The sequence below is a fragment of the Rattus norvegicus genome, chromosome 7, assembly GCF_021556685.1.
Source record: "Rattus norvegicus strain SHRSP/BbbUtx chromosome 7, alternate assembly SHRSP_T2T, whole genome shotgun sequence".
NCBI classification, from domain to species: Eukaryota; Metazoa; Chordata; class Mammalia; order Rodentia; family Muridae; genus Rattus; species Rattus norvegicus.
In genome coordinates, this window is record NC_141540.1 from 77,627,223 (window position 1) to 77,699,311 (window position 72,089).

Genomic DNA, 72,089 nt, shown 5'->3' on the forward strand with positions numbered 1-72,089 from the left:
AGGATCCTCTCAACCGCTGAAGCAGAGCTTGGAAGGAAGTCCTTGTCACCTGTGCAAGCTTTAGGTGTCAGCCGGTGGGAGGTAAGGGCTGGTCTCCTCTCCAATGGCCCACATTTAATGTCAGACAGTAAGTTCTTCAGAGAGAGCGGTCATGGAGATGTAGCTGTGGTTGCACTTTCTCCAGCGCACTCACAGACGGGCCTGGGCTCGCTCCCCTGTGACTGTAGAAATGACTGCACAGGCTTAGAACCCCAACACCCCAACCCATGTGGTCCAAGGACAATTGTCAGGTCTTGGGTTCCTCCTCCCATCATATGGGTCCTGGGACAGTCTTACAGGCTCTTAGAAAGCACCTTTACCTGCGGAGCCATCTTGCTGGCCCTGATGGTTTTAGACAGGTTCTCAGTATGTAGCCTAGATTGGCCTTGAACTTATGGCAATTGTTCTGCCTCTGTCTCCTGAGTCTGTGCCAACTCATCCGGCCAAGATCTGCTTTCTGTTATGTATTCCCAACTTTTCCTAAATTTCAATCATACAAAGGTTGATCATATTTGATCGCACCACTGTCTCTCCCCCAATGCCCCATCCCACCTCTGTTTCGTATCATGTTTTTACTGTTACTAGTAATTCCAAATCTAGCCAGCATGAGACATCACTGACATTTAAAACAAAGGATCTCTATTTCTTCCCTGTCACCACTTCAATGCCCTCCAGTCCTCCCTGCCCTCAGTTATACTCCTCTTTCCTGTCCCACATACCCTTTAGCTCACACCTCCCACCCCTGCTTCCTCACCTAAGATTACTCTCCTCAGTCTCCTTTCTAAGAGAATAAAAGGCTGGGGACATGGCCTCCTGGGTAAAATGGCTTGCCACAAAGAATTCAACCCCAGGCGGAGTCCATGATAGATAGAACCAACTCCCAAAAGTTGTCCTCTGACCTCTACATACCTACTCTCTCCTTTCTCTCCCTCTCCCTCTCTCTCACACACACACCAATAATATATAGCAACATCTTTTAAAAATAAGAATTAGTCCTTTAGAAAAATCAAAGTTACTGTCTACTGATATCAGGCATAAAATATTTTCCTTCCTAGTACAAGTAAGCTTGTTTTGGTTAACGTTTGCATTAAAGTCATGCTTTAGTCTTTAGGAAAAAACCCCGGAAACAAATCAACCCCTAAAGCTGCATTCTAAAGAGATTTTACTATCTTTAATGATGTTCATGTATGTGAGTAGATTCTGGAGGACACTAGTGGCTTGGTTTCCTGGGGCTGGAGGACAAGTGGCATGAGCTGTCATCTCCATCCTGGAAGCAGTCTTTTCACTCTGCATTGTTGCCAATGTTTGATCCTGTCTGGTTATAACTGATTCATGTTCACCCTTGAAGACTATCAGACTAATTTGGATGTATTTAGGCTTTTTTGCTAAACCAGTCACAGTAGCTGTGAATATGGATGGTTCCCGGCTTTCTCATGCACACCCCAGATTTCTAGGAGTCAGGTCTACAAGGGGACCACCAGGATGAAGTGCTCTCCTCCGGGAGGTAATGCTTCTTTTTTTTGGAAAGAGCGAAACATTTATTTACATTTAAGTGATAAGACGCGGTTTTGCAATGTAGCCCAGGGCTGTTCTCCATGTCACAATCTCCTGTCTCAGCTTTGAGGTGTTGGGATCAAGGCCTCTCCCTTATTGAATATATCTTACACACTCTTATCAATCTTCTGCAAAGCCCTGACTGCCACTTCTAGATGCCTTGAATTTACATTGCTGTATGATTCAAAATGCACAATTTCTGGCTAACACTTTAAAAAAGCTTTCTTTACGCATCAATATCACCAAGCTAGCCTAGAACTTTGTTTTTTGCAATTTAATGCATGTATCCACTTTTAAAAAACTGTTTCATACATGTGGGCAATATATTTGATTAGATCCACTCGTCACCCTCCTCCCCCACTGAACCTCTCCTTTTAAACTAGTTCCACCTCCCAGGTTCATGTCCTTGTATGTGCAACAGAGTTCACTTATGGTATGTGAGTGGAGGTAACTTACCAGTGACTGACTAGACCACTGAGACTCCTCACCCTAGGACCCGCTGTCAGTGGCCTGACCTCATAGCACGGAGTCCCCAGTCATGCTAAAAAGCTGCAGGGCTGTGCTGCAAGTAATCCCAGCAGCATGGCCTTAGGGCCCCAGCCATATTCCAGCAGCTCCTGTCTTCCCTGTTGCCTAGCTGGTCTACATCCTAGTTTGTCTGTTCTTGCCCTCAGTTTTTGTGCCTGGCAGAATGGAAGAAAAACTTGATAATCTATATTACTAGTTTACAAACTTTTTACTGTGCCAAAAGAACTAGCCTTCCTTTGACTCAGTATAGCATACCCTCATTTCCCGTGTATCTACATTTCCTCCACTCCTGCAGGTTTTATAGCTATTTTGACATACTAATACTCACAGGTTTTGCTGAAAATACCTATTCCTGGGCTCTTACCTAAACACTAGAATTACTGAGAATGCAAGGAGGAGCTATGTAGAACAGGCTCTATCTAAAGCATTAGGAACAATATTGGCATTTAGGCTGCGAACAAAGCTTGGTTCTCCTCTCTACACCCCACGAATGCCCCAAGTGGGAGTGTTCTTAAATGTTTAACCCAAGCTTTAGATCATGGTGGGACCCATATTCTTTGTGAGACAAGTATACAAAGTTTAGTCTATTTTCCCTCAATGCTGTTACCCATACCCTTCTTGGCAGCATGAGAAAGGACCAGCCGTCAACCACACAAGCCCGAGGTCAAAACTCCTCTTGCCTCAGCACGGAATTGCCACTCAGCTTTGCACAGCACAGCTCTGGTCTGTTTAAAGGTGTAACTGCAGTATCACACACACACAACACTACTGAATTCAACAGTTTCCTGGCTTTATGTTGTATTAACAAAACAGACATGAAGCCTTGATTTGGGACAATTAGGGAAATAAGTTAAAAACAAATTTATTATTCAAATTCCAGAGGGTGGGAAATTTGAGGTTGCAATTCTTTCTTCATCTACTGGGCCCTATTCATAAAAACATCAGTAACTAAGAGCAGGTAAGAATCACAATTTCAGAGTCAAACTGGTTTAGCAATGTCTAATGCATATGAGTAAGCCAATTAGGCAAATGTGACAGGCTTCAGGCAGCACTTGTAAGCTACTCGAATGAGATGACATCCTGCTGTCCACTGCTTTAATTCTCCTCAGCCTGGGAGCTGAGGCAAAATCAAGGTAATGAGTTGTAAGGGAAGAGGGTTTGTGGCACCACACGTGTGATTTCATTTCTCTGGAAACCACCCCCGGCCCACCGCACTTCATCTGAATGCAGGATTTGTTTAATTTGTCCCAAAGGAATGGGGTTCCAGAATGTGACCGGATCATCATGGAGCGAGCCAGGACATGCTTGGAATTTCTCCCCTCACCATTGAGACTCACTGCCTCCCATCATCAATATTTATTGAGCATTTACAGTGTACTAGGCACAATAGAACATACAGAAGACATTGTCCCTGCTCTTGAGGAGCTTACATTCTAAGGAAAAACACACCTCTTGTAGAATGGCATTTCTGTTTGGTGTTTTCTGTAAAGTACTGAGGAAATACTCGGTGGGGTGTGAGCTCTGGGTGTGACTTAGCCCCATCTTTATTGGAGAGGAGGAGGAAGGATTTTAAAGGGAGACTGTGACAGACCATTCAGGGCAGGGTCTCCAGGGAGATAAACACAAGCTCAACTGAGGAGCTGGGCTGCAGGGGAGGATGAAGAGAGGCTGTGGGATGCAAGCAGAGGAAGGAAGTGGGATCTCAGACACTGAGTGGACCCAGGAAGATCATGCGGCCTTCTCCCAAATACATGGCCACCAAGTTGGAATGGCTGGTGACAAGACAGTAAAAGGGAAGCGAGCCTGTGCCCGACATGGAAATAGAGGACTGGAATCCCAGACAGGCAGGTTGTAAGAGCATCAGGAAATTCTGAAAACCAACAGTGACTTGGAAGCACAGAACTTAACGGTTAATGCTGCCCAGTGTCAGTCACATGGGCCAAGAACATTGTGGCTTCCTAAGTTAGAAAACGCCGTAGACCACAATTTTCAATGGAACACATTACCTTTTGCCAATCACCCCCCACCCCCAATAAAAGTCCACTTTCATTGTTGAGGGAGTAAGAGGAAGAATGTGGGGGATGTGGCTGAGAATGGAAGCTACATTAGCGTTTTTGTTATGATAAACTTTGCATTCAAAATTGGTAAAAGCCCGTTAGCTGCCAAGAGGGAATAAGGAGAACAATTTCCTTTAGAGAAGTCTCAAAACCGAAAGACTGATCTACATGGAAAGCTGTAGAGAAAAGTAGTTGAAAAGTCCATTCATAAAACTTTTATTCCACTTACATGAACTTTAATACATGTGTTCTTAACAATTATGCTTGGATTGTTCATGAAAATTTCATAAGACATTAAAACAAAGCTAGCCGTCATCTCAAGTTATTTCCCTGTTAACTATTTTTACAGCACATGCATGTTAGGCAAGTATCAAAAAGAGAAAAAAAATCACAAAAGCAAAAACAAAACAAAACAAAAAACTTAAAAAAAAAAGTTAAATACATGGGATTTTGTTTACCGCTGTGCTTGATCCGCATGGAGCCGGGAACACCAAGCAACTCGTTTGTACTGCATCTTTACTTTTACATTTGTTCTTAGATTGCCTAAAACATTTAAATACAAATAAAATGTGTAGCAAAAATAATGAAAGCAAACAGCAGGTAACTTTACAAATAATGGAATGTGAACCGTTTCTGCCCTTATCAGAGTAAATTGGGTCACAACTTTGTCTACAGACAACTTCTGGAGCTGTGGTCAAGGGTGTGCACGCAGACACACGGTCTTAGCGTGCATCCACAGGGTGTTCGTGTCCCAGCCTCACAAGTGCTCCAAGCCTTACAGTACCCACACAGACTACACTCATGACTGGACCCATTATCCTGTTTATTCCCCGCCAGCACACACCAATATGTAGGCAGTTTTCTTTGCTTAGACATGGAAGCAGTTTGAACACTGGCCCTTCTGAAGCCACAATGGACCAAAAGTACTAACTATGCCAAACATGTGTAACTCATGTAAAAATTCCACATCCCATATTGGCCACCTCAAGATGAAAACGAGTAACTCCCTAAAGTTAACTGGCTCTACTCCCCTAATATTAAAACATAAAACCACATGGGAAATATAGAAATTCAAATAGAAGTAACATAAACCTGTCATAAATCGTAAACAAAAAAACTATCTGTGGGACAGCATGGATGACAAATGGTCTACTGTGTAAATTTTAGAATGAGGCAGACAAAGGTTGGAAGGCCGGTTAATTTTCCCCTCCTTCTCCCGCTTCTGCTTCGTCTCCTTGGGTATCCGATGTCCACAACTGGTAAAGAAAGGGAAAAGATTTTTTTCAGCATACTTCAGATGGAGAAACAAAACCAGCATCCAACCTTCTGTACACATGTTAAGGGTGGGTCTGGCCTGTGACTACATGCTTTAGTCAGAAAGCTTGGGGCATCACTGAAGGACAGCCTGACCCGGGGAATGGCAGATACACAGCACATCTGTCTGTCTTTCAACAGAACAGATTTAAGTAACTAATGGGCAGGAAGTGGAAATCTCAGTCTTTTAGACAAGGTGGCTTAGTCACTAAGCCATAAATGGCTTGCCCAGCCTCAGCCCCAAACCCACCGTAGAGCCTAATGCAGAGCCAGCCAGTCCTCTCACTTCTGACTCTCAAATATGTAAAACCAAAGCTCTAATGCCAATGGTTTTTAGAGTGTTTTCCAGAAAGATCTCACTCTTGGAGCTGGGTGAGCTGGCCTCTCCTGACAATGTCCCAGACCCAAAACAAACCTAACAAATGTTATGGACAGAAGCAAATATTCTACCAAAAAGAAGAAAGGTGTCGTAGGATGGCAGGATTATGGTTTTCATTATTAACTTCTCATTACTGTTATAGTGTTTCAATAAGCTAATACAGTTCTAAATAGTCCCAACTGTTTCCAGGTAAAATATTTTAAGCCAAACTTAAAAAGGAGAAAAAAGGAATCTACCCTCTAACCTAATATATTCTCCCCAAATCACCTTCCACACTTGGCCTAGAACAGACTCAAAGTCACACATAGCTGGCCAGGTATCTTCTTCCAGACTGTGTGCTTACGAATAGGACAACAGTCTCCTGTCTGTTCCCTCCTTGTCCTTTAATGGTTTTACATTTTGTGTATAAACCTTACACACTACAATCAGGATAGTCTCTTGTGAGGCACTGGCTGTGTCAGCTGGGTGTCACGCTGTCAACAGCAGTCTAACAAGGCTCAGGGCAGAGCTGCTCCTTGACCTTCTCACTCTGCTTAGGACACTCTTTCCTGCACTCACCCCATAATTCCAATGGATGAGAGGAGCATTCAATCAGGAGCCCCTAAAAGTAGTGACACACCTAGGCCTAAGGTCTACTTTAAATACCACCTCATCACTTCAACGCAAGCCTAGACAACATGTAAGACTTAGTGCTAGTTTTCTTCTTGCTTTGCCTAGAATTTGTATTTCTCCTGCCTAAGCTTCCCACCAACTAAAATAACAGCTGTGTGTCACCATGCTCAGCAAGTAAAATAAATTTTTAGCTTACTGAGGACCATAATCAAGGTCTTACACACCGCAGGTAAGCACTTTTCCAACAGCTACACTCACCCCCCCCCATATATTCTTACAATTAGAAATTAGCTAACGAATCAAGTGCTTCATATTTGACGTCTTTTCTTTCCTTTGGGCAGGATGCAGCTCAGTGGTATTCACCTAGTGTATAGAAGGCCCAAATCCCACCTCCAGCATGCACAGCAAGTCAATTCCATATTAACCCTTGCTTATTTTTAAGTCTCTTAAGTTTGTAGACAACCCCAGTTAGAGTTAGTAAAATAATTTTAGCTACAGACTTTAACAGGAAGTAAAACACATAAAGAATGGACAAGTCTCTTAGACAAATTGAACACACACAGAAAAGTAGCCCATAGACCAGAGACACTCATTTCTACCTTTTCCCCGAAACACAGCAAATGCTGGGTAACTTTTTCACCCAAGCCTCAAAACTTCAAATTACTACTCATCTGAAGAAGGAAAAACCCAAGAAGCCAACCATAAGCATGGCTTTATTGGGATCCTATTTAAATAATAAATAACCATTTAAATGAATTTTCAAGAACTGTTGTTTTAGTTTGGTTAAGACAATGGTATATATGGGGTTCATGTTCAAACCTTCAGCACAGCAGAGCATCAACCCCACCTTTCCCTGGGCTAGAGACCAGGCAAGCAAGGGGTGCACTTGTTCCCACCAAACATGCACAACACTAAAGGACAAGAAAACCAACTTCAAAGACAAGTTAGACACCAATAGTAGCAAGTTTACTTTTTTTGTTGTTGGGTTTTTGTTTTTTGGAGATAGAATCTTGTCATGTAGCCTAGGCAAGCTTGTCACTAAGTAGTCCAGGCTAGCCTGTAACTAACTCATGATTCTTCCTCCACCACAAGAAACCTGGATACTTCTGCTGAGTAAGCACATGACTGACTCTGGGGTGAAAAAAATGAAACTACTCAAGACTTGAAACAGAAAGGAGTAACTTAGGATAAGTTAAGCCCAAAAGGTATCTATCTCTCATAAGTACTGGCAATGTTCTCAATAAGGTAGTTTTCTTCTTGGTAAGCTTGTAAACAGTAGATAGGACGCTATATTCAGTTATCTGGCCACACCCTTCAGACTGTCTTAGGTACTCACTGTCAAGTTGTCTCTCAGTAACTGCATTATTAGCGTGCTGTCTTTGTACGACTCTTCACTTAATGTATCAAGTTCAGCAATGGCTTCATCAAAAGCCTACAAATGCAAAACAAAGTACACCTTAGAATTCAAATAATGAACACTGCCCAATTCCCAAGTAACAGGTAAAATACATACTGTTTTTGCAAGAGAGCAGGCTTTCTCTGGGGAGTTCAGGATCTCATAGTAGAACACAGAGAAGTTGAGGGCCAGACCCAGTCTGATGGGGTGTGTCGGCTGCATCTCCTTTTTGCTGATTTCAAATGCTTCTTGGTATGCTTGCTGTGACTGGTCCACAATTCCTAGATAATGCAACACAGTGAAATGGACTTTCAAATTCTATGCTGCAGCTTAAGCCAAACTTTTCATTTAAGATTGCATGTGTCCTCTGAAATATACGCTCTGACAGTCTTATCCAAATTATACTCTTTAAAACAAACAATGCTGTCCTGGATCACACTAGTCACTCGCTGTTGTCAAGAGAAAAGCAACTCAGAGTGGAGCTGAGTTGAAATGATAACTCTGAGGCAAAGAACACTGGCTACTTTTCCCAGTCTGGTTTGATTCCCAGCACCCTAGGGACAGCTTACAACAGTCTGTAACTGCAATTCCGGGGGATCCAATCGCGCTGCTCTGACCTACAACAGTATCGGACACATGTGCCCAAACACATGCAGGCAAACACTCATACACACATCCATCTGATCACCATCTTGTGATTTCCTCATTCTACTCTGAGGTTAACCTCTGTTAACATCGAGGAGACATTCTTATACAAACAGCTTTTCAGAAAGCTTCAAGTTCAAAATACTAACAGGCAAAAACACAAGACAAAAAGAAAGAGTGCTCAGTTCTCTAAGTAACATAACAGAAAAGAAGATGTATATAAGCTCAACCAAGCAAAACCAGCTCACCTTTCTTGTCATCACCAGCAGCAACCTCAGCCAAGTAGCGGTAGTAGTCACCCTTCATTTTCAAATAGAAGACTTTGCTTTCTGGCTGCGAAGCATTGGGGATCAAGAACTTTTCCAAAAGAGACTTCAGAAGAAAAGAAACAGAAATATTAAGACAATACTTACAAATCAAAGTAAAGTATTTTTCTTAAGCAAACACTATAGACTCAGTTGTAAAAGATTTCAAAACAAAACCTTAGTTTTTCTAACAGCACAGCATTCTAGAGTGCTGGTGCAGGAGGACTGTGGTGGATGAGGACCAAGCTCGACTGCAAACCAATGCTGTCTCAAAAGTGTAGTAAATCAATAAGCAACTCAAGGCAGGGAAAGGCCAGATGAAAAAAAAACACTTGTTAATTTCAGCATAGCAATTGGTCTTATCTACAGATCATCACAAATGGTAAAATTTCATCCTGTAGCTTTGCTTAAAACTATTAACAACTTAAAGCTTACTGGAATTGTCACACACCAAATAAAACCAACCTTTTATAGCTAATTTCAAGTAGATGATGTAACTGCATTGGAGAGAAAAAGGTAGAACTGAGTGAATTTAAAAACAAACCAGTCTCTTACCATACCCACTCCCTTGGATACCTCTGCTTTGAAATCAAGGTGATGTTCCTGCTCATCTGGGCTGAACCCCAGATGAGCCAATTCTTCCAAGAGTACTTAGATTCTGGTTTTTATTCTCTGAAAAGATTTGAGTATCTATTATCTAATGATGGGGGACATAAGTGAATACACTTGAATCCTGCTGCCTACTCTATGAATGTAGACAGGTCATAAAGATACAGTTAACTGAGTGACCACCCCTCATAAAGTACATGATTGGCAGCTGGCGTGGGCACCTTTGTAATCTCATCACTTAAAGGCAACACAGAAGCATTCTGAGTTCAAGCATAGATTGTACTACTCATGGAGAGACCCTGCCTCTAAAAACAACCCCCCCCCAACAATAACACACTACCCAAAGGGCTAGAAACGTGTCTCAGTGACCTTGCACTGGCCCAGCAAAGCCACAGAATCAACTTGAGTGTGTGGAGGGTGCAATGTAAAAACCTAAAGTTATGACAGAAACTCCTTTAGGCAGTATTGATAAATGTTAGTGGGAATTAGCAACCTACTTTTTATCAGTAATTTCTGTATTCCTAGAAACCACGCTGAGCAGGGCTGTGGCCACACATCTTTAATCTAGCACTGGAGAAGCAGAGGAGCCAGTTCGTGAGCTCCAGGTGAGTGTAGCTAGAGCCAAGTGTCAGGACAATCAGAGCTACAGAGACCTCTGAAAAACCAAACCAAACCAACCCCCCCACCTTACTGAAGATTGCAGGAACAGACCCAACAGCAATCCCTCAGCCTCAACACTGAAGTGACTCACTTCATTAATTTTCAGAGTGCCAACCAAGTAACCACAATGTCTAAACCTCTCTTAAAAGGACCCCATGAACAAAACCATCTAGTTGGATGCACACCCACATTTTCTGGGGATAATCACAGGCTTCCAGAACCATGAGTTTTTCATTTAAACCAACAGCAGCCAAAAACATCTGAAAAAGTCACTTTCAACTTATAACAGGTCCACCACATGTATGGGGCCTGGGAATCTACTCATGTCAGTGACAGCAGCATCTCCCCATCTTCCTTACAGAAAAAGCCGTCAACACAGGGGTTACAGTAACTTCCTAGTTCCAAGGACTATACAATCTTTTTTATTTAAAAACTGTGAGCACATAGCAGTAAAGGATTCAATGAATCCTGCCTTGTCTTGCTTCCTGATAAGGAAGTTTAGCTGTTATTTTTGGACAGTAAGTGCTGATGTTCAAAACAGCAGTGAGGATAGCAAGAGCTCAGCTTGGCAGTCAGGAAGCTCTTCCAGAGGACCCAAGCTCAATTCCCAGAACCCACATGGCAGCTCCTTAACTTTTGCAACTTGTGTTTTAGGGGAATCTGGCCACCCTTGTCACCCTTGTCCACCAGGCATGTACATGGTGTAACCACATGCATAAAAAACAAAACAGCCCACACAGAAAACAAGAAGACAGTAGACAATAATGCTGATTGCTTTGACTGGAAAGAGTTATGGCTGCACAGGATGACGAGTGAAGAATGACTCCCAAGTGCGGGCACATCACTGTTAATGCCTGTAACTTTGTAGAAACGCACTATACACTGCTCACCTTAAAATACAGCAACTGTTTATACTGTCCACCCTCTTCAAAAAGAACAGGAAATAATTTGTACTAAAATACTTTTCAATACTAACATATTCTTCCTAAACCTATTTTTTTAAATAAGCGCATGAGTTCCACTTACATCGTGTCTACTTCTAAAGGTTTTAGTTTGAGGAGAACAAGGACTTATCCTTTCTTTGGTCGCCAGGGACTAGTGAACACTGAACATAAATACAGAATAGACTGCAAGGTAGAGAAAATGGCAGGGCTGAGTTTGTTTTTTCTCTTGGAGTAGGTACAATTATTAAAACAATTTTACACCTTTTCACTTTCACACAGTCAATTTTGTTTCTCGAGCTACAACCTCAATACTGTCCAGGTGTAAACCGGAATTCATGGGCTTAAGTGATCATGCCCCAGTCCTACAGTAGTTATGGTAGTAGGACCTCATGGTTTTTAATCTTATAAGCTACACAACAATAACAAACCCCCAAATCCATTATGCTGCCTGCTTCTAAGATGCTCAAATAAAGTTCTGACTGAATTACAATGAATGCATACTTTCAACAGCCTACTTTAAATAAAAAGAGAATTTTACAACAACCTTCAGTAGAACAATTTTTATGACCTTAGTGCCTTAAAGACCCACTTCTCAAATATAAAAATAAACGAAGCTCACTATTTAACTTTTAGACAATTAAGATACAATATAAACTAAGGCTGACACTATCAGATAATTAGTAGTTTCCTAAGACAAAAAAAAAAAAAATCTGTGTTTCTGATGCTGAGTGCTCGCCAGGACGACACACACGCGGTGCCGGGCAAGCACCCGTGATAGGAGCAGCAGCCACAGAGCAGTGTCTGCCCACCTGCCTGAGCCAAGGGAACTCACTCTAGAGCAACAAAGGCCAGTGAGAACTGGCCATTGAGGCAGTACAAGGATCACTCTTCACTCACCCGGTTTCACTGCAACATTAACTTCAGTTTGCTTTCCATTTTAATCCCAGAAGTGTCCCCAATATGCTAAGTGGTCCCCAATATGCTAAGTGTTCCCCAATCTATCATCAACCTTCAGATTTCCTAGATATTTGAGAGTACATTTCCTCCTCTGACTTTAAGAAAGCCTGAAGTATCTAACTAAGAATTACAAAAGTAAACCAAATCAAAGGACAGTGTACCAGGAAACGGGGGAAAGACCAAAACCATGAAAAGCAGATGGAAAAGCTGCCCAACTAAAGGACAGTGATTCAAGGGTGTAAGGGAACAGAATTCTGGAACCATCTGATAAGAACAGTGGTCCAATGTCGTATTTAAGAAAAACCTGTAAGTAAACAATTTGGTTGGATTCCCGGTTAAAACCATAAAAACAGGCTGGAGAGATGGCACAGTACCTAAGAATGCTGGCCGCTCTTCCAGACTGCCAAGGCTCCCCATAGGGCAGTTCTCATCCATCTGTAACTCCAGTCCCCAGGGGATCTAGTACCTTCCTTTGGCCTCCAAGGGCACCAGGCACCCACTCAGTGAACGGACACACACTTGGACAAAACACGAATATACTTAAAAAATTTAAGAGCAGGTAAGATGGTTAAAGGCCTTGTGCCAAGACTGGTGACATGATTTTAATGCTTAAGACCCCCCACCCCAAGAAGGAAAACTGACTCCAGTAAAGAAGTGTCCTGTGGTTTAGGTGCAAATGTATTTCAAATTCCAGAGGCAGCACAGAAGCAGTGATGCATGAGTAAACATGGGGAGACAGCTCTCGCTTTCTACACTTAGAACAAGCACTGCATCAATTGCAGGAGGGTAACAGATTGGTGCTTGTGCCTATAGCCCTAGCACTTGGGAGGAAGACTGCGCCAAGTGTGAGACTGGCCTGAGCTTTGGCATGAATTGTACCCTATTTCAAAAAACAGAGATCTGGGCATAAGTGCCAACACTTGGGAGGTAGAGACAGGACTACAACTTCAAATCCAGTGTGCACTATCCAAGACTAGTCATACACACAGCTACATGCACCCTCACAATGATCCTAAAACTAATGAACTAAACTCTGAAAATGCAGCTCAACTGTAATGTGACTCCAAAACCCACTCCTCTACTTTAGTGTATCGCCACATCACTCAATGACACCAAAACACCCCCAGAGAGGAGGACATGGTGCACATTCCTAGTCTTGGGCAATTCTTTCCCACGTAAAGTTTCCCCAGTACTTTATTCTGTAGACCTACAGAATTTACCATCATTTCTAGTTCTCTTAAAATATATAACAGAAAGCTAAGCCATGAATTTAACAGGCTTGCTGCTTCTGAGTTTAGTCTCTTACTCCCCCTTGTGGCTGAAGGGGCACTTGTTCCCAAATTGTAACCAGGGTTGCTCCAAACTAACCAATTAGTGAAGTGCTCACAAAACATGCTAATGATGCTTCCTATGGCAACACTGAGTGTTGTGTGTGAGGTCACATGGACACAGCTACCTTTAAAGGGCGGATGTGAGGATATGGAGAGTGATGAGGGTGATCACCTCCAATGCAGTCCCAGCAATAAGCACATGGCAGACCTTTATTTAATGTCTTAAAACCAACAAGAGAGCTGATACATTAATAATCCCTTGGGCTGCACCCTAAAATACCATAAATGGCAGTCTATGCCAAAAATTTAATAAGCAAACCATCTTTACAAAATTTAATGCTTGATGGAATGCATTTTTTGCTTTGACCAGTTGGGAGAGGGGAGACAGCACAGCATTGCCATCATCTGTTCAGGAAGGCATTACCCCTGTAACTCGGGGAAAACAGAATGGGGAGGAACTACTGTTTAACAACCCTGGGGGAGCTTTGCACTTAGGTAGGATTTCTATTTAAGGCCAGCCTGGGCTACAGAATGAGAGCCTGCCTCAAAATAACTAACCAACCATCAGGCAAATGCCACACCCAAACTGTAACTGCTAATCAATATAGATAACAATCAGGCACCAATTCACCAGTTGTTGACAAATCCCTGACACCCCTGAGCATGTTTTTTCCCTCTCCCCAGGACCCTTTTGCAAGCAGCATAACCTTGGGCCTCACAAACAAGGTCCCATTACCAAGCTTCCATTATGGACCTGTGTGTGCAGACAGGGAAGAGGTCAACTTTAGCTGTCTTCCACCTTCCTTCTTTTACCTCCCTCCCTCCCTCCTTCTTTCTGGAACAGGGTCTGTCATTAGACCTGGACCCCAGTACAGCGAGGCAGAAATCTGTGGGTCTGCCTCCCCAGGAGAGGACTATAGTTCAGTAAGAGCTGGGCATCTGAACTCGGGGCTTCCTGCTCACACAGTACATGTTTTATCAACTGAGTCAACTCTCCAGCACCCTTTAAATGTGAGTCTCAGTTTCTTTTACAGTTTCATTTTCAGAGCCAAGGTTTTATCTTATATATGACCTCAAATTTGTTATTTCCTGCTTGAGGTACTGGATTACAGGAGCATGGCACCTAAGATTTGGCCTTCAACAGTCTCTTTGGCCTAGGCTCTAGCCTTGAAACTAGCTACATGACACAGGGAGTTCAACTTGTGGCCCTTCAACCATCACCCAGAAGCGGCATGCTGGGATTACAGTCGAACACCACTATGCCCTTTACACTGCCTAAGGATGGAACCCAGGTGCATCCCCTTCATCAAATGAGCCACACACACCCCAGCCCAACCCTTTAACAGTGTTTGTAACCTGCGCACATTATAGATCTTGTAAATTCCCTGTGAGCCCCCTCTATTTGTGTACAGTCATTTCCCTCTCCAGTTGAGACTTACAAGGAGAGGCTTTTTATATCTACTCTTCTATGACACAGGGTTTACAAAAAATGGGCAGCCAGCCAGTCAATAAATATTAACTACAGGGCCGTGAAGTCTGCAAACCTGCCCTTAACCATAAAAATCCGTACAGAAACTAACATAGAAGCTAGGCATGCAAGGCTTCTCATTATCTTTGTGATATGACTGAAGAAACAGTCTGAAGACAATGCTCTCAGACAAGAGCTAAGGGTAACTGAAAGGAAAGCCATTACCGAAAAGAACATGGTTCTGGTTAAGTACATGAAATTAAATGTAAAGTTGCTTACACTGTCAAAACAATTGGCCTCTGGGATCTAAGCTCGTCACTTTAAACTGAGCAACAATTTTTAATTAGCTTTAAATTTATTTTGTATAAAGATATTCTGCCTGCATGTATGTATGCTTGGTGCCAGCAGAGACCAGGAAAAGGTGTCAGATCTCCTAGGACTGGAATTACAGACAATTCTGAGTTACCACGGCAATAGGAATGAAACTGGAGTCCTTCTGAAGATCAGCCAATGATCTAAGTGGCTCTTAATTGCTGAGCAACCTCCCGGCTTAAAAAGCAGTTTTATTTAAAAACATCCTGAGGAGCTCATCAACACCTGTCCCTCCCTCACCCCCAGGTTCTGACCATTTCCCCAAAGTCTACCTCCAGCTACTTGCAGGCCTTAGTGGAAGGGAATCATTGAAAGTAAGGACTCAGAAGTCCTTAGGTCAGAGATGAGAGCTGTGAACCTTCCATCAGGGACAATACCAGCTTAAGCCAAAGGCTTTGTGGGATCTGGGCAAAGACAAGCAAATAGGCAGAATGAAAAGTTTTATGAAGATAACTGTAAGAAACATTTAGGGCTGGAGAGATGGCTCAGTGGTTAAGAGCACTGACTGCTCTTCAGAGGTCCTGAGTTCAAATCCCAGCAACCACATGGTGGCTCACAACCATCTTTAATGAGCTCTGGAATTCCCTCTTTTGGTGTGTCTGAAGACAGTAACAGGGTACTTATACATAATAAATCTTAAAAGAAAAAAATGTTATTTAACAGTATAGAGAAAAGACCAAGCCAGACACAGCACTAAAAGAATCTTTTCACGGCTCAGTGGTTAAGAGCACTGGCTTGTTTTTACAGAGAACCCGGCTTCTAGTCCCCCAGTGTCCTCATGGTAGCTCATGCAACTGGAGTCCCAGGGATCCAATATCCTCATCTGGCTTCTTTTGGCCCCAGACAAATGTGGTGCAGGCAGGCTGGCAGGCTATTACACATACAAAATACTGTCTTTTAAAAAAAAAAAAAAAAGGGGGGGATATTATAATTTGTTTTTGTCCATTAAGACAGAGCTAGGTGTAGTGTATCACATGCCTAGATATCTACAAATTCTGAGGTCAGTCAGGGATACAGCCAGACCTTGTCTGAAACAACAAAATCCTCTGAGGGTCTACTAGATGGTCAGAGGGACAAATGTCCTGGGGACAAGCCTCATCATGGGGCTTTCAAAGGTTCGGGAAGCTTCCCCACTTGTCCCGACACACACACACACACACACACACACACACCCCAAATTTACCCTTAATAAGGTATAACTAGGTACCACCTGGAAACGCACTGTACACAACAATGTAAATGAATAAAATAGTAGAAATAGTAAACAGGCAGCACCCAAGGTAATAGAAGTTTGCACAAGAGGATCAGAAGCAGCTATTTCAAGAAAACAGTTTCTGGCCTTAGCAGAGGCAGCTATTCTAAGACCCTACAAACATGAGCTCCCTCCATTTAAAATTGCCACAGTACTGGAGGCTATGGGGACTAAGAGGAAGACACAGTAGGGAGTCCCAAGCATCCCGGACAAGCCTAAGCAGCTTACTAGAAGTTCAATGGTTATCAATTAATACTGATCCAACTTAGTTGACATTAGAACATCCTTAATTTTGACTCTGAAAACCCCACCCTTTAGCATAAATATGCCAAAGATCACCTTTTCCCTAGAGCCAAGAGAAAGTGTATGGTCCTCAGTACTGTCAGGACTGTAAAGACACGGCTGTTTTCTGGACACAGCTCCCGTTAGCCACAAAGAAAAAGCCTAAGTGTTTCACAACTTAAAGATGCCCCAGAAGCCAAATCCAATTCTGCAAAAATTTACACATAACTTATTTTTATTTTATGTACACTGGTGTTCTGTCTGTATTTATGTCTGTGTAAGAGTGTCAGATTAATGGAACTGGAACTACAGGCAATTTTGAGCTGCCATGAGGGTCCTGGAAATTGAACCAAGGTCCTTAGGAAGAGCAGACAGTGTTCTTAACCACTGAGTCACCTCTCCAGCCCCCAAATTATTATTAATGAGTTTTTCTCCATCAGCTCATTAATGTCAAATTTGACACAAGCTGGTCATCTGAGATGAGGGAACCTCAATAAAGAAAACGTCTCCATAAGATCAGGCAGCAGGCAAGCATGTAAGGCATTTTCTTACTTAGTGATTGTTGGGGGAGGGCCCAGTCCCAAGGGGGTGGTGCCATGCCTGGGCTGATATAAAAGCATGCTGAGCAAGACAGGAGTTAGATAGGAGGACTCTCATCCATGGCCTTTATCAATCCCACCTCCAGGTTCCTGCTCGGACTTCCTTCAGTGTAGACAGGAGTGTAAGTCAAATACCTTTCCTTCCCTAGGTGTTCTGGTCATGCCGTTCCATTACACAACAGGAACCCTAACTAGGGCAGAAATGGGTATCAGGATAGTAGGGTACTGTGACAGTGGCCACCAAGTTGTTTTGGGGAGAATTGTGGAAGGACTTTGGAAGAGAAAAGTCATTGAGTGTTCAAAGCTTGGTGAGCTGTTCTGTGGGAGCTTGGAAGAAAAGTGTTGAGAAAAATGCAGACCGTGGAGGCCCAGCTTGGGGAGTTGGAGAGAGTAAACACTGTATATCTGCTATTTTGAATTAAGATTCTGTGGTTTGGGTAAGCTGGGATGAAGACTCTCAGCTGTGACCAAGAAGAGACTAGGCACCTTTAAGAGAAAGCTCTTTGCTTTACTGGGACAATAGATACTAGTTAGCTGGAGCTGAGAAATTAGCAGTGATTAAGAGACCAATATCACTGAAGAAAATTTTCTGAGAAGCTGAACCTGCGAGTCAGCACACAGAAGCTGTGTTCCCAGGGGCAGCCGAGGTTGTGCCATGCGTAAGTCGGCAGACAAATTTGGTAGTATAAGAGCCACCTAGATGGTTCTGGTTTTGAAGGCTTATGAAAGGGCCATGGAGAGCAGCTGAGGCTTGGCACTAGGAGAGGCCACTGGTGAAGGTGCAGCCTCAGTGGCAGTTGAAGGCCCAGGACTTCATGCAGACAAGTTGAGGCTTGGCACCATGAACAGAGCCTTTAAGAGGTTCCTGGTGAAAGTGCAGCTGTCACAGCAAGAGACTCCAATATCTTGGAGATGCATGCATGCCAGTCCTGTGGGACGACCACCAGAACAGCACGAATATTGGAGTGGATCCAGACTGATCCTAGAAGACAAGCTGTGTGTGTGGCATAGGGCGGAGCTGCAAAAGTGACCCAAGACCCTTGGAGGAGCCCAAAAGATAGTGAGTAGATCCTAGGTAGTAGGCATTGATTTTTTTATACTGTAGAATTTTGGAATCGGTCTCATTGTGACTGTGCCCTGGTCCTTCCCTCTTGAATTAAGAAAGTATTCAATTTATTTTTGATTTTACAGGAGCTCACAGTTGAGACTTTGAACTTTTAGGGAATTTGGAATTTTACAAGGACTTTGGATTTTACGAGATTGAACTTTTAAAGCGTTTGAATTTTTAAAGGCTGTAGAACTTAAAATTTGAAGTGTTTATAACAAAAACATTGATATACATATGTGATCATGGGGAAGAAAAAAAAGGTTATGGCTTAACAGTGATGTTTGTATGTCAAGTTGACAAAGGTCAATTGTTCTGGCTAGTTTTATGTCAAACTGTCACAAGTTAGTTATCAGAAAAGAGGGAGCCTCGATTGAGATCCAGCTGTAGTAATTTTCTTTCTTTTTTTTTTAAAAAAAAAGATTTATTCATTTATTATATATAAGTACACTGTAGCTGTCCAGACACACCAGAAGAGGGGATCGGATCTCCTTACAGATGGTTGTGAGCCACCATGTGGTTGCTGGGAATTGAACTCAGGACCTCTGGAAGAGCAGTCGGTGCTCTTAACCGCTGAGCCATCTCTCCAGCCCTGTAGTCATTTTCTTAACTAATGATTCGATTCACAGGGGAGGGCCCAGCCCATTGTGGGTGGTGATCTGTAAGCAGTTGTTCTCAACCTTGTTGTGACCCCTTCACAGGGTTACCAAAGACCATCAGAAAACTGATACAATTCGTAACAGTAGCAAAATTACAATTACCAAATAGCAACACAAATAATTTTATGATTGGGGGTTACCACATACATGAAGAACTGTTTTAAAGGGTCTCAGCATTAGGGTGGTTGAGAACACTGCTCTGTAAGGCTGAAGGGGCCTGGAGCCAGCCAGTTCCCCTCCAGGGTCTCTGTATCAGCTCCTGCTCCAGTGTAGCCTTTCATAAGTTGCTTTGGTCAGGGTGTTTCATCACAGCAACAGAAAACACCTCTGGGCATTCTGGGTTCAACTGCAAAGGGAAGATTCACCCTGAAGGTCAGCAGCATCCTCCCAGGGGTGGGGATGACAGTGAACGGACATCAACACTCATCTCTGCTGCCTGACTACAGACACAATGGGACCAACTGATTTGATCTACTGCCACCACAAATGACTGCACTTAAATGCTGGACCCAAATAAACCTTCCCTTCCAGAGTTATGCTGAGAAAAATAACTAATATACAGCCTTTTTACCTTTCTCTCTTTGGGGAAAGGAGGGTTCTGGGGTGTGGTGTGCTGTGTTTTGAGACAAGATTTCACCATGTAGCCTTGGTTAGACTTAAACACAGCCTGCCTCTGTTCTCCAGTGCTCGGGATGAAGGGTGTGGGCCACCAGATCCCCAAGTTCTAAAACAACCACTATTGTTTTCCCTACTCCAAACAAAGTTTGTCATTTCTTTTTAAAAGTTTCCCATGATTTTTAAAATCCTTAATCCTATCATAACATTCACCATCTGGTCAATGCCCATTTCTCCTCCTAGTCCCAGCACTTGGGGAAACTACTGAAAAGGGGGTCTTGGGGTGTGTGTGTGTGTGTGAGGTTTTTTTAAACATACAAATGTTGACTAACATTCTAACAATGGCTGAGAGAACAGCTCTTACAGAAAGAAGCTTCATTTAATATGTCAAGTTAAACTTCACTTAATTGAGAAGAATGTTTAAAATGATTTCATCATAAACATTAATGCCCAAAACTTGAATAAAATGTCTGAGGCAAGCTAGGTTTTCTTTCTTTTTTTTTTCAGAGCTGGGGACCGAACCCAGGGCACCACTGAGCTAAATCCCCAACCCTGCAAGCTAGGTTTTCTAACCACTCCAATGTACTAAATGCAATACTTATTTCTAAATGCAATCACAGGCTTTACTGTTTTCTTATAGCCTTACTGTTGCCAAATGTACGACATCATACATGGCCTATCTATCACACATTTAAGTCCCATCTCACTGAGGAAACACATCCCAAAGATGGACCATGTAAGAACATTCCTCACCTCATCTGCACAGGGAAAGCCGACATCTGAACCCTACATTAAAAATAGGCAATAGGACACATACTTCAAAGATAATCTATTAAGCCAACTATGAACGCCACATGTACAACGGCAGACCAATGAGCTTACAGGGGGGTGGCGGGGTTGGGAGGGAGAGGGAGACCAACCCTATGTAAGATAATACAACCCCAATATGGTTTATTTCCTGATTGAATTGGAATTCAAAGCATATAAACGTCTTTGTGGAAGAGGTTCAGAGGTAACCCTCATCTCCTCAGTCCCTAAGGCTTCTGCAGTTCTTTTTCATTCTGATTCTCACCTGAATTCACCCTGTCTCACTCACAGTCCTGTCTGCACATGCCCGCACTCTGTTTTACAAGGTCACCTAGGGATTCCTCACAGGTGATGATGTGCAGTGTTGGTTGTCTCCACTCTGGACACTGAACAAGTACCACCTCCTCTCCCCTCAGCATTTCCCTCCACCTATCATTTTTGCCTTCTCAAATAGGTAAAATTTCTCACTGAATACCATCTTTTAAGATGAGAAACCTAACCAATCAAACACATTCCCCATACTCTTCCTGGAAGGCACTCTATCTACTTGATCACCTTAGTCCTTTCAGTGTTAAAACACTGAAAGCCACATGTGACAAAGCCACACGCACATATCTAGAAAGCAGTGGAATGGGTGACAATCACCAGGAACATTCTTCTGTCAAGTCTTTATTCTCAATATAGGAGACACTCAGTCATTATCAACTGTATAGCAATTATTAAAGTCCAAGACACACACAGAAACACAGAAGCTGCCTGGTTTTTATCTTTTTCCTGCACTAGTTAATACATAATAATTCTGAGGGCTAGAGATAAAAATCTATGCCCAACAACTGCACCTAACCGACTCTCCTCCTGACAACTCAACGGACAATATACACATTATTCCTATTAAATTGAACTCAAGTTTTCTTACACTGTAAAATTGTAGTTAAAAAAAAAAACCACCCTCCAGCTTTCCATATCACAATATATTTAAAGTCTGAAATAGGTTTTTAGTATATTAATCTATTTTACTATGACTTGCATAAACTACCCCCTTGGGGTTGTATCTTTTGGGTTTATGAGGAATTATTACTAGATATCTCTAACGACTGGGGCCTCTCACTTAGGAAGAAGTTTGATCTACATGAGACTCAACACTGCGACTTCTAACAAATGTCAGAAGATTGGAACATGTCCTTTTATGTAGGGAAATCCGTTATGACGAGCACACTCGAGAGCGCCCATGTGACAGCGCAGTCTCTCCCTTTAGACTACTTTTATTAAATGACACATTAAACACTATAGCTAGATTAGGGTGCTCAAGAGCCACAAGTATTTTTCTCGGCTAATGCCATGTAGGTGATTAATGTAACAATTAGGTTGCACTCATCATTGATGATACCAACCAACAGCAGAGAAAGAAACCACGCTCACGATTTCATAAAGCACAAAGGCGCATTTCCCACTAAGGGAAGTATTGGCTACATTTTACTCTTCTATTTCACTAGAAAGGGAAGAAAGAAGTTTATGAAAACCATTTCTAAGTCACCATCACCTCTTTAGAAAAGCCCTGTAGGAAGTCCACTTTATTTACTTACTGAGCCTTCTCAAGCTGAAAAGCAAAAACAAAGAAAGCCTTGGAGTTCCGGCAATACTGCTGACCTAATTCCATTGCCCTCTTTCTCAAGGAGCCACTGAACGGCATCTGAGCACTGATATTAACATTATTAGCATGTAATAAACCAAAGCTATACTTCTGAAAAGACTGAGCTAGGGGCAAAAGCTTGCTTACAATTCTCTAAGCCATTTACATATGCAGTGAGGAAATCAACTTTCAAGGGGGAAACTTCATTTAGACCTTGTGAAGAGCTGCAAGTATCCTGATGGAGGCACTCACGCAGGCAGCAAGGGACAAGAACCCTGAGAAGAGGCTATTTACAGATAACTGCAGTTTCTTCACAGGAAACCAGGAGACAGTAGAAGCCACCTGGTCCTTAGGAAAAGTCACAAATATCTGAGAACTTCTCTATATCCTGCCTGTGGAAAATATGCAAACACCTACCTGGAGCTGCCTGCAGCAAGATCATAGAGGTAAATGTTAGCATGTCTCTTTTATCCCTAAGATGTTTTTGTCTCAGGAGAAAGTACAATCTGTTAAGTATACCCTTTGAAACCAAAATATAAACCAGTACTTACACAAAACCTATTAGGCTGAATAAAACCTAGTGATAAACAGATCAGCAAGGAAAGCAGGTGTGTACCTGACAGTCTGAGATGGCTACCTGTCCAGTCTTAAAGTTCTCAATTACCTAATTTCAAAAGTGCTTCAATATAGCACTTTTTAACCTTGGAAAAACAGCAGTCATAAACCTCTTATTATATAAAGAAACAAAAAAAATGTACCCAAAGCAAAAGCCACTTAAGACTTTTTACCTTAAAATGGGTTCAATCTTTAAAAAGCTTTAAAGAACAAAAAGTACAATTTAGAAATCAAAACTTTTTTATCGAAAAAGGCAGTCTTAAAAGTATTCTAATTTGCAAGGTATATATAGTGACCCCCAAGCATTTGGGAGATTGAGACAGCAGAGCCAACATAAGTTTTAAGCCTAGTCTGGGGGTAAGACAGATTCTGCCTCAGAAAAGTAATTGATTAGTCTTCTATTAGATTACCCTCAAATTTTTCTTAATAAAAAAACCAAACAACCCCTTCCCAAAATACCCCACATTATCTTAAAAAATAGGAAATGCACACAATGTACTGTTTCATCTCTTAAGCTCCTAGAAGCACAGTGGGTGCCAAATACTTAGGTACTAAGACTGGACAGTCAAGTAGAGTATTTCATTGTTTACCAGTCACAGTTTGACTCACAACAGATAAACCCACACAATCAACTGCAAACCAGTTTTCTCCAGTGGACTCATTCTACTATAATGGCTAATCCAGAGACAGGAGCTGGCTCTAGACTGAGCTTATAGCACATTCCTTACATAAAACAAGCGGTATAAAATCCCTGTGTTAATATGTACACGTCTATGAGTATCAGTCCTAGCACTATAGGAACACAAACCGTCAGTGAACGGTTTTTCCACTTTAACTTGACCTGCATGGCAAACATTATTACATTTATCTTACAGACCTCATCTGCAGTTGTTCTATTTATAGCATCTTTTAAACAACAAGTTCTAATTTATAATAGACAATTTTTAAGACACAAAGGCCCCCCTGCATTTCTGAAGCCAAAGCAAGTGACTCTTACCAGTACGTCGTTGCAGATGTCCCTCAGCTCCGTCTCGATCTTCTCTCTGTATTCTCGAGCCATCTGCTGCTTTTTCTCAGCACCTTCCGTCTTCTGCTCAATACTCGAGACGACCCTCCAAGATGACCTACGGGCTCCTACAACGTTTTTATAAGCAACAGAGAGAAGGTTCCTCTCCTCGTTAGACAGCTCGGCTCCTTGCTCAGTGACAGACTTCATGCAGGCTGCCATGTCATCGTATCGCTCTGCCTGCTCGGCCAGCTTGGCCTTCTGCACCAGCTCATTTTTATCCATAACTGGATATTCTGCAAGGTGAACAAGAGAAACACTCAGAAAACTCCTGTGAAAAACACACACTCGTTATACCTGTCGTAAATAAGGCACACCAGCATCTCAAACCTAGCTTGAGGAATTAAAACACCCCCACGCCCCCAAACCAACCAGAAAACTAGCATAGTCTGAATATTAACAGTGGGTTAGTCAAACTGCATGTTCCAGATGTTCAGAAGATCCCAATTTCAAGTAAGATCAAAGCATATATGGACATATAAGCTACTTAAAAACCCACCTCTATTTTCTTTGGCCAAAGTATCACTTGATCCTAATACCACTAAATGACCCACTTGAGCAGCGTTCCCTCGAGTGTGTGAATGGGGGTGAAGGGGGTTGTGGGTAGGGACCCTCGAAATGTGTGCATGGAGGTGAAGGGGTTGTGGGAAGGGACCCTCGAGTGTGTGCATGGGGATGAAGGGGTTAGGGATAGGGACCCTCAGGTGTGTACATGGGATGAAGGGGTTGTGGGTAGGGACCCTCAGGTGTGTACATGGGCATGAGGGGATTGTGGGTAGGGACCCTCAGGTGTGTGCATGGGCATCAAGGATTAGGGTAGGGACTGGGATCTACAATGCTTATGAAGTGCATACCTACAGAATCGTGAGTCATGTCAGTGTAATGTAACTCATATACTCTAACCTTTATATGTATATATTCTTACCAAGAGTGACTGAGTTTTATTTAGCACCTCCCCAACCCTGATCTACTACACTTGTAACATTTGCCAGCTGATCATGGAATAAAAATTATCTCAAGATAATTGGCTAATTGCTGCTTAAGACATCTTGAACACACTACCACTAGGACTCACTAAAGCCAAGACCAAATCTGTCTCTATATGGCATTGTATGACCTCTTGCTTCAGCACACACCCATACTTCCTACTATGAGTGTGCACTGAGTCTACAACACACGGAAGGACCCGAGTGCTTCCAATGTCTACCGCATTATTTCTAGCTCGAGTCACAGAAGTACTCAAGCTCTTCTTTTTCATAGTTTCTCAGTTTTCTTTTGCTCAATTTCAACGATCTCTAGATTCCAATTTACTTATTTCTTCAACCATGTCAAGAGCAAGATTCTAAATCATATAGTGATCCCACAAAATATAAAGAAAAAGTCACAACCTGAAGGCACATCGAAAGGCATAAGAGTCACAGCCGCCCACCATGGAAATTATCAAATCCTTTCCTTTCCCTTTCCAGAAAGGACGACCTCTTTTTGGTTGGCCAAACGAGCAGTGTCCAGAACAGAAACACGGAGCTAGCTTAAATTCGAGACACAGTACCTTCAGTGCATCAACTATTTAAAATTTGTGAACCCATACTTCCCCCCCGGGGTCTCGAAATCTAACATCAGAAACCGTCTCTGGTAAATGTTGCTTCCAAAAAATGATGTAAGCCCAGTCAGTACAAACGTTCCTCTGCCAACCTCCCGTATAAGGGGAAGTGGATTAGGTTTCTCACAGGAAAACTAGTGCTCCCGGACCTCGCCTTCAGACTGCGGGAATACTCGCCGCACCCACTTAACCCTTAGCTGCCCGAGGCCGGCGGGTGGGGCGAACCGAAACCGCGCAGCGGTGACTTTAAAGCGCTAGTCCTGGCGTCCGCGCCATCCGCAGCCACCTCCCCTCCTTGGCTCCGCCCAGGCTGGTGCCTCCGCGCTAGTCCCCGACTCTCTTTGTCATGGCGGAACTGTGTCAAGGAGCCCAACCTACTCCGACTGTGAATCCCCCCCCCAACCCGGGCAGAGGGTGGAGCAGTCCGCGCACCCGCCCCAGTCGGATGGTGGGGGGGGGGAGGGAGAGCGACTCACCCTCCCGGGGGCCCGATGCCATCCGCGCCCGCAGAAGCGGAACCGCGGCCGACCCGCGCCGGACACACCCCGCTCCCGCCCAGGGTCCCCTCCGCCTGTGTCCGACCGGAGTCCCGAAGCCCGGACAGCTGCGGTAGGGGGAGGGGCAGGGCCCCACCCAGACAGGCGCAGCCCCCACTAGGGGGCCGGGGCTCCGGGAAGGATGCGCACCTCCCACCGGCCCGGGACGCTGGGGACCCCGAGCCCCTGTGACCCCATGCCTAGCTCTGGCCGCGCCCCTCCCCCACCGCGCGCCCCGAGAGTCCTTTCCGGCATTGCGGGACCCAGCAAGCCCAACTCAGGGTCCCCGACGAGCCCCACCCCAGCGCCCCGCATGCTACCTGGCTGCCCCCCGCGTGGGGGAGGGGTGGCGGGGGTACCGCGGGTGGGGGCGGCCTCACCTGCGCCACGACCGAGTCACAGACGCGGGCGGAAGCAGGGTGCCGGCGGGGGCGGATCGCGGTCGCCCTGGGGAGTAGGAGCCCCTGGGTATCGCGCGTGGGCGCCTGATCCGCCACCCCCACCCGGGGACCAGAACGGGGCGATGAGCAGCCGGGCAGGCCAGAAGCAAGCGGCCGGGGGCGGCGGTGGGCGCCTGCCCGGGCCCGGCGGAGCCGAGCCGCCGCCCGGGTCCTCCAGGGGAGACCCCTCTCGGCCCGCAGCGCAGCGGAGGGCTGAAGGGAGCGGAGGCCGACTCAGGGCGGCTTCTCACCTGTGTCCGGAGTGGGTGGCGGCACACGGACCCGGCTCGGCAGTCTCTGGGCGGCGGCAGCGGTGGCGGCGAGGCTGAGACTCTGTCCCTGATCTGGCTGCTCACAGGCTACAGCCGCTCCGCAGACACGGGGTTTCCTCCAATCACTAGCCCCGGCAGCAGGGGCACCACACGCACGATGACGTCAAACGCTGCTATGGCAACCGTTGATTGGTGCCCACAGTTCTCCGGCCCAGCGCAACCGCCGCTCCCCTGCGCGCGCCCGGCCGGCCCGCCCGCGCCCGAGGGCGAGCGGAGGAGAGCGCGTACCCGCGCTCCGCTCCGCTCCAGACCCTGCCTTCACCCGCGTGCTCAGTTCTCTCCCCACCGCCCCCGCGAGCTGCCCTCCCTCCCCGCCCCTGCGGCCCGCGGAAGGAAGCCTCTCCCCGCCCCCACCTCTACTGGCGGGCACATCCGGGACCTTCGCATCTCCCCACCCCACCCCCTCCCGCCTGGCCGCCCTCTCTCTGCGCTGGTAATGGCGGCGGGCAGGCTGCAGGGCAGGGTGACAGCGGCTCTACTGCCAGGGCATTGTGATCAGAACCCCGGAGCAGGGCAGCGGCCCCGCCGTCGCGGGGCGGGGCGGGCGCGGTTGCTCCCTCCCGCGGTCCGCTTTACCTGCCTGCTGCAGGAAGCGGCCTTAGACCTTTTAAGGCTTGGAAAAGCGCGAGGCTGAATGACGCCCTGCCCTTCCAGTCGCGAGTTCGGCGTCCGCACCGTGACAGCCTCGGGGACAATGGGTGGTCGCTGGGAGGAGCGGGGAAAGGGTTGGGTTTGCGAGTTGGACGTGATCGTAGAAGCCTGACTTGGGGCGAAGCGGGGAAACAGGCTAGAACACACCGAACTGCTCTTCATGGTCTACGCTTTTACCCTCCGTAGGGCTTTCATTGGGAGACGCATCGTTCCTAACTAACGCATTGTAAGAGTGTGACCCTTTTAGGTTCTGGAAGCAAGGTTTGGGAGCGTGGTCGTTCCTAGGGCCCTAGTGGAGGAGGAGCAGCAGGGCTTCTACGCCCGGAAGAAGGGGGGGGGGAGGAAAAGGGCGGAAATTGCAGGTGCCTGAACCCACAAGGTCTCCACCCAGGAGACGGAAGTTGAAAGGAGATGCAGTTTCTGTATGAAGTATCTGCTTTTGCTCCTTTTAACTGTGCTCCTCTGAGCTAAAACATTTTTTGGGGGCTACACTAAGCACAACTGAAAAAAGAACCTCAGGAATTCGGCCCAGAGCTCTCTGGAAGACTTCATAACAAGCTATTCTTTCCCTACCACTGTCTTATCCGTATGTTGGATACATTGTCTGAACCACAAGCTTGTTCTACAAATTATAACTTGCCTGAAATGACAGCTAGCTAAAGATTTGCCTGTGACCAGTCGCTCCCCTCGCCAATCACCCCCCCACAACCCGTTTCCACAGCAATAGATTCATAACATGCTAAGCAGATGAGCAAATTAATGCAGGTTTTACTTCCAAGATACTGAAGTCAACTTACTTTGGCTTCAATGTAAATTCTTTCAGGGAGTGACTCACTTAAAATGACTTGTTTCAAAAGCTTTCATGTTTCCAGTTCTGTTGTAGGCGCTAGAAATTTGACAGAAGATACTAGGTTAAATCTTTTGTAAAATGGGAGTGGCTGTTAATGTCTGCAATACGCATCTATATGGAATATATCCTTGGGGAAAGGTAAGAGATTTCCCTGCATAAAATGCAGACTTGCTTTGGGAAATAGCTAGTTTGGGCGTTTGCCTTGTGCATTAACTAGCGAGGCTTCTTTGTGTTTTAATAAACCCATAGGTGCGTTTAGCTTTTACAAACTTCAACCAACATGCGTGCCTAATAAAAGGCTTCAAGGGGGCCAGAATTAGATTTGCCTTGGAAGGCCCAAGTGAAAAGTATTTTGAAGAATAAAAAGTATTATGTAGCAAAACCAATAAACAGAGCCCATGGGCCTGAACTCTGGGGAAATTACTGGTGACTTTGATTAGCAGCCCGATTGTCTTACTGTCTTCTCTACTCAGGTCTTACCTCATGCAGATGATTGTCTCCTGTGTAACTTGATAGGCACAGTAATAAAATAGCAGCAATAAAAATGCCATCTGGGGCTGAGGAATGCATGTGTGTACTTCTGAGCACCACTCCATGTAGTTTACTGTAATTACATTTTGGGAACAATAAAGGTGGTAGATGTCTCTGGTGTTCAAAAAACTAGTGAAAAATGAAGTGAAGCTTCGTTAAAAGTAGTAGGTCTAAAGTACAGATGTATTAGCCCAACACAAGACATATACACAGTAGTACTCAGTATCCCATTCATTATATTCCTGCCCCAAAGACAATGGTCTTTTCAGGGTTATGCTACACAGTAAAGTAGGGAGTTTAAATTAGTGTCATTCCAACTGGAGACACATGTCAAGGGTGATCTTTTCTGTCATAAACAGTTCCAGCAGGCTATAATTTCAGTTCTGCACCTTTTAACTGAATGAAACATAGTGTGCCGGGCTTTGCAGTCAGAAGAGGGGCGATCTTGCTTTGCCATCCAGAAGTTCTTTAGATTACTAAGTTGGACACACTAATTCCCAGCCCCATAAAATTAAATACCCTGACTGAGAGAGTAAAAGAGTGGGCTGCGTTGTGCTGTAGAGGACAAGGAAGTAGTAGATACCAAGAGTTGTTCACTAAATCCTCTTCTCTAGTTGCCGGAGTTGGGTCCCACCGTTGAGTCTCTTGAAGCTAGCTGTGGCCCACTGACCAACTGCTAGGCAACAGGACACAAAGTGATGCCCTCTGCTTGCGTGCCTGAACCATAAATCTTCCCTACTAGGATCATTCATGGTTGAACCCCAAATCTGCCAACCAAATAGCAGACCAAGGCATCGAGGAGAGACGTTCATAAAGTGGAAGATCCCATGGTTGAGGATGGGTTCAGCTGTTGGAGTGTTTGCTTACCATGCCTGAAGCCCTGGATCTGAGCCTACCACAGAACAGTATCGGGAAGACAAATTGGGTGGAGAAGAGGATCCCATGTGCAAGGTCATGTCCAGCTACATGAAATGAGATCCCGAATTATAAAAAGAAACACCCCCTCGCCCCCTCCCCCGGCAGTGGTTAAAGAGACTCCTTGGTGGTGGTGGTGATCTGTCAGTCAGGGCAGAGCAGATGCCAGTCATTGTTCACCTAACTTGTTGCCTGGCAGTGCAGCAGGAGGAAGACAGAGACCTGCGTTACTTTATGGCACCAGTGCAGGTGAGAATACATCCATAGACCGCCCTCCGTCAGCACAGGCTATAGACATAGAGCCCAGCTACAACCCTGCAGAGACCTGCAGTCCAGCATGCCACCCGCAGACTAGCACAGGCCATAGGCACCTGCTTGTCATCACACACACACTGCATGTCACCCAGAGGCTCGTCAGCCAGGGCCCACCTGCAGCAGGAGCCACCACAATGTGAGTATGTGGTACACAGATGGGGGAGAGAGAGAGAGAAGTGAGCGGCTTGAGCATTATGAAGAGAGGTGGGACTGGAGACTCAAGGTGGAGAGGAGGAGCCTGTTGTGAGTGGCCAACCCTGCCACCTGGAGCCATGCTGAGGCCCCAGCTTGAGCTGGGGGCCATGTTTGGGTTTCTGGTCCCTCAGCAGCAGGGTTCAGTGTTAGATCACATGAATGTGCACGGACGGACCTTGCAGAGCCTGCCCACCCCTCAGTGGCTGCGTTGCTCAGAAGATCTGCCCTGCCTCTTACCCGTGGCAGCACTCAGGGGAGCACCTTCTCCAGGCAGCACAGTGGAGCTGGCACTGGTGACCGGGTGTAGGTGAGCCAGCCCTGAAGGTGTGAGTGTAGGAGAGAGGATTCTGGCAGTAGGGAAAGCTGCCCACAGGATCATGAGCAGAAAAGAGCTAGCCCTGCCCCTCACTACTGAGGAGAGCTAGTCCTGCCCCTCACTCCTGAGGGGAGCTAGCCCTGCCCCTCACTGCTGAGGGGAGCTAGCCCTACCCCTCACTGCTGAGGAGAGCTAGCCCTGTACCTGGCCTGGACAGCACAGCAGAGCTGACCCTGGTGGGGCAAGTGAGCCAGCCCCAGGGCGAAAATGTGGAAGAGCTGGCCCCACCACTCCTCTGCTGTGAGGTAGCGTGGGTGTGGAGATGATGCCCTCTACCTCTCCTCACCCCTCACCCCCTGTGGCAGTAGGGAGAGCTGACCCAGGGGTCATGGGAGCAGGTGAGCTTGTCTTGCCCCTTACCGCCTGCAGCACTTGGGAGAATGGGCCCTGCAGCTTGCCAGGACTGCACGTAGCACTCGCCCTGGTTGAGAGGGCACAGATGAGCCAACCCTGAAGGTGAGAGTTGAGCAGACAGAGTAGAGCTGGCTCTGGAGGGGTGGGTCTGGTGAGCTGGCCTGAGAGAAGTAGAGCTGGCCCTACCTTCTGCCAATGACAGCGTTGGGTGGCCTAGCTGGAGCAGTGCAGGAGCGCTTGATCACCAGCCCAGCTGCCACGCAGGCCTGGGTCAAGGGCTCTGAGTTGGCCTGCCCCAAATCTATACCACCTGTGGATGATTAGGATCCTTGAAGGATCCAGTCCTGCTGGTCCAAAGCTTCAGGGTCTCCATGACACAGGGCAACAACAGGATAACTGCAGGAGTCCCGGCAAGGATCCAGTGTTGATGGTGCCCAGAGACCTCAAACCAGACCAATGATTCATTACAATGAACACTTGAAAGGGAAGATGTGTAGACAGAGGGACACACTGTGTGACACACTACAGCTTCCACTATGAGATGTTTTCTAATGTGTGTGTGTGTGTGTGTGTGTGTGTGTGTGTGTGTGTGTGTTTTATTTGGGCAGGAGGTTGCAAGAACCAAGGGCAGGCATAAGAGGAGTCCCTAGATGAGCAGGACTGGGGTGCCTGATGGGAAATTCACAGTGTCAATAAAAACTTTAAAAAAGGTGGAAGAAAAAGGAAATCAATAACAAGCCATAGTGTGCCACACCTTTAATCCTGGAGCTCAGGAAGCAGAGGTAGGCAGTTTTTCATGAGTCTGAGGCCAGCCTGGTCTACATAGTGAGTTGTAGGTCAACCAGGGCTACATAAAGAGACTATCTCAAAAGGGGAGTATGGCAACCTACCTTGTTTCGATGGGATCAGCTATCCATTGACCTCTAGAATGACCTCAAACAGGGATAGTTCCTCAGTGCAGACTGTTCTGATGCTCACACTGTTTCTTTGCTATTTACTTGATATGGTCTCCATTCTTCTGTCCCCTCCCTTGGTCCTGCCTTTTTGAGTGTTTCATTCATTCTGTAACTATTGATTCTATCCTATATGCCAGGCTCTAGCCCTATGTTATTTGAAATTTTGGGTAAATTTTTTGTATACATCAATTTAAACAACAAAAGGAAGGGAGGCTGGAGAGAAAGCTTAATGAGCAGAACATTTGCAGGACATGCACATCCATGAGTAAATCCCCAACATTTGTGTTTAAAACAAAAAACCAAGAAAACCAAACTGATTCAGCGCTCTGCATGCTGGTGAAGGACCTACTCAGTGTTCACGGGTCAGAAATTACAATGGTGGTGGTTATAAACAATTACGTTAGGAGTTAGAGAGGTGACTCCATTGATAAAGTACCACTGAGTTCAGGTCCCCTTTCGCTGGGCCAGCACACTGGGGAGATCAAGATAGGAGGCTTCCTTGAGCTTTCTATACACCCAGGTCATTGAGATAAGGTAGAGATAAGTTTCTTAGTACCCTGGATCTCACTTCCCTGACCTGTCAAATTGTGTTGATCTCAACTTCAGTTAGACAAGTTTCTCTTTGCAGGGGGTAGGGGTTAATGCAGACTTACAACTGGTCAAAGTGTCAGGGATAAGTAAATGTGTCTACTATGGATGAATCACCGATACCAACCTCTCTCCCATCCAAGACTTGGGGACAGTTGAGGATGATGTGGAAGGACTGTAAGAACTAGTGGAGGGGGGTTGGGGATTTAGCTCAGTGGTAGAGCGCAGGCCCTGGGTTCGGTCCCCAGCTCCGAAAAAAAAAAAGAAAAAAAAAAAAAAAAGAAAAGAACTAGTGGAGGGTGAGGGGAGCTGTGAGATGCAGTCTTCTGGCCAACACAGGGCTATTGCTTGTGTCAAACTATCCGTAGCAGCTGTGCTCACCTGCACATGACTTAGGAAAGGGCAAGCTAGTCAAGATTCCAGCTTGGATGGGGAGAGGACTCCTAAAGCCTCTCCCTTGACAGAAGAGCTATTGGTAGTTGATGGGTGCAAAGAGAGGAGAGTCATTCACTCCAAGGATAACCATTGGTAAGTTTCCCATGCCCTAGTTTACCGCCGTATGGGCAGCACTTAATTAGAATCAAGAGGTTATTAATAATGTGAAGGCTAAAGTTATGTTTTAAGTTTTAATTACTGTGCTTAAGAGATGTGTAAAACAAAAATGCCTCTAATCTCTAAGACTCCTTGTCTAAGGACAGATAAACCTGCAAGCCCCACCTGCCCAAAGACAGATGCCTTCCAGGATTGCTGGGGGCTATGGTTCATGTAAGACCCAAGCCCTATGTTTTCACTTCTGTAAGCAAGGTTGGTTGCCCAAGTGCACAAGATGTGCTTGATCACATCTGGGCAGGCAAGAGGTGTGTAGGCAAGAAGTGTATCAGGATATATGCTTGCCTCTGACTAGATAAAGGGAGGAAGTATATACCCTTGAGGATTTTGTCTTTATGAACACCTGACTAATGGAATTTTCAACCATTCTCTGGGAATTCCATATATGGACCTGGCCAGTATCCATTTCCCTAGCTTGCTTCAATTTTGGCTCAAAAATTGTAGTAGTGGTCTTACTCTCAATCGGTGAGATTAACAATAGCGACAAAAATGGGTATGAAGTTGGGATGAGGAGGGGAGGCACTAGAGGGAGTCAAGTATATAAAAATTTCAAAGAATAAATAAAAAAGATTACTAACAAAGTTTTGTGGAGAATGTTGTGACAGAATTCCTAGGGAGATGCAACACATACCTCACCCAGATAGGGAGGGGGGCTTTGACAGACTCAAGAACGGATGCTACCTGCACAAACATCACGACCAGGAAGCAAGCTGGGAAGGAAAAGATTTATTCAGCTTACAGTTCCCATTGCTGTTCATCAACAAAGGAAGTTAGAATAGGAACTCAAGCAGGGCAGGAAGCAAGAGCCGATGCAGGGGCCATGGATCCCTTGACTTGCTCAGCTTGCTTTCTAATAGAACCCAGGACTACCACCCACAATGGGACCTCCCACCCTTGATCTAATGAGAAAATGACTTACAGCTAGATCTCATGTAGGCATTTCCTCAAGGGAGGCTCCTTTCTCTGTGATAACACCAGCTTGTGTCAGGTTGTCACACAAAACCAAAGTCCAATTTGGTGACTCAATGAATTCTACCTGGGATTCCTTACAAGAGTATGGTTGAGGGCTGACTTAACAGGCACAGAAATGACTCAAAGACAACTGCAGCCCCAAAGCCCACCCTAGCATGGGGACCTGGAGAGCACTGCACAGCCTGCAGGCAGCTCAAGGGTCCTTTCCATGTAACTAAGCTAATCTAAGGCTCTTCAAGGCAGACCCTCTTCTCTTCAGCTTCTTGCAGGCAGCTTAGCTTGTCTGTCTTCTTTGCAATGTGCTGTTTACTCTTAGGAAGAAAGGGACATGGTAAATCTGGTCAGTTTCAGGGAGTTCCTGGGCTATTTTGAATTGTCCACCTTCTGTCTTAGGGAGCCTCCTTGCAGGATACAATGTTTCACTCCAGTAGGAAACTGCTACACAACAGAGCCACTCAGGAAGATAACCTCTGTATATCTTGATCCATGTGTGCACACACAATGGGCACATTCATTTTATACAACTGTGGCAAAATACCTAAGAAAAGGAAGAAATCATTGATTTTGACTCACAGTTTCAAAGATTTCAGTCCATCCGCAGTTGGCCTAGCAGAGGAGGCTTGTTTGCACTTAACTGGGATACAAGGAGAAAACAGCTCAGAGTCACAATGTCCCTCAAGGATATGCACTGACTTAACTCCCTTTCATTAGGCTCTGAGTAGCAGCAGAATGAATGAATACGCATTTTCATTAATTAATTAATCAGCATACCCATTTTTAGCCTAAGTTGGCCTTGAACTCTTTTTTTTTTTTCCTTATGATGTGGGCCTTGAACTCTTAACCCTTCTACCTCCACCTTCTGAGAACTGGAATTACAAGTAGGGCCACCACACCAGTTACTTCCTCAGGTTCTTAATTTTGGGGTTACTTGATTAATAGGGTATACTTCTGGCATCCTATTGAGAACACAGATATTTTCTCAAATGCCTCATCCCTCTACTCCAGCCCCAGGTAGGAACTGAACCCAGGGCCTGGCCCTTGCTAGATAGACACTCTTCTGTTGAGCTAAATCCCCAGCCGAAGGACACATGCCCTTCCTTAGAATCTTCCGACTGATAATTATTCAGTTCCTATTTACCTATTCTGTGTCAATGAGAACTTACTCCAGACGGTGACTCCCTCTGCCTGTCTCGATCTGAAGACCAACTGGCCTACAGAGAGAGGAGGAGCTAAGCCCAGACTTCTTTACTTCATCCTGGAACCCCCAGCTGCTAACATTCATCACCTCCCGAGTGGCCTCCATGTCAAGATCTTTGTCACTTCAAACTGCCCACTTGTTTTCCACGAGGGGAATTTATGTTGCCAAGAATTAGTGGCTATCTGTGGTTCTTTAATCAGCTCTGAAAAGTGGGAAAAGAATAAACTTGAACGCATTAGCTGCTGTGGTTCACTCTTAGCCTTATCTTCAGCCCTGTGTTCTATTGTCACAATTCGTAACCAGCTGTCTTCCAGCCCAGGGTATTCTGTTGTGACTCTGCCTGAGATTTGCAAGCGCTGATTTAGTAAATAGTTTGAAATTTAAATATTCTCTCTCTCTCTCTCTCTCTCTCTCTCTCTCTCTCTCTGTGTGTGTGTGTGTGTGTGTGTGTGTGTGTGTGTGTGTGTGTGTGTGTGTGTGTGTATTTAAGGGCATGGTAGGAAATTACTTTAATCCCAGTACTCTAGAGGCTTGAGGACCTCTACCCCTCATGTCAAGGAAAAATACTAAAAAGGAAAGAGAGAGAGAGACAGAGACAGAGACAGAAGCACACAGAGAGACACACACACAGAGACATACACACAGAGACACACAGACAGAGACAGAGAGGCAGAGAGATAGAAAGAGAGAAAACTGGATGGAAAGTCACTGTGAAATAGGATGACCTCATCCTAGGTTCACAGGGTCAGGTTTTGTCTGTTCCCTTGGTGTCTGAAAAGAAGATATTGGTTTGTAATAGAGATTTGTCTCAGTGTAGGAATCAGCTTTATGGGGAGGTACTGATCCATGTGAAAAATACCATAAAAAGAAAAAGGAGGAATGGGGGAGGGCCTAGGGAGGAAATACCAGCACCACCTGACTCTTGGACCCTTGAGTAGACAATGATAGTCAGAAGCCCCTGGATTCAAAAGCACAGGTATTTATAATTCAGAAGCCATCAGTTCAACATTCAAAAGCCTGTGCTGGAGAGGAAAAGTCAGAAGACTGAGTTACTCCACGGCCTACAGTTCAGCCCTGAGTATCCAAGGATCAGTGAGGGAATGTTTGGAGTTCATTAAAGGTTTAAATGTATAATGCATATGTACACACACACATATATATACCTACACACACACACACACACACATATATACACACATACATACATATACATACACATACATATATACATACTTACACACATATACATACACATACATACATATACATACATAAACACACATGCATACACACATACGCAAACATATACATACATAAACACACATGCATACACACATACGCACATACATACATACGCACATTCATACATACACACATGTACAGCAGAAGAAAATCATTTTATTTCTCCCCTTTTTAGCAAAACAGGCATTGGAAAGGAAGTGAATGTCAGGGAATTTTTGACAGGTGTCCTGGAACCCGACAGTTTTCCCAGGCCTGAGAGCAGACTTTCCATATCTTCCTTAAAGAAATTTCTCTCAACTTGGGGATGTCTTGAGAGGTTCCCATTCTTTCTTAGCCATGAATTCCTCAAAATTTCTGACCTATTTCAATATTTCAGCACCCAAATAGGAAGTATAAACAAAACCTATTATGTAGGACACAGGATGGTTATTCTGGGCAACTCAGATGTGCGCTTCTCTCCCCTCACACAGCTCATGCCTCCCTTGTTTGCTGAACATTGGTTTTGTGTTTTTTTTTTTTTTTTTTGGTTCTTTTTTTCGGAGCTGGGGACCGAACCCAGGGCTTTGCGCTTCCTAGGCAAGTGCTCTACCACTGAGCTAAACCCCCAACCCCGGTTTTGTGTTTTTTAAGTCAGCTAATATCGGTGGGCTTCATAGTTGAACCATGAACCCATAGAGAGGGATTCATTTGTTGATGAGTGACCCGTGGAAGAGAAGACACAGTAAAGGATGGGGTCCCCGTGAAGGTCAGGTTTTACAAAGGAACTCCTCGATGTTGACAAAGAAGGCTCATCTCACTAGAGCAAGGTGAGAGTCAGGACAGGGAGGAGAAATGGCTGGGGAGAAGACAGAAACAAACCAAGGGACAATCCCAATGGCTGCTGCACAGGTGGAGTGGGGAGCAGATGGTGGGAGGGGGGTCACATCCTCCTGCTCTTTATAGACACTGCCCTAAGAAGGGAACTAGTATCAGGACCAGGGGATTTTGGGATGTCCGTATATTCAGGGGCTGAGGTTGTGAGGATGAGGAGAAAGTGATACTTCAGAGACAGGGATGAGGTCCAGTGGTGGAGTGCTTGGCCTAGAATGTGCAAAGCCCTGGATTTGACCCCCAGCACTGCTGTCCCCGCCTCCCCCCAACACACTTCCAAATCCCACAAAGCCATATTCTAGGAGGAAAATCAAATATAATAGAAAAATCCTGGTGCAGGTTGGTTGAGTGGAATAATAATGAATGAAGCAAGTGAATTAAAAAACAGTAGCATTTTGTCAGTGACTAGTATTACTATATATGGACAGCAACAAATAAATGTACACACTTGAATATGTAAGTCAGGAATGAGAAGTACTTCTTAATACGGAAATCTGTGAAACTGGGCATGGTGACTCATTTTGGGATTTGAAAGGAAGATAGCAGTTCAAGGTTATCCTCTGTTACACAGGGGGTTCAGGACCACCCTAGGCTAAAGGCCCTGTCTCAAAAATAAAAGTTTTTTTTTAAGTGAAAGTTTTATTGTCGTTTCTTTGGAAAGGACCAGAGTCTGAATTTGGTCAGGGATAAAATGAGATCATCAGTTAAAAAAGAAGTAAGACCTGAGCAATCTAATTGTATGTGAGTACTTATAGTAAATAGGACTTTTTTAAAAAAGTATTTACCCGATTCAGGGGCTAGACTGAAATGATAAATGTAACCAGCTATTAAAATTCAAATGTTATCTCCCAGTATATTTCTGAGAAATACCCAGATAAAGGACTGTATATAAAATCAAAGCCGACATGGAGTTATGTCTGAGACGGTCTCACTGTATGGTACAGAGGAACTATCCGTAGTCTTACAGCAGTCCTTCCTGCCTCTGCCTCCCAAACTCTGAAAGCCATTATTTTTCAACCTAAAAGTTAATCCTAGTGCATAGATCATTGACTTAATATGTTTTTGAAAGGTGCATTTTCAAAATTGCAGATCAATAGTAAGGTGTTAAATTATTCATCAGGCATTTTGTTCCGTCTGCCTCATGTCTTTTTCTTAATAATTTAGCACCGCCTCAGTTCCTTGCAAAAATATTTTATGATTACCGAATAAGCATGAGTAAACTAATGAGTGTGGGATTTTTTTTTTAAAGAAAAGTCATATTTCTAGTTCAAATTTATGTAGAAATAGAAACAAAGTCAAGTAGTTCAGCCTGAGGGTGAGTCAGTGTGTCCTTCCAAGGCATCCTTCCTTCTCTCTTGTGTTAACAGACTCTGATAGTCTCTGGGCTCTCTGGAATCAATCACATTTCTCAGCCTCCTGTCCTGCCAGGTGCACCACGTAAGAGATAGTCAGAAACTCAAGAGCACGGTTTAGGAGGTCGTCCCCAGCAGGCAGGGACACATCTCATTTGTCTTTCCCCTCCTAGTTGGCCAGAAGGAAGACATAGCACAGAACCTGGTCCAAGTCAGCACATGGCAGGGCTCCTCTGTATAACAGTCCTGACTGTCCCAGAACTCGCTCTGTAGACCAAGCAGGCCTTGACTTCTCAGCAATCCATCTGCCTCTGCCTCCCAATTAAAGGCAAGCTAGAATGGAAAGCCGGTGCTTTTACCACACCCAGCAAAGATTTTACACTTATGAATGCTGTATATGTGTATGTTGTGTCCCTGAGAGCACATGTGTGGAGGTCAGAGGTCAGCTTGGTGGAGTCGATTCTCTCCTTCCTCCTTTGTGTAGCTTCTAGGGATCAGACTCCGATTGTCAGGTTTTTGTGGCAAGTATTTTAGCCCTGTGGCCTTTCTCTCCAGACTTGGGATCTGTGTCTGTGGATATGTGCTGAGTTGCATGTGTGGGTGGTGCTTGTTAATGTAGGTGTGTACATGCATGCGAATCAGCATGTGGGTGTGGGAATCGAACTCATGTCCCAGGAAGAGCAGAGCAGCCAATGCTTTTAACCACCGAGCCACCTCTCCAGTCCCCTTTTGTTTTGGTTTGTTTTTTTGAGACAGAGTCTCATTCTGTAGCTCAGTCCAACCTGGAACTCACGGTGTAGACAGACCATGGATTTGTGGATTTTCCTAACCCCTCCCACGTGCAGGAGTCACTCTGTCCCTCCAAGTCCAGTTACTCTTGGTTCATTTAATAGAGACAGACTTTGACATAAATTAAAGCATGTGTTATATACTCTCTTCTGCTTCTCTTTTCTCTTTTACTTTCTTTCACCTTTTTCTTCTTTCTTTTTCTATTTTTGGTGGTTTTGTTTGTTCCTTCCTTCGCTTGTGTTTATGGGTCTTACCGTATAGAGAGCTAGCTAGCGTCTTCAAGTCTGCAATCCTTGTGTCTCGGCTCCCCAGGTGACAGGGACACAGGAACACAGGCATGTGCTAACTTGCAGGGCTTCTGTCTGACTCTTCATTTAGCACAATACTGCAGAGAGGTCCCATGTACCTTCCAACCAGTCCTCAGTGGAAAGAACAAGACACTGACATTGATGTAGCCAAGATTTAGATCCTTCCCAACAATCTTCTCTTTTTGACTAGGCCTTTTCCCATCCAGCCCTATCTTTTCTCTATAATCTTCCCAGACACCAATCTATTTTATCATTTTAAGAACTTTTTATGAATGGAATCCTTCGGGGGAACGACTTGTTCCCTTTGTGGTTCTCTGGTGATTCACTTGGGCCGCCGCATACAGTTTGTATTCTGCACAGTAGCCCGTGACATGGCACTATCACAGTTTATGTAACCATTCACAAAGTGAAGGCCATGGGTTGCTTCCAATTCGAAGCGATTACAAACAGAGCTGCTGTGAATATGCATGTGTTGTTTCTCATGCCGGGGTGATTCACCCTGACCAGAAAACAAGTTGGGGAGCAAGGGGTTTATTCAGTGTTCACTTCCATGCTGCTGTTCATCACCAAAGGAAGTCACCACAGGAGCTCAAGCAGGGCTAGAGCTGGTGCTGAGGCCATGGAGGGGTGCTGCTTACTGGTCTGCTCTGTGTGGCTTGCTCAGCCTGCTTTCTCATAGAATCCAGGATGACCAGCCCAGAAATGGCCCCACCCACAATGGGCTGGGCGTTTCTCGCATTGATCACTAATTAAGAAAATACCCTACAGCTGGATCTCATGGAGGCATTTCCCCAGCTGAGGCCCCTTCCTCTCTGATGATTCAAGCTTGCGTCAAGTTGACACAAAACCAACCGGTTTCTATAGGATTCTTTTTTTTTTTTTCTTTTCTTTTTTTCAGAGCTGGGGACCGAACCCAGGGCCTTGAGCTTGCTAGGCAAGCGCTCTACCACTGAGCTAAATCCCCAACCCCATAGGATTCTTTTAAAGATAGATTTCTGCGAGGATTTGAAAAGTAAACGTGAATGTCGTCCACAGCTAGTGGTCTTTTGGGAGACGGAACACTTTGGGACTGTGACCTCGTAAGTGGGAGTAAATGGCTGAGCGTGGGTCTTGAAGGTGCTATCCAGATATCAAGAGCCCAACCTCTGCTCCTAAACCATCCTTATCTGAGGGGCTGCCACTGCAGGCTCCTGCAGCTGTGCAAGGTGCTGCCCCAGCCTCTGTGGTGGACTGGTGGCCCTAAAACTGTAAGCCAGAACAAGTAAGATGCCCAAGAGTGTGGTTGTTGGGTGCTGTGGTGAAAGCTGTCTGAGTTTCCCAAGAGGCACCATTATAACCAGCAGTGTGGGATCCAGTTCTCTCCAGTTGGTGCTATCACTATTTATTTATTTATTTATTTATTTATTTATTTATTTAATTTTATTTTTTAATTTCAGCCATCTGATAGGTAGTGATGGCTCCTTGTGGCTTTAAGTTGGGTTTTCTACTGGTTAATGATGTGAAACATTTTCTCATGTGTTATTGGTCTATTTACCCTGTATCTGGAGAAATGTCTGTTATTAAAAATAATCCATTTAAATTGTTGACATTTGAGAATTCTTTACATATTCTTATTCGGTTTGGATAGAAAATGTCCCTCAAGGCTTCTGTGTTGAAGGTTTGATTCCCCATGGTCCTTTGTGAAGAGGTGGGCTGGAAAACCAAACTTCGCCTCACAGCGGTATACCGCCATGCACTATCTGCATAGACATGGGGTTACTTTTAGCTCTAGGCTACTATGAAGGTTCTATGAACATGTGCATACTCGCTTTTATAAAGATATATCTTTTATTTCATATCTAGGACTGGACTTTAGGATTATGTGATAACTGTAGATTTAACACTGTAAGCAACTGTCAAACTCTTCTCCAGTGTGGCAGTGTCTCTTTGCATTCTCACCAACAACATGGAGAATCTTTCGTCTTTGCCAACACCTAACCCTGTCTGTGTTATTATGTGTGTAGTCACATAGCTGTGATTTCATATTTCTCCAACAAACAGTGATGTTGGACATTTTTAGGAGTGTTTATTGCCATTTCCTTATTCATTCATTTTTTTGTTTTTGTTTGTTGTTTTTTTGAGACGAGGGTATATCCGTGTCCCTGGCTGTCCTAAACCTAGCCCTATAGACCTTGCTGGCCTCAAACTCACAAACAGCCAAGTGTCAGACTCAAGCTCTGCTTCTTTGTCTCATTAGCTGTGTTTTTAACACATCCAAGAAACATTGTTTAAAGCAAGGCACATGATAGTAACTAGACACTACGAGCTCACTGCTCCTCCTTTGGTAGGTTCATGTTAGCACGGTATTTTGCTCATTAGTATTGCTGACTCAAAGTTAGTGACTTGACTCCTTCACACTAGTACCTTATTGTTTTGGTGGCTAATTCCTCTGATCCTTCTCCAAAGAAGAGTCATTTCTCACTGCAGACGCTCCAGCTCTTCCAGGGATGGGGTTCCCTAACCCAGGCAGCATCTACTTTGTTGAATTCTTCTAACGGTTAAAAAAAAAAAAAAAAACAGAACAGGGCCCAGGTGGGCAGACCATGCTTGAAACGTCCCCTCCCAATGCCACACAGTACAGACCTGGCATAGCACTCCTGAGACAACCCCAGATACCCAGAGCCCCTGGCGGCCACTAGATGTGCAAGTGTGTGGTGGAGAGATGGAAGAGAAAGAGAAGCAGAATCTGCACAGCCAAGAGAGACAGAACTGGAGACTACAGCATAGTGAGGAACAGCCTGATGTGAGTAGCTGCTGACCCCTCCCAAGGCCATGGTGAGGTCTTGGCCCATGCTGCCCCCAAGGACCATGTCTGGGTCTGTGGCTCTGCTGCAGAGGGGGGCTGTCACCACTAAGGCCAGGCAGTTGTCTTTGGTCTGGGTTCCACTGGGGGCCAGTTGATGTCTGAGGGCTGTGCAGAGTTGGCCATACCCCTCATCTGGGTAATGGAGGAGATCCAACCCTGGTCGTAGGGGTTTCAGGTGAGCTTGACCCCCAGGGCATGAGCACATGAGAACTGGCCCTGACATCTGTCTGTTGTGCAGTGGTATAGGAGGGAGAGATACCCCATTTCCAACCTTTACCACCTGAAGCAGGCAGGAGAGCTGGCCCCAGGGTTGTCAGAGTCGGAGAGGTGGCCCTGCCCCTCACTGGCTGCAGCACTCAGGAGAATGGGTCCTGTGTCTCACCTGGGCAGCACAATAGAGTTGGCTCAGCCTGTATGGGTGCTGGTGAGACGGCCTTGAGAGGTGAGAGTGGGAGAGCTGGCCCTGCCCCTCGCCAGCTGTGGCTTTGGGTGAACCAGCCAGGCCAGTACTGGAGAGCTCACCCTGGTGGTGTGGACACAGGAGAGCTGGCACACTGACCAACTGCCCACCCCATCTGTGACTTGCTGGAGCATGTGAAGGGGCCAGTCCTGCAGATCCAAAGCTGCAGGATCTCCATGACACAGGGCAACAGCAGGATATCAGAGATGAGTCCCAGAGGATCCAGCGTTGATAGTGTAGCAGCAGCCAGAGGCCTCCAATCAGAACAAGGACTCGTAGTGAACATTTGAAAGTAAAGAAGTGTGGGTGAATGGGGTGTACTGCTGTACACACTGTGACATACTACAGCTTCCACAATGAGATTATTTATTTATTTATTTTACCTTTAGCGGGGAGGTTACAAGGGCAGAGAGTGGATACAAAGGGACGGGGAGATGAGTGGGACTCACAAAGAAATGAGGTGAAATTCACAAAGAATCAATGAAAAGTTTTTTTTTTTAAAGGCACCAATATAGAACAAAATACAGCAGCCCTGCCTGTGGTCCCTGTAACTTGGACAGAGGCAGGGGCTCCGCTATAAATTTGAGGGTAGTGAGTATTGTCTTCATAGTAAGTTTGCGGCCATTACACAGAGTCCCCAAAAATAAAACAAAGGACAGAAATAAATACATAAAAGAAAGGACAGAGGAACGTGTGTGATGTCACACCTGCAACCAATCCCAGCACTGCATACTAGGCTGAGGCTACAATCAAGGCCTTGACCTTTCATTAAAATAATAAGTGGGAAAAGAAGAAAAGAGAAAAAGAAAGGGAGGGGAAAAGCCCGAGACAGGTCTTAAATCTAGAGTCTGCATGAGTCTTCACTTTCTCCTTGGTGACTACTGTTCTGAACACTGTATGTATTCCCCTCTAGTGTGGCCTTCCCCAGAGAGAGTCAGCAAGGGACAGCATCGTCTCCAACAGGGATGGCATGGTGCAGGATCTAGAATAACATTTCCTTCCTTCCTTCCTTCCTTCCTTTTCTATCTCTTTCCCTCTCTCCTTCTCTCCCTCCCTTCCCCTTCTCTCCCTCCCTTCCTACTCTCCCTTCCCCTCCCCTCCCTCTCTTCCTTCTCTCTCTTCTTCCTTCCCTCCTTCTCTTCCCTCCCTCCCTCCCACTTCCTTCTTTCCTTTCTTCCTTCTTTTTTCTGGGCATTTGAAGCAGAGTTTGTAGCCAAGGCTAGCCTGGAACTTGCTATGCAGTCCAAGTAGGCCTTAAACTTGCAGGGATGATCTCCATCAGCCGTCTAGGTGCTGATGTTACAGGTGTGAGCTGCTGGGCCTGTCTGAGGAGACTTCCAAAGGATGTCAGTCTTCATAGGGTCTCTGAAAGACCCCTCAGGAAAGGGGGTGGGCGGATAAGTTCCCAATGTCAAGAGCTGAGAAGAGGGCATGAATGTTTGCAGGGGAGAAAAACTTAAAGGAAGGAAACAGATTGGCAAGTGTAGCCTGACGCCACCCGGCCAGGATGACTGCCAGTCAGGTGCTCTGCCCTTATGAGCCACAGCAGACTCAACAGGTTTCTGTCCGAGGTGCTCTGTTCACACAAGTGATGTTATCTGTGTCCTGTGGTAAGAGAGGATGACTGGGCTTTGCACATTGACCTGCTCAGTCACTGTGGATCTGTCCAGGAAGAGTGTGACTGTCACAGCTTGACCGTCTCACCTAGGTTCAGGTTCACATTCCGAGGCTTATGTGAGGTTGGTGGAGCCTTAAGGAATTGTTTGATTATGAGGTCTGGATTCTGGGTTCATCACCAGAGTGGGACTGCTGCAGTTTAGCTCCATGTCTTGTATGTACCTCTGTTGCCTCCTGTTGCCTGGCCCCACCTCATCAGCAAGGAGGCTCTCATAGGATGTGGCTCCTTGGCTTTGGACCTTCCAGCCCCCAGAACTACTGGTTGAGCAAACCTTTATTCGTTATACATTACTCAGCCTGCAGAGTTAAGTCATAGCAACAGAAGACTGGCGGAGACAGTGATCCTGGCTTGAAAGTTGAGGAGGATCCTAAGGAAGCCAAAAGCTGGAGGCTTTTGCCAACCACACTCCAACAACTCAAGCAAGTTAGGTCTTGAAGAAGCCTCTGAGTGAGGCATGTCTCTATCTGTCCCGAGAGGAAGAAAGAGAAGAATTGGTGAGCTAGCTTAGAGATGTCTCGACAAGTCTTGGTGACTGGGCAGATGCAAGGTCTTGAACCACTGTCAGCCAGGGCAGCCTGGCTGAGAGGAAGTGTGCTCCCACCACACCTCTGCGACCTTTACTGAAAGCCTAATCATCTTCTGCAAATTGGCATGGCCTGAGCCTCTCAGGTGAGGGGCTAACCAGCATCCTTAGCTGCACTTGAGGGGACTCGATGAGGCTGCATTACTGGTGGGTGCTAGGCTGCATTCTGCATTCTCTCGGGCTTCACTGAGCTGTCCAGAGAGCAGTGGGTTCTGGAAGCACAGAAGCTGGCAGAAGAGCTGCGCGGTTTGCTCCCCAGTGTGGTAAAGACCGTTGTGGGGATCTGGGGTATCACTTCCTTCAGAACAATGTCCTATGAATTTGAAAACAATGGCACTGTCAATTCTTTCTTATAAAAGTGGCAAAAATAAGCGTTGACCTCTAAAGACTATCCGTACAGAGGCTGGTTTAGTTTTATTTTTTCAACCTGGTTTTCCTTATGTAGCTTAAGCAGATCTGGTTTGGAATCCATGATCCTCCTGCCTCAACCTCCCAAGTATTGAGGTTTACAGGCCTGTTCACCGCACACAGCTGCTGGGCAAGATTCTAGCTCACCTCTGCACTCTCTTGGCTGTTTTCCTGAGCAGTGGACATGTCTCTAATGTTATAGAAGGCTTATGTATCTGCTGCACTTTTGTTGCATTCTAAAAAGTCTGTCAGGACACTGAGAGAAGCCTACAGAAATTCTTCCCTTAAAATAGTATTGTTTTCTGTATCACCGAGCCCCCTTCTGTGCAGCTCCAAAACGATGGGCAACAGGAAGTGGGTTCTCATTCTGCTTAGTCACAGAACAGCCCTGCTATCTGCTGTTTCACGAGTCCATCCGTCCTCTCCCCATGTGGGCCTTTTGCTCTTAGTCATGGCCCCAAACAGTTAACCCAATCGTTTAGGAGGCCAGCTGTGACGCTGTGTCTACCGTGAGTAAGATCAGGGCAGGGCAGAGTAGGACAAGGAGCAATCACCTCTGCTTTGCAGAGAATTCTTTTAAATTGAAATACAAGCGTTCACCTTATCACTTCATCATGATACACTTGTTATATAAATATACATTATATAATATATTATTATTATATTATTTTGCCATAGAATTAAATAGACATAACATGCCATAAGGTTTGTTCTGTATTCAGGGCCATCTTTAGTTCCATAGCAATTTCAAGAGCAGCTTGGACGACCTATGTTGTTTCCAGAACACATTGTTGTGCACAATTGCGGATTGTAGCCCCTGTATTCTTCTCATACTGTAGAACTCTCCTTATCCAAGAAGAGGACGGTGCCAAGCCACCCATGTGTGCCTGCATTGCCAAAACCTTTATATGCTGTGCTTTCCTACACACAGATACCTACGGGAAAGCTTAATTAGTAAAGTAGGTATGGTGCGAGATTAGCAAAAATAACTAAGAAAAAACTAATAAAATATAATTAACAATGGACTATAGCAGAAGTTACACGAACATGGCTCTGCTCTCTTGAGTTATTGTCTGTAGACCCCTTTGGTCTTCTAGTGATGATGTAAGATGATATAATGTCAACAGAAGGTGGGAGGTGTGATGAGTGATGGGCGTGGACACACACCGGACACCACAGCAGGCCACCTGATAACTGAGGTTTCTAAGGGACAAAAGGCAGAGGGAGGTGGATCTCTTGCATTTGAGGCCAGCCTGGTCTACAGAGTGAGTTCCAGGATAGCCAGCACACATAAAGAAACTTTGTTTCAAAAAACCAAGCCAAACACAACTGGGATTTAAATATGAAAGCCTTAGATTCTTCTTTCCCTTCTTTAGTCAGAGTGTTGAGCCTAGTAATCTTGAACTCACTTTGTGGCTGAGGACCGGCTGGGACTTTGGATTGTCCCTGTGAATGGAGCTATCTGTACCTCCTGAGTGCTGGAACTACAGGCACACATCAATCAAACTCAGGGCTTCCTGGATGCTAGGCAAACATTCTACCAGCTGGACTCCATCACAGGTACAAAGCAGATACATGCATAGCTGAAGAGCATGAGAAGAGATACAGTAGCGGGGAGATGCAGCTCTGCAGGGCGCTTACCTGCCATATGAGAAACTGAGTTCAATTCCCGTTGGTGATGGTGGTGCTGACGGCGGTGGTGGTGTGTCAGAGAGAGGTATACCTTAAAGTTTTATAGATGTACTTTGCATAAAGTACAATTTTTTAAAAAACAAGTTTAGTCACTGCTTGGAATTTTTTTTTCTTTTCTTTTTTCAGAGCTGGGAACCGAACCCAGGGCCTTGCGCTTGCTAGGCAAGCGCTCTACCACTGAGCTAAATCCCCAACCCCGAATTTTTAATCCCGTATGTTATAAGCATTTTTTAAATTTTGTACCAACATTGGACCCAACAAGAGCCTCTCTAGTGAATCTTCAGTGAAGAGGTCAGGCTGTGGTTCTTAAGCAAAGGTGATTTGATGCTCTTTCAGACAGGTGACACTGTCCAGAAGCAATTGTCGTATGACAATCTTGCTAGACAGCGAGGGGCTGCTCTTGGCATCCATGGAATGGAGAGGGGTGGGAGGGGTGGAGGTGGGGGGTAAGGAGGGGGACAAGTGTGAGTGTGGAAGGTGGGGTGCTCAATATGCTTCCCCAAGGATAAAAACAGCACCATGGTTGAGAACCTACCTTAGCCTTAACAGGAGCTCCAGGGTCAGAGCAGGGGCCTTGCTGTCCTCAAACTCACAGATATCCACCTGCCTCTGCCTCCCAAGTGCTGGGATTAAAGGGGTGCAGCACCATGCCCAGCTTCAGTGTTAATATTTTAAAAATGTGACTGTGTATGAATCTGTAAGAACCCACCAGCTCAAGACCAAAGTCAGGTGAGTTTCTCCATGGTTTCTATGGGGCAGGAATTCGGTAGCAGTTCAGCTGGCTGGTTCTGGTTCAAGACGTACGATGAGGTCGTTGTTGAATGTTAGCAAGGATGCTGTCAGTCATCTGAGGCCTGGAGTGGGTTGGGCTCTGGGTTCCCTCATGCAGCACGGGAGTGAAGACCACAGCTCCTTGTCCATGACACTGTCTTTCTAAGGCTGTGCGGAGGTCTGCACACATGGCTTTCCTCACAGCCGATGATCCACAAGAAAGCAAGGTAAAACCGATTTAAAAAAAAAAAAGATTTATCTTATTATCTTATGTGTATGAGTGCTCAGATTGTAGCTGCCGGTGCATGTGGAGGTCAGAAGAGGGCAATCAGAGCCCCCAGGTCTGGAGTTACAGTCCTGAGCACCCGTGGAGGTTCAGGGAATTAAATCCTAGTCCCGTGTCAGAGCAACAAGAGCTCTTTGCTCTCCAGCTCCTGAGCCTGATACTTTCATTGCTGCATCTTGGTTGTCACACCATGTCACTGCTGAAGTACTTCACTGATTACAGGGCAGGTCTAGAGAGTGTAGGATGGGTATAAGAAGCTGAAGCTGAAGAATCATGGGGGATTCTCGAAGCCCAGCTACCACACTGCCCCTGTTCAGGATTCAGTAGCGAATTCTTTAAAAATATAAGGACCAGGCCCTTTCCTAATGGGGGACCATTGAGTAATAGCTAAACAGACAAATAAACAAGGCACGTTCTAGAAGGAGTGAGGCGTCTGTCTTTGAGTGACAGAAGATAGAACTAAGCTAATTAACATGGTTAGGGACTTCCAGCTGAGATCTGAAGAAGCTGACCTTGGGAATAAGCAGTGGGACTGGTCCAGACAGACAGACAGACAGACCCTCAGGTCCCAGCTATCACTAGCAATGGGTGGAACCTTGGTTGTGTACGAGGACTAAGTATGCAGGGTGATAGAAAGAATGTATGTCCTTTTATAACCAAAGCTTAGCCCTGCCCTTTTGAGACAGGAAGTACTATAGAAAGGTGCTCTGGGTACAAAATTAATGCAAGTTCTTGGGAAACCTGTTCATCAACAACCTGAAAATGTTGAATGTGGGTCTTGTTTATACATGAGGAATTCCCCCCAATACCAAAAGACATACGTGGGTTCATCTACCCAGAGACCCTTAACAAATGTTCATAACAATCTCAAGCTGGAATCCACCCAAACGTAACAACTTGGAATAGATAAGCCATCCACACTGTGGGATACCATAGAGTGATAAAGCAACGAGAGAGAGAGAGAGAGAGAGAGAGAGAGAGAGAGAGAGAGAGAGAGAGAGAGACTCATTCAGAACAGCACCTTCTGTATGGTCCCCATGTAAGCAAAGCTCAAGGGTCAGTGAATGAGTTGATAGTGGCTGACGTCACCGGTGACTTCCAGGGTGGGGATGTGTGTTTTGACTTAGGAGGACTTATGTGTGCTTTGATAAGGAGTTTCTGATGAATTAAAAATGTTTGGTGTATAGGGCTGGAGGGATGAAGCTCACTGGTAGAGCCTTGCCTCCTAGGTTGAGGCTCTGAGGAGGATCCCTGACACTGCCTTGGGGAAAAAAATTATAGTCTCACCTAGGTTGGTACAGCTGGATCCAAAGGTGTACTTTCCCAAGCTCAATAGCAAGTTACATACACAATTGTCTTCAGAAATTATTTTATTTATCTATGTATGCATTTATTTATTATGTGCTTCTTTACACATGTGGAGGTCTGAGGACAGGTTGCACGATTTGGTGGTCTCCTATCACAAAGGTTCTGGGCACTGATCTCAGGCTGCACAGCAAGTTCCTTAACTTGCTGCTCCCTCCATCCTGCAAGACCAGCAACAAGAATGGCAGTGCCAGCCCCAGGCTCACCTATGGTAACCGCAGTTGTCCAAACATAGTCCAAGAATGGAGTCTTGTGAGGAGGATTCTTAGTGCTTGGGAGAAAACTCCAAGAAAAAAAAAAAAGCCTTGTGACCTCAGTTTCTTCAAACTGGGAATTGTTCTTGGAATGTATTTTCGCCTTCCTCAGGGGTTTAGCAGACAGGACTGAGTTTACTTCAGATTATTCATCATGACCGGCTATTGTGATTTTTTCATATGGCTCTATGAAGAAACGTGTCTTTGTAATAGACGGCTTGCCTGTCAGGTGCAGCCTTCGAGGCACCCAAGGCTTGTCCTTGTCACTGCTCACTTTATTCACATAACTCCTCTTAACCTTCAGAGTTCGGTGCTCTGAGTAAAGCTGGCTCTTCCAGGAGGCTCCCATCTCTCTCATTTATCCCCTCCCTTCTTCCAGGTCCCATTGCCTTGCCTCTAGAGTGGTAGATGATCAATGACTCAAATAAAAGCATGCCTTCCCTCCTGCTGCCCCGTCTCTCAAAAAAACCCAGCTAGAGTCCCAGGACTAATCTCAAAGGTCTCCATTTGTACCTAGGGCTCAAGCTAACCGAACAGGAAGACCTGGAGGCACACAGGACCTTGGAAGCCCATCCCCTTCCTTGGCCAACCTCACACACAGGCCCCAGGAAGCCCATTTAGGCCCTGCAAAGCCTGACAGGGTTCTGCTGGCTGGCTTCTTGTTTCTTTCTGTTCTGCTGTGCCTTTTTGTTCTTTTCCTCTGCCCCAGAGAAAAGGTGTTTGTTTCATATACTTGAAAATATATTCGTGGAGCAAAGAAGAAAGAGACACATTAAGTAGATGGCTTGTAAAATTGTCTAAGTGTTTCTGCTAAGAGCTTTCTCAGAAGTAATGGAGGCCTGAGGACAAGTGGGGGGGCAGCTAATGACTTAGTCCTGTAGGTCATTACACTTTGTGGGAGGAAATGGACTGGACTCCTAATAGTAGGAAGGAGGAATGTGGCTGTAGTCTCTCCTTCTTCTAAGTCCCTGCCAGGTATGGGCAGCTGGGAATAAGATGGGGTAGTATTTACTGGCATCTACTTTGTGTTAAATTCAGAATTGTTTTGTGTAGGAATAAACCGCTTGTGGGGAAACTGACCTGGTAACTAAGTACACACACACACACACACACACACACACACACACACACACACACAACAACTGTGGAAATTTAGGAGGCCCCTGCCCTTAACACTTGGGAAGGACAGAAGTCCAAGTTCCGATGTTTGTCCTTGTGTCCTGACCCATGTGCTGCTTGCTCTCCTAGGCTGAGGAGATGAACTGTGAGGATCACTGCCTTGCCTTCTCATTTCAACCTTTGGACAACCCCAAAGGTCTTTTGAAGAAGCAGGGCTCAGAAAAGGAAGGTCACATGTTCAAGGTCAGACAGCAGAGCCAGAGAAAAGGCCCATAACCCAGACCCACATTACACCCTTAAGGCCTTCCTGCCTATCTCTGTCTGGACTGAGGCTTCCTTTCCTGCTCTGAGGCCCTGGCAACGCTGTGCATTCCCTTCCAGCTCAGGTGAAAAGCCAGCCTTCCCACATCAACTCTAAGAGAACAAGCACTATGATAAGACTTTGTTTCGGTTGTTTTTAAATGTGCTATATTTTATTTAGTGTGTGTGTGTGTGTGTGTGTGTGTGTGTGTGTGTGTGTACACATGATTACAGACAGCACGTGTGTGGACGTCAGAAGACAGCTTCTGGTAGTTGGTTCTCTCCATTTGCCATGCGGGTCTGAGGCATCAAATTGAAAGTCAATAAATGTGCCCACACGTACTTTACATACTGATGTGTTTCCATGGCCCTGTGCTTTGTTGAGGCAAGGTTGACATCTCGCTCTGGCTGTGTAGCCCAAGCTGGCCTCCAGCTCCTTTGCCTTGGTCTCTCTAATGATGGGTCATAGGTGAGCCACTTCGCCTAGTTTGACATCTTTAGAGGTGGAGAATATGAAATTTCTCCTGCTTAGCAACAGATAAGCCTGCCTTTTCTAAGTTCCTTTTATTTTGATTGCTTCAAACTTATCACATGTCTCTGGACACACTCTGACTTGTTAGAGGATTTCTGTAATTTCACAACATTTCTAGCATAGATAGGAGGTGGGGGGGGGGTCTGCCACTGAGGGTTCGTTTGTTTGTTTCTGTCTTGACTCTGCTCTTGCTCCTGTATCTTCTCCAGACCAAGCCTGTGAAAGTTTCTTCAACTCAGCACCTTCTACACCACTTGAACAGCAGAGCACTCATTGGTTGACCTCAGACCACTTTCTTTGAGCTCACTGGTGTAGAAATAGTTTGCTTTTTAAAAGAAGAGTTCTTTGTACTACGAAATGCCCTTCAGAGGAGGAAGTGAGTGTTTGTTTTCAGGGCGGGCTTTCTACTGTCTATGGTCTTATCGGAACCTGGTGCACACTGGCAGTTTTGAATGGAGAGGCTGTGTGAGCCCGTGTGAGCAAAAATAGACTATCTTGGTCAACAATGGTGAGACTTAGCCCTTTTATGGAAGAGATGAGAAGGGGGAAATTAGGAGGGCAAAAATAATATCCATATCAGAAAAGGGGACAGGAGGAAGCAATGGGAGGGAGCAAGGAAGGAGCACAAGGCAGAAAGCCTTGTAGCATGTGGCCTGTAGCATGAGGACTGGAGTGAGGACAGGAAAGCAAGGCCTCAGGAGCTGGGGAAAGACTATGGAGTTGGAGGACCATGGGACAGAGAGGACCATGGAATGGAATTATGGGAACAGGGATGACCCAGAACAGGGAGGACACAGAACTGAAGCCAAGTAGGAAAGTCCTAGTGGGTAAAAGCTGAGAGTCCGGGAGGACATCTGCCCTCATTCATCTTCACAGGCTTTCCCATCGGAGCATGCTGTCCTGCAAGGGCACACGAGAAACAAGCCTAGGGCCTCACACATGCAAGGGGCCTCACACATGCAAGGCGAGCACACTACCACTGGGCCTATCCTAGCCACGACACCCACGATCTCTACTTTTTCTTCTGGAACAGGGCCTAGCTAAATTGTTCCGTACAACTTCCGACTCACTGTGTAGCCCTGACAGCCCTCAGCCTTTCAATCCTCCTGTCTCATCCTCCTGAGTAGACAGTACGTGCCCCCAAACTAGGCTTTATTTTTGTACTGCTGGAGCTTGAACCTACAGGGCTTCTCGAATGCCAGGCAAGGGATCTACCACTGAGCTATCAAACCACTCTTGTTTGTCTGAGACAGGGTCCTCTTGTTCCAGCTCTGGATTACAGATGTGTATCACCACAGCTGTTCAATTAAACCTTTTATGTGATAGAGGGGTGATGTGGAATTTTCTGGTTGTGTCAGGTGAAGCAGGCTCATGTGATGCTTTGCTGAAGCAAACCCATGAGAGGACACTCGATGTTTGGAGAGAGTATAAGTAGGGCCAGCAGACAGTGACAGAACACTTGCATAGTTAGCCTTGTAACACTTCTTGGTCTTTGCTGATCTTCACTTCGTTGAGAGAGGCATGGCAGACGACTTCTGGCATTCCGGCTGTCTCCCCTCCCCTTCCCATCCCCCACTGACTTGTGCCGATTCAGCAGGGACCTGGCTGTTTCTGCTGGATCATGCCCGTCACTGCTGATTCATGTTTGACATCCTGACACTAATGAACTGGATGGCTGGTCCTTTGACAATGAAGATTGGAATCACCCCAAAGATCAACCTCTAAACAGGTCCTCACCCCCTTGTCCTATGTTTCATCTTTTCTCTACTACCTTTGAACGATGGGCTTGAAAGAGGGCTAGAAAGGGGGTTGAACATCTGTAATGGGAGCCGATGCCCTCTTCTGACAGGCAGGTGTAGATAGACCACTCATATACATAAAATAAATAAAACATCTTTAAAAAAAAAAGAAAGGGGGTTGAAGTGTTTAAAACCATTATTAAAGTAGGTTTTAAAAAATCTAAGCCACAGAGGATCCAGAAAGACCCTTGAGCTCATGGTAGTACTTTCCAAACAGCTCCAAACATTAAATTTCCAAACATTAAATTTAACAGTAGAGTCAGATAGAAGCATGGCAAATTTTTAGTAGTTTCCAACTGTATTCATTTATACACACACACACACACACACACACACACACACACACACACACACACAAATATCCCTCAAAAGCACAGAGTTAAAAGCCAAGAATGATAGCTACTTTTAAAGACCACTGTATGATAACTGGGATTTGTTCAGTGTCTCCCTTAAGGGCTAAGGGTCCTTGTCTGTCTCTGAATGGTGGCACCAAGCCCTCTTCCTCTTTGACTCCTCGAAGAGACAAAGTGACAGCAAATGACTAATGCAACTGGATGGTAAGTGACAGACAGATTGAGGAAAGGTGTCTGTGAGCATGCAACGAAAAGACCTCCAAGCAGTCCACTCTGAATGCCAAGTGCCCTCCTCCCTGAGTGCTCATCGTCTCTCATGAAGACCTCATAACTTCAGTCTGAAGGTAGGGCCTTGTATATTTCAGGGCCATCACTGTCGGGGACAGTCGGAGACCAGACCTGTTACTGTCAGCTGTGACATATTCCAGTAGAAGCAGTATTTTCTTTCTTTAATTGTCACAAACACTCCAGGAGTAGACAGAGACACAGTGTCGTAAGGTAACAGTCCTGTGGGGACTTAGCTGGATTCCAATCTTCTGTCTGTACTCTCCTTTCTGGTCCAGGTAGTCCTCACACAGGGAGACTCCAGGGCACTCGGAGGGTGAGGACTGTGGATAGGGAGTGTGTGTGGATATTTGGGGTGGCTTTCTACATTTTTCTACTACTGATAACATAGTTCTCCAATTTAAAAAGGATTTTACGTTGGTAGATTTTCAAAATAATAAATATAAATAATGTTAATAAGATATCTACAAAGCATTTCACCTGTGACTTCAGCAAAAATAAAATAAAACACTATAATGCAATTATAAATACTAATTAATATGAGATTAATAATAGCATTAATTCAGACATGCTGTGCCCATCTCTAGGTCCCTTCCATGTGACCCTGACCCAGGACTTCTGTTGCTTGCTGACTTTATTTTCTAGTCATTGGCCTTGAGAAACAAAATACTTGAAGCTATGAAAGCAAAACTCTCCCACATTTCTTTGCTGCTTCAAAGGATGGGAAGTGGGTAGCCATCAGAACACGCTGCCTTTTTTGACAGTTAATAATCCAAAATGAACCCTGGTGGGAAGCATTTATTTAATTAATTTGTTTTGTTTTGTTTTGTTCTTTTGAAACAGGATTTCTCTAGGTAGTCCTGGCTGCCCTAGAACTACAGACTAGACTGGTCTCAAACTCACAGAGATCCTCCAGCCTCTGCCTCCCCAGTGCTGAGGTTAAAGGTGTTTGCTGTTACATCTGGCATACAAAGTAACGTTTTAATTACTAAGTTCAGAAGACTTTGCTGTGTGTAGACATGTACTGAGGAAGTCTCTCCTACAGTTAGAGCATGCGCTTAGCAAAGGGAGCCTTCTCCAGCAGTGGTCTCCGAAGTCTCATCTTTCAAAGTTGCTGTGGGCGAATGGACAGGTGGTTCCTGTTTTGTTTGTGGTACTGGGGACTGAGCATAGAGCCTCATGTATGAGAGGTAAGTGTTCTATTACTGAGCTATATCCTCAGCCCTTGGGGTTCATGGTTTATATGCTACCAACGTCCAGTGAGGTTTTGGTCAGCCTGTTTCATAGAGAGTAGAAGGTATTAGAGATCGCAGATAACAGTCACCAATGTGTGTGAGGAGGGGGAAGAGAAAAGACATTAGAGTTGCCAGAGATTGTCTTAAGGAGAGATGGTTACTATTACTAACAGAGAGAAGGTTTCGAACCTTCTTCCTCTACCATCCAGGTGTGTGCTCTCCATTAACACAGGTGAGCCCCAGAGTGCCAAGAGGTCCCAGAAGGAGACAAAGATTACAAAAGCCTGTCACATCACAGCAAATATCCTTAAATGAAAAGAATTCCCAGTATCAAACAATGCCTTTAAAACTCCGATATGATGGTAGAAGAGATTCCATCCTCTCCTTAGAGTGTGCTAGAAAGTAAATCTGTGATGTTAACAGGCCCGGGATAAATGATTCTTAAAGCCCACTTCTGGGGCCGTCTGAGAAAGAGTTTTCAGAACCTATGACTGGCACCATCCAATAGGCTGAGAGCCGGGGCAGGGCAGAGAATTGTTGCAGTCTTCCAATGTCTCTCTGCCTCCCCTGCCTTATGTCAGGAGGTAAACAGCTTCTGCCAACACACACTCTCCTGTGGTCGTGATATTCTTGCCCTGTGGATCTAGGGAACATTGGACAGAAACTTCCGAGACCATGAGCCATATAAACCTTTTTTTCTTAGCTTGTTTCTCTTGGGGATTTGTTATCATGGTGAAAACTGACTAATACAGAGAGGTCTTCTAAGAAACCACGAATGAGTGACCATTGTTATGAGATCGTAGTCTGTTCCTCAGACTTGAACACTTAGGCTCTAATAATTCCCCTGCCTTAGACTACAGAGTAGCTGGGATTACCAGTTTACCCAGCCTTGTTCCACTTAGTGTCCTGGTTTCAAGGTTCACAGTGACAGAGGCCTTCCCCTCTGCTACTGGTCCTGAAGGCCTTAAAGACGCTTCCCTGCAAGCCATGGAAGAAAGGAAGTCAGGTATTCGCTTGAGGATTCAAATTTGTGTATGTGCTTAGAGTCACAGCAACGTCTGATGGGATTCAAGAAAAAACATTTTCATATGGCCTTCACTTTCCAGAACAAGACATACCAGAAATTATGTGTTGAGAATTAGTCTTTGAATGATTCCTGTAATAATCTAACCTTGTTGTATTACACTGTAATTTTTTCTTGTTATACTTATGCCTTTAAAAAACTATTCCTTAAAATGGACTCCTTATTTTGGATTATTTTCAATAAAAGAAATTGGAGAGTCATGACCTCAAAATTTGGAAGAAATTCTGTCCTTTTTAAAAAAAGCTTTCCAAGACTTGGCCTAAAAGAATTAGTGCAGTTTGCCAGCTGTCTCCCACACGATGACCTTGCTGAAAGCTATTTAGGTATTTATTACTATTTGCTATGCTAGGGGACACCCAGAACACTGTGCCTTCTACTCAAGAGACCTACTACTGAGCTATATCCCTTCCCTGTAATCTTACTTTTGATGACTTAAGTTCATATCCTCTTAGGTAGGGAGCTAATCAGTATGCTGATTAAGAAGCAGGAAGCCCTCTTGGATCTGTGCACCAATTATGGCTCTCCTGGGTGTGCTAGAATTCCAAAGCTGACCTATAGTCACTCCCAGCATGTGAAGAACAGTCAGATGTCAGCCTCTGTCTGTCTGCATGGCAAGGAAAACCAAACATTTAGGCCTTTGAGATGGTAAAGATGCATGTCCCATGAGCAATGCTTAATACTTCGAGGTCCAGTGAGACAACTGAAGTTGAAGCAGTAAGATTTGGAGTCTTTCTTCCAAGGTTCAGACACATGAGAGCTATGGGAGAGTCACATGTAAAAGCTGGCGCTGAGGAGGCCCCCACCTCCCTGTCTCTGCTCCTCTCTTCTTTCTCAGTCTTCTTTTCTCTTCTTTTCTTTTCTTTTCTTTTTTTTTTTTTTTCGGAGCTGGGGACCGAACCCAGGACCTTGCACTTGCTAGGCAAGCGCTCTACCACTGAGCCAAATCCCCAACCCCTTTCTCAGTCTTCTTATGGAAGTCTTCTTATGCGTTCTTGTACTTCTGGGGGCATTTGAGGAACACTTTTCACCAGTGTTGCTAGTTTATCCCTGTCTTGCCTCCATGCCTTCCTTATAAACTAGCCAATTCTGAAACGCGCTACCAGCAGCTTGGACCTCTATTTGTATGAAAAAGGTACAAACAATTCAGATCAGAAATTAATAAGAAAATGTTCATAATAATTGACAAGATAGTAAACTTCTTCTTATTATTATTGTTATTATTATTATTTTTTTTTTTGGTTCTTTTTTTCGGAGCTGGGGACCGAACCCAGGGCCTTGCGCTTCCTAGGTAAGCGCTCTACCACTGAGCTAAATCCCCAGCCCCTATTGTTATTATTATTATTTACTGAGACAGGGTCTCATGTTTCCCAGGTTGGCTTCGAACTCACTGTGCAGCTGAGGATGACCTCAAACGTCTAACCCTCCTACCTGCATATCCCAAGTGCTAGGATTACAGGTGTGTGCCACTATGCTGAATCTATGTGGTACTGAGGATCAACCCACTGTCTCTGACATACTACACAATCCCTTTACCACAAAATATAAACTATATATATTTTTATTGTGCTGGGAACTGACCCAGGCCCCTTTTCCTACTGGGCAAAGGCTCTATGGATGAGCTACACATCCAGCACCAATAATTAATTAGTTAATTAATTAGTTTTAAAGAGAAACTATAGGGGCTGGGGATTTAGCTCAGTGGTAGAGCGCTTACCTAGGAAGCGCAAGGCCCTGGGTTCGGTCCCCAGCTCCGAAAAAAAGAACCAAAAAAAAAAAAAAAAACTATAATAAGCCCAACAGTAGTGCTTTGATGGAAATGACACAGAATCTCCTTATTTGAGCAAGGACTCTAGAGGCTGACCCCAAGGCTGTGTATATGCTAAGACTATCACTGACTGCACATCAGTACCTTCTCCAGGTTATGATTTAAAGTCAAGGTCTCACTATGTAGACCTGGTACTCACTGTGTAGACCAGGCTGGCCTAGAGCCCACAGAACCTGTATGTTGCCTCCAAGGGCTGGGATTAAAGGCTTGTATCATCATGTTGGGTCTCATCCATGTTCTTAAGTAGATTACTTTTGATTTGTAGAGTGCGAAATCAAACATTGATTCACTAACTTGCAAAAACAAACAAACAAAACGAAAAACAAAACAACTCCCCTCTCCCTTCCTTCTGCGATTTATTTCTGTGAGTAAGGGAGTGAGACCCTTTCCTCTCTAGTGGCACTTCCTGCTCTGTGCCTGCCATTCCTTCTGTCGGAGAGCTTTTAGCTTTTAATGATCTTCCGGAACCTTGGCTGAAGCTGAAGCGGGGTCAGGTGAGCGAGTGCTACGTCTCCCACTTGGATCTGATTCGTCCCACACTGCAACCACATTCTGCATGAACACTAAGTAAATATTTGCTGACGGAGGTGTCTAAGTCAACGCATTCCCGAGGCTCTCTGGAAGCGTGCTTGTTATTTATTAAGCGCCCACAATGGGTCAAAGAGTCAATGAATTTCAGAGCTGGAGAGATTTTAGAGGTGACCTGGTCCAACCCCTTCATTTTATAAACAAGGAAGTTGAGATCCAGAGAGAAAGGCCCTGCCCAAGGTCAGACACCAAGTACACTTGAGAGCTGAAAATGAAACTCTCAGTCCAGGCCCTCCGTTCTTACTGCAGCCCTATTATTTCTACCCTCTAGTTTATAATTTAATTATAACAAATATTTGTAGCTGAAGGCATTAGCATATCAGAAGGATGACTTTGGAATCTATATGTGGTTAAGAGAAAACTGATAAAAAGATAAAAGAGGGAAAAGCGAACAGTTTTAGGGACATGCTTTTAGAATTCATTTGATTTTAGTTATATTGCATTACTTCCCTAAACAGATGTAGAGATGGCAAAAGGACAAAACAGAGCAAGCAAGAAAACCATCAAAAACCAACTAATAAAAAGTTGGAAAAAAAAAAAAAGAGGAGCCGGGCTAGAGTGAGTCTCTTGTAGAGTGTGTGTGTGTGTGTGTGTGTGTGTGTGTGTGTGTGTGTGTGTGTGCGTGTGTGAAAATCCTGACGATAGCGGTAAGATGGCGCAGCGCTGGAGGACACAGTTCACAGTTCTCAGACAAAGAACCTGCTGGCTCTGGAAACGGACAACTCCTTTCACTAATGAAGCCCAAAGAGACGTTCTCTCGTTAGGGCTCCGACACCTTAAAGTACATGAGGATAAATTGGAATAAAGGACAGCCCTTCTGAGGACTTGAGGACCATCTGGGTCACATCCCTCCCAGAGACTTTTCAAGTCACACCACCCCTGAGTTCCACATCTGGAGAAGGGAGAAGGAAACCAGGCCGCCTCCATCTGGGAGAATATGTTCAAGGTCGGTAGACCCTGCTACCCCCTGTTCCAGGTTTGATTGGAAGGAGCTAGATCTGGCTGGAGGGAGTTTACTGACATCAAAGAGGAAGGCTGGAACCTGGGCCAACTCCCTAAAGGGCTGCTTGCCCTGACTGCCTGGAAGAGTTGGTTAAAGGATGCAGAAGTGAATTTCCTGGAAAACTGCTTAGAGCTCTGAATGCCTAGGTATCCTGGGGGAAGGCCAGGTTTCAATGCTTGGGGGTAAGGACATAGGAAAGAGAGATGGGAGAAAACAGGAAAGTCTTTTGCCACTAAAAATGCAAAAGAATGTTCTTTTGAGTTATTTTGACCTAAAAACCAACCAAAACAAACAAAAGTTAGGCTTTTTCTAGTTTGGTCTTCTGGTCTACCCAGGAAAATGTTACTGAGAATAATCATTTAGAACTTGAACTCAATCAAAACTAGAATGCTATTCTGCCACACTTGGGAAGAGAATCACATATCCATATACAAGATAATGCTCCCAGTCTTTAGCTTTGCTCTTTGATTGATTTTCTATTATATAAGCTGCAGAGGAAAGCAAACTCTTAAAGGAGCAGGGGATAGGCTGACTCATCCAAAGGTGCCATCCACTATTCTTACATACAGTTAAGGTCAGCGGGGGAAGCAACTAACTTGAAAATCAGTTTCCAGTCTTGCATTTGCTTCCTCTCATGGCTCCCAACCCTAGAAGGCTGCATTTCCTCTGCAAAGAGTCTGTAGGATTTGATCCGCAGTAATGGTGTGGATTTACAGGTACTCTCCCAGGACTCTACTGTCTGCACAAACTTGCCTTCTTCAAGATAAGCTGGGAAGCACTGCAGTAACGTAAGCTGCTGCTGACAATGTTTCTGGGATTCCTGTGTTGGCATCACTGTTTGAGGTTCTAACACTTGATTTTGTGTGTAACAAGGTGGAATTCTTCCTAATGTGGCTCTGATATGTGTGGAAACTCACAAAGCCACTCAGGAGTCAGTTGGGATGACTGAGATGAACATTTATTTATGAAAGATGGGTGATATCATTGGTGTTGTCACCACCACCACCACCACCACCACCACCACCACCACCACCACCACCACCATCATGATTTTTTGATGTATGTAGCTCATTCACTATGTAGGTTTTGCTGGCTTGGATCTCACTATATAGAGCAGGATGGCCTCAAATACACAGTGATCCATCTGTCTTTGTCTCCTGAGTGCTGGAATTTAAGGCATGCACCACCATGCCCAGCCAGGTAATACTATTTTTGGTTGAAGGTTTGTCAGGTCCAAAATGTAATTAATTTATTTTCCAATGCCACTGACACATTTTGACAAGGACACATATTCATGGAAAAGAAATTTTCCTTCTATTATTCTCAAGAAATGCTTCAGGGTAGAATGGAAATGGCTTCTCCAGGACTAATTCATTCTGGGTCTGCTGGTTTATAATTACCCTTCTGGGAGCCCAAGCTGTTTGTTTTATAAGCAACATGATAATTGCTTTCTTAGTTTCTGGAAAAGCACAGTCCATATTAAAATATAAGAGTCACTAAAGCAAATTGTTCTTCACCAACCAATTCAGTAAGACTTAATCTTGCGCCATGGAGGACACTTTAATCATCCAGTTACTCATTTAACTGTGCCTTCTATTCATTTCAGCCTGAACCTTCTTTCTCAAGTTTGCACATCAATTTGATAATATAAAAGAGAAGATTAGATGGCCTTGTTGATAGTCCAGAGTGTTAGTTTTTTTGAAGGCTGTGTAGTCTCCTGTAGCTTCTTGAATTCTCAGGATTGCATAATGTTTTAAGTGCAAAGCATAGCTCTCCCCAGTGTTCTTTTGTATTTCTTTCATGTGACAGCAAAAGATTGCAGCTACTTTCTCTTGAATCATTCAAAGATTTTAGTAAACAGCTAGAAAAGGAGGCAATATTCTTCTATGTGTATTTCCCCTATGGATTCTTGGTTGATTTTTTTTCCCTTAATGGTTAAGCTTGGAATAAGTAGACACACACACACACACACACACACACAGACACAGACAGACACACATAGACACACACAGACACATTCAGACACATACAGACACACACACAGACACACACAGACACACACACACAGACACAGACAGACACACATAGACACACACAGACACATTCAGACACATACAGACACACACACAGACACACACAGACACACACACAGACAAACATGCACAGACACATACAGACACACACAGAGACACATTCAGACACATACAGACACACACAGACATACAGACGAACACAGACATACGTATACACACACAGACACACAGACACACACAGACACATTCAGACACACACAGACACACACAGACATACAGAGGAACATACAAAAAGACACACACAGACATACATAGACACACACAGACACACACAGACACGTACAGACATACATGCACAGACACACACAGACACATAGACATAGACACACATGCACAGACACAGAAACACATGCACAGACACGGACACACATGCACAGACACACACAGACACACACAAACACATACTCCTTTATGTCTTTGCCATCTTATATACTGTCTTACTTTTCTTACCTCTTAAAGATCAGCTTCTTTGCTTTTACACACACACACACACACACACAAAGTGTTTTATTCCTTTGGGTTTTAATTCTGAGAATTCTATAAAAGATAAGACACAATGCTATTTATTGTGGTGGTTGAATATGCTTGGCCCATGGGAAGTGGCACTGTTAGTAGGTGTGGCCTTGTTGGAGGAAGTGATGTCACTGCTGGGGTGGGCTTTGAGGTCCTGTGTTCATGCTCTGCTCAGTGCAGAAGACAGTCTTCTCCTAGCTGTCTTAAGATCAAGGTGTAGAACTCTTAGCTTCTTCTCCAGTACCAAGTCTGCCTGGATGTGCCATGCTTCCCACCACGATGATAATGGACTGAACCTCTGAAACTGGAAGCAAGCCCCAATTAGATGTTTGTCTCATTAAGAGTTGCCTTGGTCATGGTCTCTCTTCACAGGAATGAAACGCTAACTAAGACAATTGTCTACCTGCAATTGTTTGGCCATTTGACTAAGAAAAAAAAGAAAAGAAAAGAAGACAGGCATGTGCAGCTGTGCATACCTGTGTGTGCACAGCTGTGTCTACATGCTGCTCGCCTGTGCATGTGGTCACATGGCTGTCTCAGAGAGCAGAGCTGTGCAGCAGCGGTGAGGGGGAGCTCATCCTGAAAACATGTCTTTTAAACCTAAGCATTAATCCCTGAAGAGTGCAATCCCAATGAATAATTTAAAACAAAACAAAATACCTGCTGGCTTACAAAAGAAAATGAAGAGAAGAATCAAAGGGAAAAAAAAATACTGCTTGTTGGTTTGAGTCTGGAATTTGGTTTGAAGAGCAATTAGAAAATCCTTCCTACCTGAAAAGATGGGCTTATGGTCAGTGTTCCTCAACCTGTGGAGGGCAACCTCTGGGGGATTGAACACTGTTTCTTTCACAGGGGCAGAGTATCAGATATCCTGCATACCAGGCATTTATATCAAGATTCATGACAGTAGCAAAATTACAGTTACAAAGTAGCAACAAAAACAATTTTGGTTGGTGGTCACCACAGCAAGAGGAGCTGCATTAAAGGGTCACAGCATTAGGAAGGTTTAGAACCACTCGTCTAGTTCTGTAACTAGAACCACTGGAGTCTAGTTCATCAAGAAACCTTTCCTATCTCAAGGCAATAAGAAGGAGGATCACAAAGATACCTGACATCTTGCTGTGGTTTCTACATGTAGGCATGTGTACCTGCACACTTGTGTAAGTATCACAAACATACACATAACACACACCACACTTTCCACACCACAACCTTGTTGATGCAAAACACAAAATTCTCAAAAGAAAGTAAGAGTTTATTCTAGAGCCAGATTTGAGTGGCCATGGCCTGGGAACATGGAACCTAGTCACCCTAGGCCACTCTAGCTTTCATGTTCCCACATGGTAACAGTTTCACGATGCTCTCTAGTACCATAAGGTTATAAATCAAAGCAGGCTTAAAATATGTTGGTAGGCACATCAGAGAGGATGAGGAAACGCTCCATAGGCCTCGGATGCTCTCTGATGACATACTTAGCTTTGGGTTGTTGGAGACTAGTGGTTTGCTAAATTAGTAGATTCCAAAAGGTTTTATTTACTAGTTATAAGTTACAAGTTCGAACACAGAGGTGGACAGGGAATGGCTATTCAGGAGCTCAAAGTACCTCCAAGATAAGGTGATTAATCTCTGGACCTGCAACTTCCAACAGCTCCACCTCACTGCAGTGGTAATCAGTCAGCCTTGCAGATACGCTTCTTCCCAGAAATTTTCATTTACAATACACACACACACACACACACACACGAACAACATAATACAAGAAATATATAAGAAAACTCTTTTTTTTCTTGCTAACTCCCTATTTTCTCTCCTTTTTTTTCACTCTGGACAACAGCTTTAATCCTCCACTGACCCAGTGAGAAAGGAGATCCTGCTGGTAGCAGATGTGTTAAGTGCCCTCAAGCCATCCGTAAGCTCTTCAGGAGCTGCCTTTCCACAGCCTTATGCTGACCAGCGTTCCTGGTCTCTACCTGCACTGTCTTTGTCACCTTGGGGCTCCCTGAACTATTCCTCTCTGTTGCATGGCACTCTCCTCCAGTTGAAGCATCCCCCAAGGAGGGAGGGAAGGAGAGTTTCATAAGTCTCCCAAGGTTAACACAAGGTCACATGTCTTAGAGAACAGAAACTTGGACCATTCTCAAGGCCCCTTCCCAACAGTTTAAACAGAGCAAACAACTGTGGGGGAGGAGACTCTTAATCAGCCCAAGAGCAAAGAGTCTTGGGTTTTTGTTTGTTTGTTTGTTTTGTTTTGTTTTGTTTTGTTTTGTTTTTGAGGGTGAAGCTGTCTGTAAGCTGTGCAGAGAGTTCCAGGGTTGCAACTCTTTGAGTTTTCCTGGTACTTTGTGACCATTATTGGGGAGGGCTTTCTGGTGATCCAGCTTTTGAGTCACCCCTTGCTCCTTGTAACCCTAACAAACGCTCTGCCTCACCAAGTTGGCTACTGGTCTAATTGTTACTTAATTGGTCACTCATGAGCTTCTTCTCAGCAGTGAATAGAGGAATGTGTCCTGTCTCCCCAGGAAAAGGCAGCCACATAAGACACTTAGCAACACTTAAGGCTTAGTGTCTAATTAGATCAAGGGTGGCCTACTCCAGAATAGAGATGCCTTTGAGGGTGGGGACCCATGAGAGGAAACTTCCCAAGCTGTGCTGTGCCTCTCCTCTGCTTCTCTGCAGTGTAGTATAGGATTCAATTTTATGGGTGTTTGATTTGTTTTCTTTAGTGTCAGCAATGACAAATGCCTGTAGACAGAACCAGAGCATGTCCCTTTGGGCTGGCCCACCTTTCCAGCCAAAGGACAATGCTGCAAGGGACCTCTGTTTCCTGGGTTCCAGAGTCTGGTGAGGGATGTCCTAGGCCTTAGTAGTGTAGTCCACAAGTCCTGATCTTCACCAGTTGAGTTAATATTCAACTCTAACCATGTGATGGGCCAACATCTTACAGATGGAGACTTATCACAAACTCTGTGAAAAACTCAAAGTCAGCCTCCGAGGACTTTTATATTCTCATTTGGTCTCTGCCATTGATACTTCCTTTTTTATTATGTATTATAGAGGCAAAAAAAAAAAAAGTTAGACCAGTGGTTCTCAACCTGTGGTTCTCAACCCCTTTGGCAAACCTCTAAATCTCTAAAAAATGTTTACATTATGATTGATAACAGTATCGGAATTAATTGCGGTTATGAAGTACCAACAAGAGTAATGCTATGGTTGGGGGGCGGTCACTAGAACATGAGGGTATTGAAGTCTCAGTGTCAGGGAAGCTGAGAAGCACTGCACCTTAACACAGGGAATTCCTGGGACACTGTGACAGAATAGCAGGCAGACACAGCCGGGGGAGGAAAAGTTTATTTGTAGCTCACAGTGTCTGTGAGAACTCAGTCATCATGGCAGGGATGGTAAGGTGGTCAGCGAGATTCCATTTGTGGTTGGGAGCCTGAGGTGGTCGCTGTTCACACGGTACAGACAGGAAGCTGAGCAAGCTGGACTGGAAACAGAGGCCAGTATAGGCAGCCAGTATAATCCTCAAAGGCTCATCCCTGGTGATCTATGTCCACTAGCTGGGCCCTGCCTTCTAAAGTGTCCACCACCTTCAATACAGTCCTGTAGGATGGCGGCTCAACATTCAAGCACGACCTCGTTGGCAACATTCCAGGTATCTCTCTTCCCTCCAGTGATCTGACTGCCCATGTCTTATCCACAGTAGGCAAGATTTATTTACTGCTGAGCTATACCTCCACCCCAGTCCACCATCTTTTCAGAGCACAACATCTTGTAAAAGGTATTGTGTGAAAACCGTACTTATTAAATACTTTCTGTTCTAGTTGGCTCTTCTGTTGTTGCAATAAAACACCACGACCAAAACCAACTTGGGGAGGAAAGGGGTTACTTCAGTTTACAGATTGCGATCTATCATCAAAGGAAGCCAAGACAGGAGCTCAAAGCAGGAACCTTGAGGCTGGACTGAAGCAGAGGCCATGGAAGGGGGGCTGGTTAATGGTTTGCTCCGCACAGGTCTCTCAGTTGCTTTCTTAAACACCCTGGGATCGCCTATCCAGGGATGGCCCCACCCACAGTGGGCTTAGCCCTCTCACATCAATCATCAGTCAAGAAAATACCCCCTAGATATGCCCTTGCATCAGTGTCATTGAGGCAATTTCTTTCCTGAGACTCCCTCTTCCCAGATTACTCTAGTTTGTATCACGTTAACAAAAACTAAGTCGCATACTTACTCAATCAATTGTGGGAAGACGGATAACAAAATAATTATCCAAAAACAAATTCACATTGAAAAAAAAAAAAGGAATCTAAAAGGATGTGAAGTGGGGGTGAGTTAGAGCTCTGGGTTTGGAAAAATCAAATTACATAAGCACTCGGGAGATGGCTGACCTGGGTACCGCGCATACAGAGAAAATGCTGTAGTTTTAGTTGCTCGGTCTGCAATGTCTGGTAAGACTCTAAAATTCCGCACACGCAGACCACCTTAAAGGTAAAATCCCAAGCTCTGGGCTTAGGAAGTGGAAAACCTTTTGTTCGCTTGGCTTCAGCCTGTGGCATCAGTGCGCTACCTCCTGGGGACATTCACAGCCAGAGTGCTTAGGGAGCATGCATATTCAAATTACAGGTTGTCACCAAGAGTAAGTGACACATCCAGAGTGGTGGATATCAAGCAGGATAAAACAGAAATAGGAAAGGGAAGAAGAGAGAGAAACCACCATGCAGAACAGGATGTGACCAAGTTGAGAAAGGTGTGGATTCAATAGTGTCGAACCCGTATCTAATGAGTGGTACTGAAGCTTTGCTGTAGTTTATGTGTGAATACACACACGGGTCATGTATAGGATGAACTTATTTTGGGGGTGAGTCGTAGTCAACCAAGTCTGAAAAAGATTAAAGTAGGGAAAGAAATCCAGACCGTGCTAATTGCAACTAGTAGGTATGTGTAGCTTGAAGAGGTAAGTAAGAGGTGATAGAAAAGCTCCCTCCCATTAGTTGAAGGACTGCCGTGAAGAAGAGGCAGTTTTAGATTGCCATGCAGATGAGCTATCTTGACAGTTGGTGCTGTCCATCCTGGAAACTGTAAAATACCTTACTTTAAAAATGCTTTAGCCCAAGACAGAGGGGCGGTCTGTCAGGCTCACTGAGGCAGGGGTTCCTATATCGGGAAAGGAGACAGATGAGAATTCCTTGGATGTCCCCCAACCATTCTGCTTTCACCATGGGTGTGTTTGATTTTGTAATTATATCAATAGACATTTTAGCCAAGTGGTTAACTCCTATGGCTGGGAAAAAAGACAGTTCATTCATTTCTAGTGATTTTTATAACACCATGTGTCACATGGGATTCCTGTTTCACACATGAGATTACTAAGGAACTTGGTAAATACCAGCCCTAAATTCTTTAGCTTAGTCATGTATTCTCTTAACCCTGGGGCCCAGCATCAGTTAGGTATGGAAGAGACCCCTGAATCCCTTACCTGTTCTCTCCTCATTTGTAAGAGAAATGCCAAGTTTTACCTAGGCTCACAGCCACTTGCTGTAGATATTGTATTTCTCGAGATTTCACGTATACATGAATATAAATATGTATTCAATTACACTCGATCATGCCTAAAGTAATAGGAATGAAGCCCGTTTGCTGCTGAGAAACTCTGAGAAAAGACTACCCAGCTTCCTTCCCTCTTGGGCAGATCTAAAGCAACACCCTAAACTGTGAAGTAGAAACTCAGGATGCTGGGGTCTAGTTGCCTGACGTGTGCACTCGCTTACCACCTCTAGGTTAATACTTTACAGGGTAAATTATTGAGAGAGAGCTTTGTCTTGTCTAAGCCAAAGCTGTTTGTTATATAAAGTTGAACCTAGTGTTAATTGATAACTCCAATTTTTCTTTCACCCGTAAGCATTGAACACTTGTGGTAGTTTATTTTAGCTGTGAGTTTGACAAGATCTAGAATCCAGGTCAAATCTCTAGACATGTGTATGAGGGACATGTCTGTGAAGGACTGCCTGGATTAGGTTAATCGGGTGGGAAGAACTGCGTAAATGTGGAAGGCATGGTTCTGTGGGCTGGGGTCTCAGATTCAGTACAAAGGAAAAAAGCCGGCTGGGCAGGAGCATTCATCCCTCTTCTTTCCAACTGCGGTTACAGTGTGACCAGCCAGTTCATCTCGTTCCTGCCTCACACAATGGACTGTGTTCCCTCCTATTGTAAGACTATGTCCCATCCTACTGTAAGACTGTGACCCCTCCTACTGTAAGACTGTGACCCCTCCTACTGTAAGACTGTGACCCCTCCTACTGTAAGACTGTGTCCCCTCCTACTGTAAGACTGTGACCCCTCCTACTGTAAGACTGTGACCCCTCCTACTGTAAGACTGTGTCCCCTCCTACTGTAAGACTGTGACCCCTCCTACTGTAAGACTGTGTCCCCTCCTACTGTAAGATTGTGTCCCCTCCTACTATAAGACTGTGACCCCTTCTGCCTTAAGACTGTGACTCCTCCTACTGTAAGACTGTGACTCCTCCTACTGTAAGACTGTCCCCTCCTGCTGTAAGACTGTCCCCTCCAATTGTAAGACTATCCACTCCTGCTGTAAGACTGTGTCCCATCCTACTGTAAGACTGTGACCCCTCCTACTGTAATACTGTCCCCTCCTGCTGTAAGACTGTTTCCTTCAATTGTAAGACTATCCACTCCTGCTCTAAGACTGTGTCCTCTCCTGCTGTAAGACTGTGTCCCATCCTACTGTAAGACTATGCCCTCCTGCTGTAAGATTGTCCCCTCCTGCTGTAAGACAAAAGGAACAGCTTCTCCTTTAAAGTTACAGAAACCAATACAATAACCTACTTTTATTTCCTCTAGAAATGACATGATGCCAGATCTTCTGAAGTTACAATTTTTGCTTCAGATTTCCAGTGGAGGGATTAGGATGCTAGCCCAGCCACATAACTTTTGACCTACAATTTGCCCTGCCTACAACTTGTGCTGGGGTACAGAAATTGTGGGAGTGGCCAACCAATGACTGGTCTAGCTTGAGACCCATGCCACAAGAGGGAGCCCACCCCAACACTTCCTGGAGGGCCAGAAACCAGAGACCTGGTAGCCCAGAGACCTGGGAAAGAAACAAACATGACTGGCAAAAAATAAAATTAAAAAAAATAAAAATCAATTAAACAGTTCACAGTCTATGTGCTGCACTCATAGACTGGGGCCTCGCATAACTGTCATCAGAGAGACTTCATCCAGCAACTAATGGGAACAGATGCAGAGACCCACAGCCAAACATTAGGTGGGCTTGAGGAATCCTGCAGAAGAAGGGGAGGAAGGATTGTAGGAGCCAGAGGGGTCAAGGACACCACAAGAAAACCCACAGAATCAACTAACCTGTGCTCATAGAGGATCCCAGAGACTGAAGTGTCAGCCAGGGAGCCTTCATGGGTCTGACCTAGGCCCTTTGCACATATGTTACAGTTGTGTAGCTCGGACTTCTTGTGGGACTCCTAGTAGTGGGAGCAGGGTTTGTTCTGACTCCATTGCCAGCCTTTGGGATCTTTTGCTCACACTGGGTTGCCTTGTCTAGCCTTAATATGAGGAGAGGTGCCTAGTCTTACTTGATCTGCCATGTTTGGTGGATGCCCATGGGAGGCCTGCCCTTTTCTGAAGAGTGGTGAATGAGGGGACAGAGATGTGGGGGGAGGGGCAGGGAGGAGAGGGGGGATGGAAAAGGATGATGATGATGATGATGATTGCTTCCTGATGTCTTTTATCATAGAGGAATATCTGTCGGTTTTCTATGTGTTGATTTCCAGTGTTAAAACGACAGCACATTTGCTCTTTTAGGGTATTTAGTGCTTTTCACACCGGTATGTAAGACTAATGAGTCTTCCAAAGAGTGCTTGCTGATTCGGGCATTCAAAGAAGCAGACCTATCTGCAGCCTCTCTCCCACACAAATGGGCAAGAACAGTGCTCTCCCCTGTCTTCTCACCTTTAAAACCTCACTAGACTTTGGTTTATCCTCCTCTTCCCACGGCCGGTCTTCCGTAGACCGATGTTTGGGGGGGGGAGGGCCAGGACTTCAGAGAACTTCGGGAGATTCTCATTTCCTTCTCACCTTTCAAGACAATGAGAATATGAGACGTTCCCATCTCGGTTTGCATCCCTCTGAGAGTCAAACGGAAGCCGCAGTCCTTGGTAGGCGAGCACTTACCGCTGAGCAGCACCCAGTGGTGCCCTGCCTGTGTTTTGACTCATAGGTGTGAATCCTAACCATAGCTAGTGACCCCTCTTAATGGTCACCAGGAACAAATTTGTTATATAAGTGCCGGGTGTGCTCATATATGCTTCCTATAATTTATGATGTTAGAACAGAGGAAGAGCATTAGAAAGGAGTCATGTTGCAGAGGCCATGAATCACGTGGGAACAGATGTGATGATCTCACATAGTGAAGAATTTATGATAGAGAACCTTGATCTAAAATACAAGGTCCTAACCAGTATTTCTTTTAAAAGTTCATTTCAATTGGAGTTTAAAAAGTCCACATACTTTAATGATATGCTATGTGATGACAATATTTTTGGATATAATTTACAGATAAAAATGTTTATTTTAAAGACAACTCAAAGTTTCCATAAGAAAATCCACACTGAGCAGAGAGGGGAGAAAGCATGGTGTTGTCCAGCAGACTCCCTCTGGCCAATTCCCCTTCACTCACATTTCCTACAATACTTCAAAACATCCACACAGCTAGAGACTCATTTGTAATGAGACATCAAAGGAAATTAACAGAGAGGGGCACTTGACATGTCCAGTACATTAACTGGAGAAGCAGCCTCTAAATTGCTGACTCTTTCCCCACACTCCTTGAGGGCTGTGACAGAACAGATGTTGCAGATGTTGCAGATGATGTTGCAGATGTTGCAGATGTTGCAGATGCTCTGAGTGTCCATGTGTGGGTGCTGAGAATGATCCCTTGTCTCGCAAGAGCAGCCAGTGCTCTTAAACGCTGAGCCACCTCTCCAATCCCTAACAAAGGAGATGGAGAACCGGGCTTTGATGATGTGGGTGCTGAGAACCAAAGCCTTGACATTTAGCAGTCAAGGCCCTTTTATTGGTTTCCTTGGGGTTCTCATGGTCTGGCCTCAGAACTTTAAACACTCAATAGCATGAGGGTACAGTAGAAGCTGAAGGACTCTGGGCCCTCACTGTGCTCCTTCCTCTAGCTCCTGGGCTCTGGGAT

General features: G+C 45.0%; 1 protein-coding gene across 4 annotated transcripts; it reads right to left on the minus strand.

Annotated features, from left to right (window-relative positions):
- Positions 1-3,462: 3,462 nt before the first annotated feature.
- Ywhaz (tyrosine 3-monooxygenase/tryptophan 5-monooxygenase activation protein, zeta) lies at positions 3,463-26,677 on the minus strand. 4 transcript variants are annotated; one of them, XM_087555837.1, is made up of 6 exons: positions 25,528-25,762; positions 23,732-24,036; positions 8,773-8,896; positions 7,997-8,160; positions 7,820-7,915; positions 3,463-5,434 (listed from the first exon to the last, which is right to left on the minus strand). In XM_087555837.1, exons 2-6 carry the CDS (start codon positions 24,023-24,025, stop codon positions 5,375-5,377), a joined length of 738 nt encoding a protein of 245 aa, XP_087411963.1. In that variant the 5' UTR covers positions 24,026-24,036; positions 25,528-25,762; the 3' UTR covers positions 3,463-5,374. The 4 variants fall into 4 exon arrangements, with proteins under 4 accessions (XP_087411963.1, XP_087411964.1, XP_087411962.1 ...); XM_087555838.1 differs by having other exon boundaries at positions 25,350-25,762; XM_087555836.1 differs by having other exon boundaries at positions 25,189-25,762.
- Between the last annotated feature and the right edge of the window lie 45,412 nt (positions 26,678-72,089).

Excerpts from the sequence above, each read along its gene's own strand:
- Ywhaz (XM_087555836.1), bottom strand. The coding sequence starts at position 25,210 with ATGCCTTTCGATGTGCCTTCAG. Across the intron at positions 24,037-25,188 it reads GCCTTTCGATGTGCCTTCAG|AATATCCAGTTATGGATAAA; the intron begins GTTGTGACTTTT and ends TTCACCTTGCAG. Across the intron at positions 8,897-23,731 it reads ACATCTGCAACGACGTACTG|TCTCTTTTGGAAAAGTTCTT; the intron begins GTAAGAGTCACT and ends TTTCTTCTGAAG.